The 63,501-nt window shown below is 34.3% G+C and overlaps 1 protein-coding gene across 1 annotated transcript; it reads left to right on the plus strand.

The window, feature by feature from the left end:
• Positions 1-29,955: 29,955 nt before the first annotated feature.
• On the plus strand, positions 29,956-56,462 carry LOC149064998 (delta-sarcoglycan-like). The gene is made up of 8 exons (XM_089254915.1): positions 29,956-30,159; positions 35,737-36,026; positions 36,179-36,280; positions 37,899-37,986; positions 42,048-42,167; positions 42,275-42,347; positions 53,573-53,696; positions 55,806-56,462. Exons 1-8 carry the CDS (start codon positions 30,150-30,152, stop codon positions 56,025-56,027), a joined length of 1,029 nt encoding a protein of 342 aa, XP_089111041.1. The 5' UTR covers positions 29,956-30,149; the 3' UTR covers positions 56,028-56,462.
• The last annotated feature ends 7,039 nt before the right edge of the window (positions 56,463-63,501 follow it).

Genomic DNA, 63,501 nt, shown 5'->3' on the forward strand with positions numbered 1-63,501 from the left:
CAAATATATTTTTTTCAACTAATTTACGTTAATTTTAACGTTTTGTCCACAAATTGTAGTAAAAAAAAAATATTAAATTAATTCTCATATTTTTTTTTCAACTAGCCGTTGTCATCATATTACGAGAACAATTAGTTGAAAATATAATTTTCACGGATTTCTCACTCTCAAATATCAGTTTATTATGGTGAGTGTTGACTAAAGAATCTTGTTTCGAATCAATTTAGGCTGTATGTTACTGGCAAAGCCCGAAGTGCGGCCAATTCGTGAATAAGCAGAGTTTTGATCAAAGCCCAAATTGCAGAAATGATTCGGACTTCGGCTGGCCATTTCACGAAGTAGCCGGAGATCCCTGGCCAAAGCTCCATGTGCTGATGTAAGACGGCCCGGAAGAAGTAAAATCCATTGGTTGCCAACGTGTGTGATACATGTCTATATAAAGCAGTAGTATTGGATTAGCTCCGTGCGACGAGAGAAAAAAAGTTAAATTTGTGAAAAAAATATATATAAATTATATATTTATACATAGTTTTTCTCCGCCAAATTTCGGAGAAAAAAAAATGATTACCGCATCGTGACTGCAGTTTGATGGGTTGCCATAACTAACGTGAATATAATTATCACGAAAAAATATACACCAACTTGACGGTGATCCCGAATCATGTCATTTGTTATCAGATTTTGGCCAGGGATCTCCTGCCAATTCGCGAACCAACCAATTCCGTTAAATATTGACCCGGCCAATATCCAAAATTCAGACATTTTCCGGGTCAATATTCAACGAAATTAGCCGATTCATGATATACCCGGCCCCGTCGCGAATTGTCCAATTTCGGATATTTCGCAGCAACAACATAAACAAAAACGTTTAAACCTATACGTTGATAGAAAAATCCCGTTTTTTTCCTCCCCCGGATTTTTCTCCCAAACTTTCTTTTCCCAGTCTTTCTTCTCATTCTTCTTTCCCTCACATCATCAGTATTCCACGATCCTATTAACGTCACATTCCGATGACATACCTGCCTAGCAACCCAGAAATCTTTCTTTTCTCGTAAGAAATACCAAAAAAAAGGAACTTCCAACTGTTATTTCTCAATATATATATATTTTTCTTAAAAGGGTAAAGATGGCGGAGGAACCAACCAACGCCGTTCCCGAAAACGGAAATAGATTCGGCGCAACGCTTCGAAAATAACTGGGAAAAAAAAAAACAACTTTTATAAGAAAAGTTGAAGGAAAGCATCCGAAAGATATGATCCGTAGTCACGTAGTTTACAATACTTTATTTCTCAGCGACTGTTACCTCGAGGAATAGAACTAACAAAAAGCTCTTTGGATATTTTGTTTATGACTCTATTTTATATGTGCGAAAAATAAATAAATAAATAAATAAAGTGAAAAAAACCGTGCTTTAAAAACACAGAAGATATTCACGCTTTGCTTAACCCTTTAAAGTTCATAAATCAGAGTATGGAAATAAAAACTCCGTTCGTTTAACGTTTTGCCGTTTTTTGCATCTTTCAAATAACACCGTCTCTAGAGAGAGAGAAGTGGGTTTTTATTTTATGATTCTTCTCCATTGTTGTGAGAATTTCTCTTATTATTTGGAAAACAAAATGGAATTAGCGAGTTGTATAGTGTGTTGAAATTTTATACTTTGTTTGGAATGAATATGGGTTATTAAGCAATTTTGAAGACTATAGTCGTGAAGTTGAAGCGATTCTTGTCGATGGATATTTGTGAAGGAAAAAATCTGATTGTTTATTTCGAAAATTCGTTTACAAAATGTGGAAAATAACGTTATCAAAATAACAGAAAGTCTTGGAAAATACAGTATTGTATATACTCGTGTATAAGCTGATCCACCCACTTCAGGACCGACCACCAAAATCGCAATAAATTGAAAACCCGTGTATAAGCCGACCCCAAAAAACCCATGCATATTGCAGAGAAACAAAATTCTTATATTTCCATGCGAAATTAATAGTTTTTACGGAAATTTTTACGATAGAAAACGATTTAAACTTTCTAATCCGTTTCTTCTGAGTCTCTAAGCTCATCGTAATCCATCAGATCATCATAGGGGAGTGCGGCATCTTCGTTTTTATCTTCATCTGGGCTGTCTCATCACCATTGTCACTTTGAAAGAGGATAGATATTATCTTCAGTTCCGTCCATCGCATTGCTGATGCAACACTTTTTGAAGGATCGGATGATAATTTCGTTGGAAACAGATTTCCACTCCTCATGTACCCTTTGGTACACTAGGCCAATGTCAGGTTTCTTCAACGCACCACTTTTGTTTTGTAGTTTCTTTATCATCGGAACTCATCCATTCGGTCCACAAATTCTTCAAAGAGTCTTTTGAAAGACTTGTTGATGCTCACGTAAGGCTTTACAATCGACGTTGGCCCACTTGGTATTAAAGCCAATAATGTTTCTATTTCTTTGCCTCGTCTTTGACATTATCGGGGTTTTGAACATATCCCGTACCAATAATGCCAGTTTCTCGAACACTGCTACAAAAATGACTACTGATTATGGGGTCGAAATTTTCTCGTCCCCATAACGCAATGGGAATTTGTCTGTCAATTTTAAAAATATAGTTCAAAAATTTACCGATAGATGGCGCTGTACTGGTCATAAGATGCCGATTAAAAGACGTGTGACATGCGCACCGCACATTGCAATTGTGATAAAAGGCGAGGAATATGCAGTTCCTGTTATTCTCTGCGTCCGAGAAGGTCGTTCGTCATGACGTTGTCATTGAAGGGTCGGGCTCTGCTTTTGAAACTTTTTTCTACAAAGAATGGTGACTCTGTGGAATCTGCGTTAAACAATTTCCGGACATTAAAGGGTATTAGGCCGGTATTACACTATAAATGTTTTCTAAAAGTCCTTTCATAAAACTTGAAAAATTCAACCAATAAGATTATCGGTTGCATTTGCTGGAATGTAACCTATCAGCTTCATTGGTTGGATTTTTTAAGTTTTATAAAAGGGATTTTATCCAACTTTTATAGTGTAATACCGGCCTTAGAAGCGGCTCTGGTCCGATGTCTGCAAACGGTCTAAAGAAGATGTTTGCTAAATTCCAAGAGACGGAGTTCGGTTAACGTGCAATGTGGCAGAAGCAGGAAAGCAATTGCTTCGACGTCAGTGGAGCAGCATTGCAGGAAGCATCAAGCAGTGCCTTGGGAACGTGCAGTGCTCGGGAATAGGCCGAACTTTAGACATGCCTGTCAGCACGGTTCGTACAATTTTACGAAAAATCCTGCAATGCTATCCATAAAAAATTACGCAGGTTCAAGAGTTATTTCCTGCGTAACTGCCAATACGAGAACATTTCGCCCTGCAATTTCTTGCTCGGATGGAAGTGGACCATGCATGGCCATGGGACATTTTGTGGACAGACGAAGCCCATTTCCATCTCCAAGGTTCTATCAATACACAAAATTGTAGGATATGGGCGCGAGAGAATTCGTTCCAAATGCAACCATTGCCTCTTAATTCTCCAAAGGTCACTGTGTGGTGCGATGCGGGTTTACGGCAGCGTTTATCGTTGGCCCTTTCTTTTCCGAGGAGATAGGTCCTTCGGGTCCTGTAACCTGTACCGTCAATGGGACACGGTATGAATCTCTTTTGCGCAACCAGCTCATTCCAGCACTGCAACAGCGCGGATGTGTGGATAGCACAATTTTCATGCACGATGGCGCTCCTCCGCATCTTGCAACACCAGTGAAGCAACTGTTGAATCTTTATTTTGGCAATGACAGAGTTATCAGTCTCTGTTTTCCAACAGTCTGGTTGCCACGATAACCTGACCTGAACCCTTGTCACTTCTGGCTGTGGGGTCATCTGAGAAATGATGTGTACAGTGGTCCGATTGCGAACTTAGCCTAGTTGAAAAACGGCATTATGCAACACATTCATTATATATCACCCCTGATACACTTAGATCTGTTGTGGAACATGCTGTTGTACGCTTTTGGCTCATAGGAGAAAACGGTGGACAGCATATTGAACATTTCTTGAGTAGCAGCTAATTTACCACACCCTTTTTCTGATGGTTTCTCATCACTGTTTTCTTTTCTACGATTTTTTTTTACGGTCACGTCTTTAAATTTGCATCTTATGACGGCGCTTATGACTACAGCGCCATCTATCGGGCGATTTTTGAACCAATTTTTCGTTTGCCAGACAAAATCGCATTGCTTCATGTATATTCAGGTGAAATATCGGATCATTCTGGCCAATGGTTCTTTTTTCACAACTTTTTCAGAAACGAACTTTAATTATAATCACGCTGTATAATACACACACTATTCACCTCAAGGGACCTGAATATCCTTCCAGCAGGTCTATAAGGGCAGCGCAATAACTAGTGGGGGGGGGGGCAGCGCAATAACTAGTGGGGGGGGGCAGCTGGGGCAACTCTCACTGGCGGCAAAATTTAGGGGGCGGTAGTTTTAGGTGGGAACAAAGAACACCGTTACAAAATTATATAATTTTAAAGAAGTGTGGCACCCATGGGCGGAAATACGGGGTGGGGGGCGTGGGGAGCGTCAAAGATGAAGTTGACTGATCTAATGTATTATGCATATATGAATTGACATCATCATCATGGTGCCCCCCTAGAAATAATGACCGTGCCCCCCCCTCCCAGACTTCCAAGTCTATCTCCGCCTATGGTGGCGGTACAATAATGTTTGCCCTGGGCGGCGAAAATCCTAATTACGGCCCTGTATAATGGTTACTTTAAGATATTATTTCAGCAACAACCTTATTATTGTGAAGTACAGTTTGATACAGTTACATAGTAACCCTATAACGTTTATAATTCAGAGTATGGAAATAAAAACTTCAATCGTTTATGTTTTTCCTCTTTTGCATCTTTCAAATAACATCGTATATATACGAGAATTTTACTTTATCACTCTTTCTTTATTATTCTTCTTTTGCGAAACTAAAAAGATTAAAATTACATTGAGCGTCTTAAAATTTTATGTTTAGTTTGAATAATTATGGGTTATTATCGAGCAATAAATGTGGAAAACTATTTCTGACGTGAAGCGACTTTTGTGAAGCGGCTATTGACTGGCTTCAACCACAAGCACTGCCACTTTTTTTGATAATGCAGTCGAATCCCGTTATAACGAACTCCAAGAGACTTTAGAAATCATTTCGTCATAACGAAATTTCGCTATAAAGGAATTTCGGGTTGTTTGCGTTGTTCCTATGTAAACTTATTTGAGGTATTAGAAAAGTGTTCGTTAAAACGAGATTTTTCGCTATAATGGTATTCGTTAAAACGGGATTCGAATGTATTTGATGATAGTACTCTTATATGTCCCCCGATAGAAGTTTTATATGGGCCCCTTCGCAAAACCTTTTTTTTTTCTTTTGGTAAAGCCAATTGAGTAACTTCTGAAAGCCCTTTGTGGAAGAGCAAAAAGTCCACCCTTACCCTTCGCTGCTGACTCCCATTCGACAACCAGTGGGTCGCTCATGTTTTGAGTTCTTCGAAATTCTTCTTGTGGTGTGAGTGTTGCTCTGTTTATGTTTTTTTTCTCTCTCATCCACTTTTCCATCTCTCCCACCCTGCTTTTTGCCTCCACTTCGTTCTTCGCTATATCCTTCTCGTTCACAGCTGCGAACCTTTGGGCCTTCACTTTCCCTTTGAGTAAGTTGATAATTTGTGGATGCAATATGTCCTCCTCATGTATGTGGGATGTAATAGCGCACAAGATAGTTCTGTGGTGAACTACTCTTGTTTTGTCCGTTATAGGAATGGTCAGATTGATGTGTGTTAAATCTGCCAAAATATACTTTCCGAATGCAGGTTTCAAATATGTCTTGGCTTTGAATTCTGTCTTGTAGCGAGAAACCAAATCTTCCCTTAAGACAGAAATTTGGCAACCTGAATCAATCAATCAATGCATATTCACGATTTTTCCTTCAATACCAACTTCCATTCTCTTCAATGCGGTGATAGATGAGATACATCCCGAATCCTGATTGATATCGTTACTGATACCGATTCCTGTTACTAAAAGTGCTTCTGGATCTTGTGGTACACTTTCGTTTCTATATGGTTGACTATTCTAGTATCCAGATTACCTCTCTGTTCTCATACTACTTATCTCAAATGTGTTCTTATTTTCAGGACAATTCCTTTTTACATGGAATCTTGACTAACAAATGAAACAAGATTCCTCTCGAAGAGGTTTCCGATCAGAATATTTCTTTCCGGAATCAGAATCACAGAAATGTTTATTTTGCTGATTATCATAAAATCTCTTGCCAGAAAAATTTGTCTCATTTCCTGAATATGAATCACTATTATTCGTCGCACTTGCGTAATTATCTACTTCTCTCGCATGTTCGACTGCATCTAACCAACCGTCCGTTTCTCTCAACTGTATATGAGTTCTGATGTTTGAGGTAAAGCTTTCTTCCATTTTGTCAACGATGACCAACTGTTTCAAATCCTCAGACTTGCTAATTTCCCTCTACTTGAGCTATAAATCTACAGCTGTTTCCATCCTAACCGCATATTGACTACACATTTCCTCCGCTTTCCTTTTCATCTACCTAGATTCTTTTTATGTTCAATGGGAGTGATTCGAAATTCCTTCAAAATCATCTCTTTGATTCTGTTGTAATCATCTAAATCGGGTTCTGCCTGTCTCATACGTATGCATCCAGCCTTCCTCTTCAAAGTATATAGTATAATTTTCCCATGATATTCCTCCGGGACTTTATACAGCTTGAACATAGTTTCTGTTTGATGAAAGAATAAAAAAAGGCCAATCCTCTATGTTTTCCGTCACCTCTGGAGCTAGCGCATTACACCTTTCATTAAATTCAAATACCCAATAAAATCATTATTGCCACGTGTTCCACGTCTTTCATTATGTTTTACTCTTTCAACCTCTAATTCGTGGTTTCTCGCTCTGTTCTTTCATCGATAATACTATTTAGTAATTCTTTCACAAATTCTGGTTCACAATGAGAGCTTTTTTTTTATGATTAACTCTTTCAAATCCACAACCTTTGCATCTTTAGGGACTTCCACCCGTAACTCATCTCTTAAAATCAACTGTTCCTCTTTTCATCCCTTGGCAAAGACGGCCATTTTTAATACTTTTTTTCTTATTTAAATCAGTACCGCATGAAATTGCAATACGAAATTAGTTCGGTTTTTCGCCTAACAAACAAACAAAAAGCGTGACCGCTCACCTCCTCAGTACAGGCGAAAGTACTGATGCTCGTTCGTTTCTGCCGATGGTCAAGCTTTCACTTAACTATTCCCATGCCTTGAGACACTGGTGACCACCCGAATTGTGATCAGCTACGCTAAGTGATCAGCCCCGATCCTTTTCTGCTGTCAACCGCTTAACGATGATTTATTCCTGCGAACACCTTTGCATTTGCACAAAATAGCCAATTTCCATTTCTTTTTATTGAGTGTAGTTCTACTGACCGAATTGCTGACACCACTATGTCGGATTCGTTTTCGACTATTGATTGGCTTCAACCACAAGCACTGTCACTTTTTTTGATAATAGTTGATTTAATCATAATTTTTAGCAATAAACATTAAAATATTAACACGTCCTTCTCGCTTACAGCGAGCCTTTCAAATTACCTCCTGAATCCACACAGGAGTCACTCTCTAACTCAGCGGTTCTCAACCTCTTTTGGCTCGCGGAGCCATTTCTGGCCTATAATTGATATGGCGGAGCCCTAGGTCTATTTTTTATTTATTCATCAAATTTACTGGTTTTTTATTTTCCTCGAGCTGCCGCGTAGTCCCCGGAAAGTGCCCAAGGGCTCCGCGGAGCACCGGTTGGGAATCGCTGCTCAAAACTAAAAGAAAACGCCCAGCTTCTTTCCCCATATCCGCCGAGGGCCTTTCTCCCCCACCCACGCTTTCTAATCCCATCATGCCTCTTCCCGATGGGGGAGACGTTACAAATGTCATTTTTTATTTTTTAAATTTATATAGTATTAAAAATATTACTTTGCTGTGCATACGAAAATCTTTTAAAGAAAACTAATTAAGAATTAAAAAATTAATTCCTAGCATTTAAAATTATCTTTGAAAGCAATTGATTGTTTAATTTTAATTTAGTCAATGTATAGTGAACCAAATAATTTATAAAAAGGGAATTAATATAAGTAAATATGAATATATGTGTTTTTAAATTAAATTTAAGTAAATATGGATATAATGTGTTTAAATTAAAATTAAAGTAAATATGAATATAATGTGTTTAAATTAAATTTAAGTAAATATGAATATAATGTGTTTAAATTAAATTTAAGTAAATATGAATATATTGTGTTTTTAAATTAAATGTCAGTAAATATGAATGTAATGTGTTTAAATTAAATTTAAGTAAATATGAATGTAATGTGTTTAAATTAAATTTAAGTAAATATGAATATAACGTGTTTAAATTAAATTTAAGTAAATATGAATATATTGTGTTTTTAAATTAAATTTAAGTAAATATGAATGTAATGTGTTTTTAAATTAAATTTAAGTAAATATGAATATAACGTGTTTAAATTAAATTTAAGTAAATATGAATATAATGTGTTTTTAAATTAAATTTAAGTAAATATGAATATATTGTGTTTTTAAATTAAATTTCAGTAAATATGAATGTAATGTGTTTAAATTAAATTTAAGTAAATATGAATATAATGTGTTTAAATTAAATTTATGTATAAACACATTATATTCATATTTACTTATATTAATTCACTTTTTATAAATTATTTGGTTCACTATACATTGACTAAATTAAAATTAAACAATTAAATGCTTTCAAAGATAATTTTGAACTCGATCAAAAAAAACTCCTCATGTTAGAGACTCGTAAAAATGTTTAAAAAAATTATTTATCATTATTTCAATAATTTCTTTGATTTGATATGATATGATCTCTATAATTTTAAATTAAACTAGAATCCTGAAATAATTTCAAGATTTTCGTTATACCACTACAATAATAAAAATAATCGCTACAAATAACTCATTTTAATCAAATTCCGCCATAACGATACACGATCGAGTAAAAACCAAGTAAAATGATATCGATTCACGGACATCTCTCTTCGTTACAAAAGTAATTACCAAACTAAAGTAAATATTGACCTTAGAATTCGAGATAGGAATTTTCCTCCCGAAAACACATTTTCCCCCTCCTTGTAAAACGGGCTCTCGATTGATGCCTCAAAACTAAATTTACATCAAACTTTCTGATATATGCACACTTCAGTCACATTTCACCCCGAAGGGCCGGCTACTAATATCAAGGCTCGAGAGCAAAATGCTAAAGCCCACATTAGCTGACATCTCACTTCACGTTATTAATATTCCATGAGTTCTGACACGTCTCCGTCGGTATAACACAGGGAGGGAGATCGTTAATTAAAGTGCTTTAAATTATAAATTCGGTTTATTACACTTCAGAGTATCCTTACGCGTCAAAAATTAGTTCTCTCTCTCTCTCTCTCGAATGTTAACTTAACCCTGTCTCTAAGAAAAGTTGTTTTACCAACCGGCTTTTAGCTCTTACTCGAATAATTTAATGAAACTTGTCAATTGTCAAACTGTACTTTGACGTTTCTTCTCCTTTAAAAATTTACTTTTAATTTCCCATTACCTCTAGAAAGAGAGGATCAATCACCGTGGAAATTCTTCGGATTACTCGAAGTTTATGGATCGTATCCTCGACAAACAGTTAATAATGATAATAATATGGGCCATATCGGAAGTTATGAGGTGGAACATTTAAGACAAGGGTGTTGAATGCACGGCCCGCGACCCTCGAAAATATTTTTGCAGCTGCCCGCTGGTGAAAAGACTAAGATAGTACGGAGAATGTATTCCATTATATATTGGTGAGAGAAGTTATTTTGAAATTACTTTTAGAAATTTTTCGGAACTAATGAGGGAAGTGTGATCTCATAATAACTAAAATTAAATAATTTCAGTATGAATTAATGTGAGAAATTATCTAATGATAGAAATATTTCCAAAATATATATTATTGTTGAAAAATACATTTCCAAAACTAACGAGAAATATATATGTTTTCAGACTTAATGAAAAATATTTTTTGGAATTAACGGGAAGTATTTTTCATAATTAAAGGGAAGTATTTTTCATAATTGAAGGAAAATATTTTTCATAATTAAAGGGAAGTATTTTTCATAATTAAAGGGAAGTATTTTTCATAATTAAAGGGAAATATTTTTCATAATTAAAGGGAAGTATTTTTCATAATTAAAGGGAAGTATTTTTCATAATTAAAGGGAAATATTTTCATAATTAAAGAGAAATATTTTCAGAATTAATGAAATATTTTCAGAATTAACGAGAAATATTTTCATAATAATTGAAATATTTTCATAATAATTGAAATATTTTCATAATAATTGAAATATTTTCATAATAATTGAAATATTTTCAGAATCTCAATTAAACAATTTTCAGACTTATTTAAAAAATATTTTCAGACTTATTTAAAAAATTATTTTCAGAATTAATGAAATATTTTCAGAATCTCAATGAAATATTTTCAGAATTAACGAGAAATATTTTCATAATAATTGAAATATTTTCATAATAATTGAAATATTTTCATAATAATTGAAATATTTTCATAATAATTGAAATATTTTCAGAATCTCAATTAAACAATTTTCAGACTTATTTAAAAAATATTTTCAGACTTATTTAAAAAATTATTTTCAGAATTAATGAAATATTTTCAGAATCTCAATGAAATATTTTCAGAATTAACGAGAAATATTTTCAGAATTAACGAGAAATATTTTCAGAATTAACGAGAAATATTTTCAGAATTAACGAGAAATATTTTCAGAATTAATGAAAAATATTTCATTAATTCTGGAAAAAACATCTAGAAAATGATAATGGCTAAAGGGACACCTCTGACGTTGACGTCAACCTCGGTTGTGACAAGAAAAATGTCGGGAAATCTTCAATGTCGTTATAACCGAGTTTGCACACCAATTATAGTCGAATCTAGACGTCGTCTCAGTAAAATGTAAACTTGTCGTTTCCACACAAATTTCTTATTCACCGTAATCAGCAACTACTACATGCATCTACAAAAAAAAAAAAAAAACATCAGCACTTTTATCACCGACATAACAATAACATCATTCAATACCCATAAATATCAGAAAAAACAAAAAAAAAAACACCGGTCACATTATCAGGAACTTCGATTACAATCACCGCCAGACGACGTCACGATCGCCGAAGAAAATCGCGCGTGTGACAGCCCTGCTAACAATCAAGATCAATTTTTATTAGCGTCCTGGAATAAAAACAAAAAAGGGGGGGGGGCTTTTATTTTATTTTGGATATAAGCCAAGGAAACATTTTTTCCCTGTTTTATAGGCTTTTTTTCCCCTTTCCTATTATAGCACAAAAGGGTTTTGAGTGAAAACAATTAAGACTGAAAAATTCGCATTTTTTTGGCATTTCCTTTTTTTTCACTCCAGCCTAAAGTCATGAACTGCACAAATCACTTTATAAAACGTGAAAAATATAAAAAAAAAAAGTAATTGTTTTCGGCAAGAACAAAAACAAAAATTCCAGGATGAAGAAATTAGAAGCAAGTAATGATGTGAGTGGCAGTTTAGCATAATTAGGGTCAATCCGCTAATACGCTTTAAAGATTTTATTTTTTCCCTACTGAAGTTTCCATGAGAGGGAAAAAAAAATTCCAATTTTTTTTTCAAATTTCACTCTTCAAGAGCAATTATAGCCTTTAAACAAGGATTTTTAGGGATTTTTTTTAGCGTTTTTTCCCTTTTTTTTTATGGATGTGTCGTTGGGAATTTTTTTCTAAGTCCTGTATCTGTCCCGTGTGAATTGGAATTTCATTATTTCATTTTGAATTTTAAAATGACATTTCAATTGGGAAAAAGTTCTGGAATTTTATTACGTTTATTACGAAATTTTATATTTATGTGAAGACTCTAAAGGGTTTTGATAGACATGTTTTAAAAGAATTATTTCATTTTAAAGATGTTAATATTATTTGTTATATGTCGTTGTACACTGTCGAGTCATGTTTAATGTGATTAATGTCTTGTGCATTCGTGACAGCAGTCGGTTTGGAAGCGGCAACGATAAGATACCGGAGCGTTTTCGCAATCATAGGCACCGGAACCTAGTGGCTGAGGCCATTTGAGCCTCTCCCCTAATAAATTTTGCAAGGGGCAATGCGGCCACCCACCAATAATTTCTAAAAAACAATACGATGCGTCTTTCCTATCCTGTGTACTCGCTTGAGTCCCGTATATACGGGACGACCAGCAACTTTCACCACCCCACCGTCGCCATAGTGGTGGTCGGCTGAAGTTGGTTTCCTGTGGTTCCCAACTTCGAGGCGCAAATGCGAGCCGATCTACCCATCAAAAAGTCTCGCCACAGAGAGCAACAGGCCTACAACGATTAATCATTCAATCATTACACTTCACTCATAGTTAGAAAAACTGGTGGCAGATGGCAGCACTACACATAACAAGCATTACACAGAAACAAACTTCACGTCAGGTTTCCCTACACGTACACGCACACATTCCCGCATGTACCAATTCGTTAGAGGTTCCGCAGAAGAATATGAACGAGGTACATGTGTGGTTTAGTAGTAGTAGTAGCAACTTTCACCCCCCCCACCAATGTTTTCTTCATGTCGGCACCATTGGTCCGAAGTATGTCATTTAAGGCGAATCAGAATTGCGCTTGTTTTGTCTTTTTGATAGTGTTGCCATCTGTCGCCCATGTTGTGAAGTGAAGATTGTGAATGCTTGAATTTTCATGTAAGGGGCCGTTCAAGTATTACGTAAGCAAATTTTTAACCATTTTTGACCCCCCCCCCCTTGTCAGCAAAAGTCAGCAAAACGCTGACCTCTCCCCCCACTTGTCAGCAACATTTCGTCATCAGCTCTGCCCCTCTGAATCCCAACTCATATTATCATAAGGGGTGGTTGATTACGTAAGCATTATCCAAACCCCCCCCCTCCCTCCTTGTCATCAAAAGTCAGCAAATCGGAAGATCCCCCCCCCCCATCGATGATGACGTAATACTTGAACGACCCCTAAACCCATAAAAGCCATAAAAGCCTTTTATGGCAGTGCCGGTGGTCTTATTAATGCGACTTGACTGTGTGTACAGTAATTTAATGACAATGTTTTGAAAACAGCTTAATATCTCGAAGTACGAGTATTAGGAAAGAGACATCTCAAGAAAACACATTTCTCCATACTTGTACATCAGTTGCTAAATATACATTCATTTCATATCCCGGGATCAATCAATTTTAATCAAGTAATAAATGTTTCTAATAAATTCGTTACCAAAAGAAAAAATAATTAATAATTCAAATATCAGACAAAAAAATCGATATTCCAATTACCCTAATAGTTAAAGTGTTTAAATATTGATCAAAGCAAGCATCCCACACGTGTCCCTCACAAACACGATATAACTATCCATTAATTATCTTGACGAGGTTTCCCCGGGAGCTTCTCCAAGACGGTTCCAGACGCTTCATTAAAACTCTATCCGATTCTGTGAATCTATCCGATCACCATTGAGATGGGGAAATTATATTGTAAACTAATTTAAAAGCACTTTCGCAGACACCGTTCGGTTATAATTGGCGACAAACTCGCTCCAAATACGGAAATAATTATTTTCCACCCAAACACTTATTTAATCGGTTTCTTATCTTGGAGGAATAGGAGAATCAAAAAAAAAAACCGTCTTGAGGTATTTTGTTGAGTAAAAGGTGGAGCCTTGAAGAAAATCCAGGACAAAAAGCATCCGAAGAGAGAGCTAGAGACGACAAGTATCGGATTTTCACTTGTGTAGAGAGAGAGAGAGTGAGTGAGAGTTCCAAATATATATATATATATATCTGGAGACGGGAGGTAGCAATCGGGACACAGGAGAACTCAGTATGAAATCGGATCCTTTGTTGAAATGTTTTCCGATAACCCAGCGAATTGCTGATCTGTTTTCTCAACGAAAAACGTGTTTTTTCGCAGTTACCGGAATGTTGTTTAGAAACTCTTTAAAGAAGAAGAACGGACCACGTTCTCTTAGCTCCTGCTGCTGTATTTGTGTGTGATTCCTTAGATTTTCTACCAAAAAACTTTCTTCTAACAAAAGTTGAAAAAAAAAACTGCTGTATAAAGTTACGCAAGCTAAAAAGATTAGAGTTTGTTTTTTTAAGTTTATTTTCCGCCGGAAAGAAGTTTCCAAATGTAACGGTAATGTGAAGATAAATATTTTCCATGTTTCGGATTGTGATTCCCACTGATATTCCAGCAGTTTACTATATACGTTTTTCTGATGATATTGGTGATATTAGTAATATTTCAGACGAATCTTAGGAGAACTGATACAAAAACTTCGATTCACTGCGGTGCGGTTGGAGAAATACTTGTTCAAGTCTTTCCTCCACGTGCCGTAGAGCTTTCGTTACACGCTGTAGAGCAAGTTTGAGGAAACACTTGGTTTTAAACAGTACGGCTCTGGTTAAACGCTGCGGCACAGTTTCACGAAACACCTGATTCAAATCTCCACCTCCACAACGCGTGGAGGTTATTCACTGTGGCACAGTTGGAGAAATACTTGTTTGAATCTGTACCTTCAAAAGCGCCATAACTCACGTTACATGCTACGGCGCAGTTCAGAAAACACTGGGTTTAAGTCTCTACCTTCACAAGTCGTAGAGCTTTGTGCTGCGGCACAGTTGGAGAAATACTTGTTCAAGTCTACCTCCACGAGCTGAGCTTTCGTTACACGCTGTAGAGCAAGTTTGAGGAAACACCTGGTTTGATCTCTACTCTTATAACCGTACAGCTCTGGTTAAAAGCTGCGGCACAGTTTCAGGAAACACCTGATTCAAATCTCCACCTTCACAACGCGTGGAGGTTATTGACTGTGGCACAGTTGGAGAAATACTTGTTAAAATCTGTGCCTTCAAAAACGCAATAACTCACGTTACATGCTACGGCGCAGTTCAGAAAACACGGGGGTTCAAGTCTCTACCTTCACAAGTCGTAAGTCGTAGAGCTTTGTGCTGCGGCACAGTTGGAGAAATACTTGTTCAAGTCTTCGCCTTCATAAGCCGTAGAGCTCACGTTACACGCTGCGTGATAGTCGCCGTAAACACCTGGTTTAAATCTCTACCTTCATAAGCCATAGAACTCTTGTTACTTTCTCAGAAAAAAGTTAGAGGAATACTCCAATTCCTTAAGAACAAGAACGAACCACGTTTTTGGTTCCAGCTTTTGGCCTTCTTATCAATTTTCTACCAAAAACGTTCAAGAAAAAAAAAATTATACAGTCGAATCCCGTTTTAACGAATAACGTTATAGCGAAAATCTCGTTTTTACGAACGCTTTTCTAATCCCCCAAATAAGTTTACATAGGAACAATGCTGGATAACCTGGAATTCCTCTATAACGAAATTTCGATTTAACGAAGTGATTTCTCTGGTCTCTTGGCGTTCGTTATAACGGGATTCGACTGTATACATATCCGCCAGTTGAAAAGCCAGCTAATAAAGTTACGCCAGCTAAAGAGATTACAGTTTTTTAAGTTTATTTTTCGACAACATGAAGGTAAATATTTTTCATGTCTCAGAGATTGATCTACTGATATTATATTAGTTTACACTATTTACGTTTTGCTGACGGACGGCCTTTCTATTATTAGCAATATTATAGAGGAATCTGAGAAGAAATGATACAACTTCGACTTAATTTTTTACTCACTGCGGCACAGTTAGAGAAATATTTGTTCAAGTCTATACCTTCATAAGCCGTAGGGCTCACGTTACATGCTGCGATACAGTTCGGGGTAAACCCCTGGTTCAGGTCTCTACCTTCACAACTCGTACCACTTTCGTTATACGCTGCGACGCATTCGGAGAAATACTCGTTCAAGTCTCTATCTTCATAAGTCCAATGAGCTCACGTTACACGCTGCGACGCAGTTTGAAGAACCCCGTGATTCAAATCTGTACCTTCAGAACTCGTTCAGCTCTCGTTACACGCTGCGGCGCATTTGGAGAAATATTCGTTCAAGTCTCTACCTGCACGAACCGTACAGCTCACGTTACACGCAGCGGCGCAGTTTGAGGAAAACCCTGGCTTACGTCTCCACTTTCGCAACCCGTACACCTTTCGTTACATGCTGCGGCTACTACTACTACTTAACCGAACATGCACCTCGTACACGTTCCTCTACAGAATTCCTAACGAATCGGCACATGCCGGAGAATACGTATTCTGAGTGTATGCTTGGCCCAACGTATGTATGTTGTCGAGTTGCGTTTGTTTCGTGCTCGTGCTGCCACCTGCCTTACATTTCCTGAAGTAAAGATGGAAGTTTTTGAACTGTCATGTTGTGTCAGTATCGTGTTGTAGGCCTGCATGCTCTCTGCGGAGAGACTTTTTGAAATGGGAGACCAGCTCACATTCGTGTCTCGAAGCTGGAAAACCGCAGGAAACCAACTTCAGACGACCATCACTGTGCCGTCAACGGGGGTTCGAACCTGGATCCTCAGGACGAGAGTCCAGCACGATGCCCACACGACCGCTCAGCGGCTCCGTTACATTCTGCGGCACATTTGGAGAAATACTCTTATTCAAAAGTCTCTAGTTTTTCTTTAGAAATATCCAAAAATCTGTAGTTGTTAAGAATCAATAACCCAAAATAAATATCCATAAAATGAAAAACTAATGGAAATAAATTTCTGAAAAACAGTAAATAAATTAAAAAAAAAAACAATCATTAATTTTTTTTTTTCTTCTTCTTCTTTCCGGTCGAATATTTACCGAGTATTTATAGCTGTCACCGATAAGCCGAATCGCAAGGATGTCCCGAAGCAATTTATTAACCTTTAATCTGTCGATTTTTCATGCTATATCCTTTCCTGACAACCTCAACGACCCCCCAGAACCTTTCTGTTTTTTTTTTTTTTTCCTGCAGCATCAGTTATTATCCTCTCATCTCGGTTAATATTCAATTAAACTGAACTGTCATATGGGAACAGTTCTAGAGAGACAATATTTATTTTTTCCTACTTAATGTGTCTTTTAAAAGTGTACTTTAGAGTTTTAAAAATAGGATGCGGTTGAACGAGTATCCGTGATGCTAAAAGAGGTAGTTTAATACTTTTATATCCTTGTAAATATTAACACCCGGAAAGAGGGAAGAGTATTATCCGGTGTTGATTAAAAATAAATTGCACTTTTCGGGATACGAAGTTTAATATCGATTTTTTTTTTTCCTGTTTTTTTCTTTTTTTTCCTTCTCTTACGGGAGGAATTGCTTCATAAACTTGGATATAACAAGCTCAAGTAACATTACGTACCGAAGGGGGGAATTGACGGAATTTTTATTTTAGTTCTGTTTCTCCGGAACATAATGTTTCACTTGATTGTTTTGTTTAAGTATAGAGCTTCGTGGAATGGTAGGGATTTAAATATCTCAATGAATTATATTGGAATTTCGATTGGAATTCGAGTACGAGAGAATGCTCATTGATTCGTTTGAACATTTGTTTCCAATTTATTTATGTTGAATGAAAATTCTCGGTGTTTAGGAGTTAAAATTTGTTTTCTAGGTGGGTGTGAGATGATGGTTGAGTATAAAATGCAGACATGATATATACAGGTTACCCCATAATATTTGCACAGCAACCGTATCTCTGCAACCATTGACTTTAGAAACATACTTTCAATTACAATATTTGTAATACTTTCAATTACCGTAATCAAATCATACTTTCAATTACCGTAATCAAGTCATACTTTCAATTACCGTATCTCTACAACCATTGACTTTAGAAACATACTTTCAATTACCGTATCTCTGCAACCATTGACTTTAGAAACATACTTTCAATTACCGTATTTCTGCAACCATTGACTTTAGAAATATACTTTCAAGTACAATCTCTGTAATACTTTTAATTACCGTAATAAAATCATACTTTCAATTACCGTAATAAAATCATACTTTCAATTACCGTAATAAAATCATACTTTCAATTACCGTAATAAAATCATACTTTCAATTACCGTAATAAAATCATACTTTCAATTACCGTAATAAAATCATACTTTCAATTACCGTATCTCTGCAACCATTGACTTTAGAAACATACTTTCAATTACCGTATTTCTGCAACCATTGACTTTAGAAATATACTTTCAAGTACAATCTCTGTAATACTTTCAATTACCGTAATAAAATCATACTTTCAATTACCGTAATAAAATCATACTTTCAATTACCGTAATAAAATCATACTTTCAATTACCGTAATAAAATCATACTTTCAATTACCGTAATAAAATCATACTTTCAATTACCGTATCTCTGCAACCATTGACTTTAGAAACCATGCTTTCAATTACAAAAAAGTTTTCAAATGACGTTACTTAAAATCTTTAAATTAGTTTAAAGGGTCGTACACGTAACAAATATTCTATGGTGTGCATTCATACGAGTTTGTTACTCCAAAATCACATTTTTCAGATATTAAGCATTTTCATTGTCGTTTAAAAATCAGAAATAAAGCATACACACAAATACAAATGAAAATATCAAACATCAGCATGTTGTTTAGCAGTACGCACGTATATGTGCATTTACTTCACTTCTAGTTAGTTATAATTAGGAAGGCTTACACAAAAAAACTTTTTTTTTGGAAATATCATGTTCTGACCAAACACCACAGAATTAAGAAATTAAAGTTTTTTTATACAGTCCCCGTGTGCTAAAATTTCTAACTATTTAAATGTAGATCCCGTTTTTAGAGATCATTTACGAAAAAAATAGCAATAATATTATTAAACGCAATATTTAGAGATATTAAATGTATAAAATCACCAGGTTTTCGTAACTTATCACTGGGTTGACAAATTTTCGTTGGTTCAAAAGTTGTCATTTTAGGTGACTGAATATAAATAGAATGAACTCAACCATTTTATTTTATTTTATTATTTGCAATAAATACCGTTATTATTATTTTTTTTTTTTGGCAATCATTTTGACAATTACAGAACTTTTTACAATTTTACTTTGTTTTTGGCACACCGAGCAAGACGGCATCTCATGAATATTTTATACTAGCTATAATACCCGGCGCTGCCCGGGTTTTCTTCAATGAGGCTTTTTTGGATCACGTGATATCTCCCTCTCTTTTTCTTGAGGGACATACAAACCGTGTCCAAGTTAACCAATATGGCGACCTGCGCGATTCATGAAATAAACAAATCTAGATTTACACAGAAACGTAGAAATGAATATATTTTTTTCTTTTTTTAAGGAGTGCTAAGTATTTCGATCCCGAACTTCAAGTTATCCATCTGTCTGTTCCAGCTTCCAAAAATCCTTAGTTAAAGCTGTGGAATTTTTTCGATGCACTTTTCACGGGCTCATAACTAATTTTAAAATATCCTAACCCACATGAATTTAGGCAAATAAAAATCAAAAGAGACAATATGGAGACATTAATTCTCATACTTGGGAAGATATAAATGAAATCAATGATATTGCTCGAATATCCAACTCAAAAGTATAGGTTTGGCTAATTACTTCGTATTTAATCTCCTGGGCTTCGTATATCTCTAAGCGAACTGAATATTTCAAAAATCGAGAATTCAATACAATTTTTAAAATTATTGATGAGGTGGAAAATCCCACTAATTTCCGCATTTCTACAGTAAAATCGACAATTTTAGCACTGATTTCTATGAGGATCACCCTTTTCCTGACTCTCAAAGCGATGCTGATGATGATTATGACGTCTATTCAAAAAGCCTCATTACTGAGAGTATATTGAAAATGTGGCAAACCATTATAAAAGCATAAACTATTATACATATACTAACAGGATTAAAGAAGTGACAAACCGTTGTAAAGGCATATACACGTCTGAAACGCATTGCTAGGGAACCACGGTAACCAAAGTAAACGTTCGGAAAGTGATTGTTGAGGCCCAAAAACCATTGTTGCCGGACAGTTTTTTGCCCATTTGGGGCATTTGCCCTGGTCTGACGAAATTTTAAAGTAGCCTATCGTTCAAGTAGGGTCCCATTTGGTATATATATGCAAAATTTGGCGACGATCGATCTAAAATTGTAGATTTGTATAGAGAACATACACACACACACAGACACACAGACAGAAAATCAATTTTATATATATAGATTTTTATAAAGTTTGTTTGGCGACGTAGTATTTATTCATTCACCCCCATTATTTCTCGTTATTTATTCCTTTTTTGTCGGTGTGCAAAAATTATCTCTGATATTTATTTATTTTTTTACCGGTCCTCAAATTATTTTTTCCCCAATTTCGCTGGGTCCGCGAAATTTTTCAACTATATTCAATGGTCCGCAAGCGTGGAAAGGGTTGAAGAATACTAATCTAGAGAAGAGTCTCGTCCCATCGTTTACCTATTTAGAACAGCAACACGCATTCTAACGTCAATCCATATTATATCTACCACCCCCTTCCATTTGGACCGTTCCATCCTCCTCGGGGGCGATATCACTCACTTCGGAAGGAGAATTCAAACAGTGCTCCGTGCGTTACCCATTGAAAGCCACATTGAATGCGACTGACCTTTCTGAAACTTAACAGCGAACGAATAACTCATGCACGAACTCTATTAGCAAAATGACCAAATAATAATTACGCGGAAGATGGCGATTAATTAGTGCGTGAGAGAGAGAGGAAGGTGAGGAATGTAAATCAGCAAAACCTCGTTGTCGTGACACATCAGCTAAATGACAAGGACAGAAAAGATTACAACCCTTGTATTATACATAATACATTGCGTTGGGAGAGGGTTAGAAGACAAAATTAGTGCGCTAGGGTACTCCTGGACGTGTTTCTGATTGATAAACCTGAATATGAGTCCGTCCAACGCGAGGCTGGGGCTGTGGTAACACTTTTATCTCTTCCGGTCGAACTAATACATTAGTCCTGAAAGACCTAATCGTCGCACCACAAGCGCGCATTGATCTATGCACGAGTGCACAGATTACGAGTTATTTGGTGTTTACTCATATCATGTGACACACGCTTTAACGGGGACACCATTTCGATCTCTCTCTCTCTCTCTGTCTACATATGTGCGTGTGCGTGTGTGTCAAAATGATATTGCGCTGTTTATCATGATTTATTTCAGGATTATACATCCCGAGTAGATCGTATACATTTACCGAATTGTTTAACAACGTCTGGTGGGCGATGTCCCATTTAAAGTGTAGTTTCAAATTGATATGGTGAGATGGTTTTTCTTCTCTGAACGTTTTTGAAAATTTTTTCAATTTAATATTCCTTATAGATGACTGGCACGTGAGGTTCAGGGTCGAATATATATTGCCAGTTTAAAATGGACCAACTAACATTTTTGAAGTTTTGGCCCCCGAAGTCGGGTCTATATCCACAGAGCAAAAAACTTGAAGGTGTGGCTGGCATAGACATTTTAATGGTCGATTTCACGTAGCCACACCCCAAAAAAACGGATTCCGCCAACCTCTCGGCAAAAAATACCGCAGATACATAATAGCCAACGGTATTTAATTTTCATCAAGAAATATTAGGATTTTTTTAGCGCATAAAAATTTATATTATCAAAAAATTTATTACCTTATTATTAAAAAAAACGATTTACATATACGCATTTATCCATTTATATGTGCGTTTAAGCAGCTCCGCCGTAGTGTTAACTGAAAAGCGCCAAGCGCGTTATTTGGCAGAACTAAATTTCGCCAAAAGCTCCACCCCTCGTGCCGTCTTGCTATTTTTGGTACTCGTAGAAACTAATCACGGCGTTCCAATTCCTCCGGTACACGAAAGAGGATAAACGCTGTAATTACGCCTCCAGGTCATCTAACATTCTCAGAAGAGATCGCGAAGTCTCTTTTCCCACTATGACTTCCACTGAAAATTCCAACCACGGCAACTGACGAAACATCTAAGCATGATGAGACTTTAATGCGCCATAACGACCATCTACTCTTTTAATCTGTAACTGTTGCAATCTTTTAACCTCTGCTACGTGGGCCGCTATAGTGATCTGGAACTTTACCGCTGGTCACTTAAGTGATCTTCGAATGTGCAGCGCGCCAATCAAGTTATGCCGGGGCCGCTTGAATAATCTGTAACTGTGCCACGGGCCACATGAGTGATCTGGAATTGCACTGGGGCTCACTTAAATGATCTGGAAATGTGCATCTGGCCATTTAAGTCATGCCCCAGAGCCACTTGAGTAATCTCGAACTGTACCTTGGGCCACTTAAAAGATCTTTGAATTGTGTAGGGAGTAAATTAAGTGATCTGAGACTGAAGCACCCAGGACTCAATTAAGTGATCTGGGAATGTGCCGTAAGGCGCTTGAGGGATCTGAAACTGTGCCACGGGTATTTTAAATTGTCAGCGAATGAAGCGAATAGTCAGCGCTGGCAACCACTTAAGTGATGTATGAATGTGCCGCGGGCCATTTAAGTGATCTCTTATCGTGCCGCGAATCGCTTGAGCAATCCAGAACTGCACCGCAGCTCACTTGAAACATCTGGAAATGCACGGCATTTCACTTAATACATCTCTAATTGCACCGCAGCTCACTTAAAACATCTGGAAATGCACGGCGTTCCACTTAAAACATCTCTAATTGCACCGCAGCTCACTTAAAACATCTGGAAATGCACGGCGTTCCACTTAAAACATCTGTGATTGCACCGCAGCACCCTTAAAACATCTGGAAATGCACGGCGTTCCACTTAAAACATCTCTGATTGCACCGCAGCTCACTTAAAACATCTGGAAATGCACGGCGTTCCACTTAAAACATCTCTAATTGCACCGCAGCTCACTTAAAACATCTGGAAATGCACGGTATTCTATTTAAAACATCTCTAATTGCACCGCAGCTCACTTAAACATCTGGAAATGCACGGCGTTCTACTTAAAACATCTCTAATTGCACCGCAGCTCACTTAAAACATCTGGAAATGCACGGAGTTCCACTTAAAACATCTGTGATTGCACCGCAGCACCCTTAAAACATCTGGAAATGCACGGCGTTCCACTTAAAACATCTCTAATTGCACCGCAGCTCGCTTAAAACATCTGGAAATGCCCGGCGTTCCACTTAAAACATCTCTGATTGCACCGCAGCTCACTTAAAACACCTGGAAATGCGCGGCGTTTCACTTAAAACACCTGGAAATGCACGGCGTTTCACTTAAAACATATCTAATTGTACCGCAGCTCACTTAAAACATCTGGAAATTCACGGCGTTCCACTTAAAACATCTGTGATTGCACCGCAGCACCCTTAAAACATCTGGAAATGCACGGCGTTCCACTTAAAACATCTCTGATTGCACCGCAGCTCACTTAAAACATCTGGAAATGCACGGCGTTCCACTTAAAACATCTCTGATTGCACCGCAGCTCACTTAAAACATCTGGAAATGCACGGTATTCTATTTAAAACATCTCTAATTGCACCGCAGCTCACTTAAACATCTGGAAATGCACGGCGTTCTACTTAAAACATCTCTAATTGCACCGCAGCTCACTTAAAACATCTGGAAATGCACGGAGTTCCACTTAAAACATCTGTGATTGCACCGCAGCACCCTTAAAACATCTGGAAATGCACGGCGTTCCACTTAAAACATCTGGAAATGCACGGCGTTCCACTTAAAACATCTCTAATTGCACCGCAGCTCACTTAAAACATCTGGAAATGCCCGGCGTTCCACTTAAAACATCTCTGATTGCACCGCAGCTCACTTAAAACACATGGAAATGCACGGCGTTTCACTTAAAACATCTCTAATTGTACCGCAGCTCACTTAAAACATCTGGAAATTCACGGCGTTCCACTTAAAACATCTGTGATTGCACCGCAGCTCGCTTGAAACATCTGGAAATGCACGGCGTTCCACTTAAAACATCTCTGATTGCACCGCAGCTCACTTAAAACATCTGGAAATGCACGGCGTTCCACTTAAAACATCTCTGATTGCACCGCAGCACCCTTAAAACATCTGGAAATGCACCCCAGCTCACTTAAAACATCTGGAATCGCACCGCGGGTCCCTCTCTCAAGTATCGCTCTTTCATCCAATATTTCATGTTCGACATATCGAAATATATCGAAATATATCCTAAAATACCAAAAAAAACCAAGAAACAGATAATATATATAGCCTTTTTTTTTACCCTATCAGATAGAAAACGGTTTAAAATAAATAATATACGATGGCGATAGAAATAATTTTCTTCATCGTATTCTTAAGGGCCAAAAAAAAAAATAAAGAAAAATGAATGAATCTCGTGTTAATCATTTTGTAGAAATGTGGGGGGGAAAAAGTGTAATCTCTGGAGGAGGAAAAAAGAATTGAGAGGGAAAAATGTTATTAAGTGACGGAAAATACAGGGGGAAAAAAAGGGAAAAAAATGAATGGGGAAAAAGCTCTTTCTACACCATTTCACACACTCTCTATAATCTTCTTTTTCATTTCGCTAATAATTATCTCCGTAAATCATTTCGGCGATATTATATTCACACTTTCACTCTTTTCCTGGAAAATTTTTCAAAAAAACAAAATTTATTTTCTACGAGAAAAATTTCTGTTCCGGTTTGAAATGCTAATTTATAAAAGCCTGAGAGGAGAAAAAAAAATTTATTTGGTGGTACCATAATTAACAAGTTCTGCAAAACTTATGGAGGATTTACATGCTGTAAATTCCGAATAAAATTGCCGTAGTACATCTTAAGGTGATGGGTAACAAATTTATATCCCAATTTTTTTATGTATATTTTAGTTTATTATTTATTATTTCCGTAAAAGTAACTTATTTTACAATTTTTGTTTTTCCTCGAACTATACGTTGAAATGTTTCTCTATAATTTTTGTGAAATATATTCCGTAACTTATTTAAGACTATAAATTTCGTGAAATTTATTATTTTAATTAAAGGGATATGTTAAATTTTTTTTAAATGACCTTTACAAGAAATAATTAATTTCCTGAATTTATTTATTTTTTCCTAAAGAGCTATATTGATGTTTTTTGACAAATTTGCAAAAATTAAAATTTTTCTTCAATATCAAATTAAATTTTAATGTATATATATATATATATATATTGCTAAAAATATTTTATATACCAAATTAATTTTCAATAAATTCATAAAATTTTAGAAAATTTTATAGTAATAAACCTATTTATTAATAATTGTTTATTGTTAAAATTAAAATTTTGTATATCTAAGCATTAAATTTCAATGCTTATATATACGTATATGACAATGTTATATTCACTTTTTCAATTTTTCGTAGAAATTTTTCAAAAAAAATTACTTTCTGCGAGAAAAGTTTCTGTTATGGTTTGAAATGTTAATTTATAAAAGCCTGAGAGGGGGAAAAAATTTATTTGGTGGTACCATAATTTATTAACAAGTTCTGCAAAACCAATGGACGATTTACATGCTGCAGATTCTGAATAAAATTGCGGTAGTACATCCTAAAGTGATGGGTAATGACTTTATACACTCATGTCCATAAATTGAGGATAATGACAGCTCCGGCAAATAAAGGTTCAGAAACAAAACAAACGTTACTTATTCATAAAGCCCATTTATTAAACAAAAGATAGAGAACAAAAACGATGGTGTGATATGTGATATGTATGATACCATTCATAAAAACTACGATTTTTGCTCGCTGGAGCAATTGTAAAAAATATCTCCTTTACAAAAACTTACTATTACATGGTTGGTATGATGGTTAATACATTGTGTGGCTCCCATGCGATGAAATACAGTCCGTAGAACGCCTAGGCATGCTGAGTATCAAATTATCGATCTGATCTTGGGGAAGATCACTCCACTCAGCAAGCAATGCTCTCCGAAGTTCCGGTACACATGTAGGAGGTGGTTGACGGGCTGCAACTCGTCGGCCAAGCATGTCCCACACATGCTCTATCGGATTCAAGTCAGGTGAGAATGCTGGCCATTTCATACGGGTTATATCCTCGGATTCAAGGCATTCGGTTACGATGTTTGCTCGGTGAGGACGGGTGTTGTCATCCATAAACACAAATTATGCGCCCATGGCACCCCTAAACGAACGTACATGTTGTTCCAGAATGATGTGCCGAAAAATTTGGGCTTTTATGGTTCCGGTTTGAACATGCAGATCTGTTCTGGAACCCAGTATAATTCCACCCCAAACGAGCAATGCTGCACCACCGTAACGGTGTCGTTCAATGATGTTGTCTTGGTGGTAACGGGTACCTGGCGTTCTCCATATGAAAGTCCGACGTGAATCAGACTGCAAGCTAAACCTGGACTCGTCGGAAAACATCACACAAGCCCACTGTGACGATGTCCACAATGCGTGTTCTCTACTCCAGGCTAATCGCTGCCGACAGTGAGTTGCCGTGAGCGGAACACATCTGACAGGCCTGCGAGCATATAGGCCAATATCTCCCAAACGTCTGTACACGGTTTGCCTTGAAACTGTGGTACCCGTGGCTGCAGATGGCTGACGAGACAGGTCGGATGCTGTGCTCCGTCTACTTCTTTTGGCAGTTACTGCCAAATACCGGTCTTCATTCGGCGTTGTAACTCGGGGGCGACCTGTACTGTAACGTCTACTGACATTTCCGTTAACTTGGAATCGTTGCCAAAGCCTAGAGATAACACGTTGGGCAATTCCAAGTTCCTCGGATACTTCCATCTGAGTACGCCCACATTCCAGGCGGCCGATAATTCTACCACGTAAAAAATCATCCACATGCGTCCTCTGTGTCATAACTATTCGCTTATGGCACTGAGCGCCTTACAGAACTCTTGTGAACAATTTCACTTCTTTGCCACCATTCCTTATATACCCCCCTCTTACACTCTCGCCATTGTGACGTACTATCGGCATCATCTGGTGGCTTCCTGAAATTTGCATATCATTCTTGCAGATGTGTGTGGTAATTCTACAGGTGAAATTTTTACTTTAGATTTCGATTTCCGTGTGATTCTGAATTATTCTTAATTTATGGACATGAGTGTATATATATACATTTTTTTTTTTTTTTTTAATCTATATTTAGTTTTATTTCCATAAAAGTAACTTATTTTAAATTTTACTCGAGTTCTACGCTGAAATGTTTCTCTAGAATTTTTGTAAAATATATTCGGTAACTCATTTAAGACTATAACTTAATGTAAAATTTATTATTTTCATTGAAGATGTTTCAAAAATTTACCGAAAATTTGGAAGAAACAATTAATTTTCAGAAACAAAATTAATTTCACAAGAAACAGTGTAATTTCAATTAATTATGGGTTTTTTACCATATGTTTTTAGAATTGATAATTCCTTTCTTGTGAAAAAAAATTCAAAAATTTGAAGTTGTCCTCCAATATTAAACTAAGTTTTTTTTATATAAATTACTAAAAGAATTTTGCAAAAATCAAGACTATAACTTTTGTTAAATTTATTATTTTAATTAAAGATGTTAATTTTTTTTACTGAAACTTCACAAGAAATAATTTTCTGAATTTATTTTACTTTTTTTACGTAATATACTTTTAGGAATGAAAATTCGATTTTTGCCGAAAATATATTAAGTTATCGTTCAATGTCGAATAGAATTTTATAAATTACTTGAATTAATATAAATTGCTAAAAATATTTTATGTACTAAATAAATTTTTGATAAGTAAATTCTTTAAAAAATTTTGTAGTAATAACTTTTTAATTAATAACTACTTATTATTAAAATTAAAATTTTGTATGTTCAAGCATTAAATTTTCAATGGTTAAATATACAAAATTTAGCATTAAAAATTTTTTTCTGGTGGTACCGTAACTGACAAGTTCTGCAAAATTTATGGAGGAATCTGTAAATTCTGAATGAAATTTTTGTTTTACATCTTAAGGTGATTTTAAAAAGGTAAGGTGATTCTAAGGTAAATTTTCCCTAGAATTTTTGAGAAATATATTTCTCTGTTAAAAGCTTATTTAAAACTATAACTTTTATGTGTGATTTATTATTTTAATTGACGTTGTCAAACAAAGTTTATACTCAAACTGTACAAGAAATAATTAATTTTCTGAATTTATTTGATATTTTTAAAGTCATATATTTTCACGAATATAAATTTCGCGTATTTTAAAAAAATTGCAAACAATTGATGCTGTCCCTCAGTGTAAAATTAAGTTTTTAATATTTTTTTATTGGAAATATTTTGTGTATTAAATAAATTTTTAGTTGTTTTAATAAATAAATTTAAAGAAAATTTGCTGATAATAAGACTTGATTAATAACTAGTTATTAATATCATTATTTTTTCCATATTTTAACATCAAAATTTTGTATATTTCAGCATTAAATTTTCTTTTATATTTTAGGACCAAAATTTTTTATGCACTGACAGTAGTAATTATTATTTTTCAAATTAAACTATATCTCTCCAAAACGTTCAACTTTAATTTTTATATTTCCATTTCGTTATTAATTTATTTCAACATTAAATTTTTCTATTTATTTCAACATTTAATTTTTCTATTTATTTCAACATTTAATTTTTCTATTTATTTCAACATTTAATTTTTCTTTTCATTCTAGTAGCAAATTTTTTTCTTCTATCTCAGAAAAGATTTTATTATAATTTCAATATTGAATTTTCCTGTTCATTTGAATATTAAATTTTTGCTTCATTTGAATATTAAATTTTTCTGTGGATTACAATATTTTTTTTTTTTTTCGTTTTAACATCATTTTTTTAAATTTTAATATTAATTTTTTTCATTTTAATATCAATTTTTTTCATTTTAATATTAAATTTTTCTGTTTATTTTCATTTAAAATTCTTGTTCATTTAAATGTTAAAACTTTCGTTCATTTCATAACTAAATTTCTCTCTTCCTTTCAATAATAAATTATTCTGTTCATTTCAGTGTAAACTTTTATTTTCATTTCAGTGTAAACTTTTATTTTCATTTCAGTGTAAACTTTTATTTTCATTTCAGTGTAAACTTTTATTTTCATTTCAGTGTAAACTTTTATTTTCATTTCAGTGTAAACTTTTATTTTCATTTCAGTGTAAACTTTTATTTTCATTTCAGTATTAAAATTTTTTTCATTACAATCTTTTGTTCTTTTCAATATAAAAATTTCTGTTCATTTTAATATTAATATTTCTGTTCATTTCAATATTAGTGTTGTTTTCTGTTCATTTCAATATTAGTGTTGTTTTCTGTTCATTTCAATATTAGTGTTGTTTTCTGTTCATTTCAATATTAGTGTTGTTTTCTGTTCATTTCAATATTAGTGTTGTTTTCTGTTCATTTCAATATTGAATTCTTTTCTAGAATATATTTTGAATATGAAATTTTTATATTAAAAAAAACAAAAGTTTTCACGAAAACATCAATAATTCATATGAAATTTGCGTTCTTGTAAATTTATAACAGCGTAATTACTGAAGATGACTCTTTTCATTACAATTAATTTCTAAAAATCTAGTTTCACATGTCTCCCGTGATGATAATTTCCATAGATTTGATCAGACACTGAAAACGCCATAAATACCGAGTAAAGACGGAGAGGCTATTTAATAAAGGGCGCAACACACACAACAAGCGCCACTCGGCTCAATCCCGAGAGCGGTAAAACCACGTGCCGGGGAATAGACATCGTTGCCATGGTAACTGCATCCCAAAGCCTGACGTCTCGCCGGATTTCCAGCGCCATCTAGGGAGCGAATTTCAAAGAAGAAAGAGAGAAGACGGCGGATATTCTTCCCTTTTTAACGGCATTTGAAGTCGTTTGTTGAAAGGAAATCGACAGGTTCCTTTTTTGGCGGCAGTTTCCAGATCTCTCCCGAGATTCCTCTATTTCTCCATCCTAATGATAACAATAATCGAACACCCGTTCATATAATTGATGCAGGTGATAATCTAATCTCATTTTTAGAGGGAAATTATAATAAAGAAAATTCCCGTTTAACATTGGGAACGACGTCCATTAGATGACAAAAGGTAAGTAGTGTAATTATAAAAATATAATTTAATTGTTGGATAATTTTTACGGTGCGGGAATGGTTTCCGCACGTGCGTTTTAATGTATAAAAATTATAATTATTTTTTTTGTGTGTTTGGATATCGTTTTTAAAAATTTGTACTATACTCATAAATTGAATATTATTAACATTTATAAAATAAGAGAAAAAAATTCAATTTTAGTATTTTTTATATTGATCAATCTGTAATTATTGATAATTTATAAATTTATGTGACGATAAATGTAATTTAGAATTTTATAATAAAAATAAATATTTGCTCATTAGTAATTATCTCACCTCACCAATGAAACTCTTAAAAAATTAACGCAATCCTGAATATTTTCAATATTTATCATTTGTAAAATACATATAACTAAATTTTTTTTTATTGTCAATTATCTAATAATCGAAATTATTAGTTATGTTATTGATTTTCAACAATCAGATTATCTCTCGTATTATATTCTCTTTCGAGAGTCTCTATATCTTTTGAGTTATTTTAAAAAATTGGAAATTTTTACTTATAAATTTAATATTTTCCAACTCCTTTTTTAAATGAAAACCTGATTTTTTAAATTTATCAATTTTTAATTATTGATAATTTATAAATTTATGTGAAGATAAACATAATTTGATAATTATTATAAGAATAGACATTTACTCATTACCAAGTATATTGTCAATCAAACTTTAAAAGTTAATGCAGTTTTGAATGTTTTCAATTTATAAAATACAAATAATTAAATTATTTTTAATGTCAATTATCTAATAATTGAAATTATTAGTTACGTTATTGATTTTTTTGGGTTCCGATTATCTCTATTATATATTCCCTCTCTCATCATTCTGTTAAATTTAATTCCCTTACGCAAAGTTTAACATAAATTTAAACTTGATATGATTACATTGAAAAATTAATTAGGTATCGTCACTAACTCTTATCTTTTAATGATGATTATCCTCATTATGATGTCATTTTTCGGTTCCAATAATTGTCATTGAATGCTGGTTATTAATATGATTATATGAGAACCTCAATTATCATCGAAGGAAATTTCTGGCCTGATTTGTCTAATGTTTCTGGATATACGTATATTGGCAATTGTTTGTAGTATTGAGCAAATCAAGGAATAAATTATATTCAATTAATTGTTTAAAGTAAATCTTTAACTAATTATTTTACTAAATAATTCTAAATGCATATTTGCATCATTATGTATGTATTTTTGATACGGTAAATTTGATAAATCTGGTTATTATGCATCCGTGAGCGTTTTGGTTAGTTTGATAAATTCCCCTAAAACGTCGCGTCGTTGGTAAACATGATAAATCGTACTTTATGATTAATTATGCATGATAATTCATGCATGTATTGTATCCTTATATCAGGGTAAGATAGTAAAATTTGTTATCATTATATCGGGATCCGACTGTATTCATCACACATACCAGACACATTTAGAATATTTTTATATTTATTAAATTCACCAATCACATTGGGGTTTTATGCATAATTTTATGCACAAAGCGATATGTTTCAAGCATTTATCAAATTTACCAACGACACTTGGATATTATGCGTAATCACCGGTAAAAGTGATAAATTTATCGAAATTACCAAAACGATTGATAAGTATGCATAATAACCGGTATAACCGGTTATTTTTTGTAATAACCGATTTCTCACATTTACCGTAACTTATATATACGTTATCGGTAATTTTTATTATCATATATTATCCGTAATTCTAGTTTGCCTGCATTTTTTCTTCACATAAAGATAATTATGTTAGAGAGGTTAACTAATTTCTCGAATAATTAACGTTGATGATCATGTACACGTATGATTGAGGTAGCATTTTGTGAATGATTGAGCTGAATAGTTTTGTATGCGAAAAAGAGATAGATAATTTTGCATTGTGAATAAGCAACGTCTATAATTTTGTATACGTGAGATGAAAGAAAGATGACTAATTCTTGTGAATAATCGAGATAGATAATTTTGTATAAGCAAGAAGAGAGAAAGATGGATAATGCTGTACACCTAAGATAGAGGTAGATAATTTTGTATTCCTTAGAGATGGGTAATCATGAATACGTAAGAAAGACAGATAAAATTTTGTGTTCAAAGAAAGAGGTAGATCATTTTAAACACGAAAGAAAGAGATCGGTAATTATTAGTACGTAACAAGGCGATAGATATTTGTTATGGGAAGAAACATACGTAATTTTGCGTACGTAAATAAGAGATGTTCTATATTCGGAAGATAGAGAGAGATTTTTTATATACGTAAGAAAAAGATAACTTTGCAAAAATTTCAACTTTGCAGATAACTTTGCAAAAATTTCAACTTTGCAGATAACTTTGCAAAAATTTCAACTTTGCAGATAACTTTGCAAATAATCCAGAAGCTAATTTTGTATACGTAAGAGAAAAGAAAGATTTTTAAATTTTTGAATAAATCAAGATGAATGAATAATTTTGCATGCGTAACAGGAAAGAAAGATGAATAATGTTGTATACGTGAGAAAGGGTACATAATTTTGTGTGCAAAGAAAGAGATAGATAATTTTGTGAAGGAAGAAAAAGATAATTTTAAGAAGAAGATAGATAATTTTTTAACTAGATGGGTAATTTTATATTCGTAAGAGTAGAGAAAGATGTCCAATTTTTTGTGAATGACCGAGATGGATAATTTTGTTTGCATAAGAGAAAGTAATAATGCTATTTTCCTAAGAAAATGATAAACAAATTATTTTCGTAAGGAAGAGCTAGATAATTTTCTATTGCAGATGATACAAAATACGTAATCCAGATGAGTAATTTTGTATACGTAAGAGAAGACAAAGATGGCTAATTTGTGAATCATCTAGAACATAGTTTCCCAACCTTTTTTGTAACATCGTCCCCTTCTTCAGAAATTTTTTTTCTCCCATCGCCCACCAACGAAATCCAACCCATAGGATCCTATGTTATACCCGTAGCTTCCACCGCCCCTCCTGGAACTTTCCATCGCCCCCCAAGGGATCGTTAACGCCCACGTTGGGAATCACTGATCTAGAAGGATCGTTTTCTATGTATTAGAGAGATATGAAAATGGATAATTTTTGTAAATAGAAACGGGATAGATAATCTTGCACATGTAAGAGGAGAGAAACGTGAATAATGTTGTATACGTAAGAACGAGCTCGATAATTTTTATTGCAGCGAATACAAAATACATTATCCAGGTGGGTAATTTAGACAGATTGCCATTATTTTGTAAACGTAAGAGAGAAAGAGAGAAATACGGCTAATTTATGTGAGTAATCCAAATGTACGGAATGCATAGGTCAGGGCCGTAACTAGGATTTTCTGCTGCCAGGGGGGATCATTATATTGCCACTCCCCACAACTTTAAAATTCAATAATTTTGTAATGGTGATCTTTGTTCCCCGCCCCCTAAATTTTTCCGCCCGTTGCAGTTGCCCCCGCCCCCATTGCCCTCTCCCCCTAGTTACGGCCCTGGCATAGGTAACAGGGCATATGACATTTTACTGGCGGACCGTTGATCTTAGAGCTATACTTCCAATTAGAAAATTATCCAAATATAACATTTAGTGCTCAAATACGTCGTTCATGTTGCACGGGGTTGTATAGTTATTGAAATAAGAATATTAACTTACCGTCCCCGTCTTCCCAAAAAACCAATTAGAGAGTTGTTGGCCTGTCGCTCTTGATGCCGACTAAAAAAAAATCCACTTTTCCAAGTGCAATATTCGTTGAGATATTCCAATTCGGAAAACGGAGAAAAGTTCGTTTTAGCCGGAGAAAACGGCATTAAATGTGAGTAAAACGATTTATCCACTCTTAGGATTTCATAATTGTTGGATTTTTGTCGAATTTTAACTTCAACAACATACAACTTTTTTTCAAAAAAATCATCAAAATGTACTCATATTTTGTGCCATAAAAATTTATTAAATAATTTTCATGAAAAATCTCCGTGTTAAAGTATGTAACGCCATAGTGTTGAGACACATACAAAGTTTCAAGACATTTGAATGTGTGGTGTTCGGATAAAATGCTCTTCATCTAACATAAAACTTAGTTTTGAGGGAAAAAAGCATTTTAGTGAGGAAAAATTAGCATACGAGGTATATAATGCCTGCCACCAGCACTTTATATTAGAATATTTTAAAAATATTTCTAGTACAGGGGGTAGAACAAAGACTTGAATACAGTAAGACACAGAAACTTCCATAGCATTTCAAAATTGAAAACTTCGAAAATGTGTTTTTTTGGAAAATTTGCGTGCACCAATCCCCCTTAAAGAGAAATCAACCTGCTTTTGTTTAAGGCTGGGATTACACTGTAAAAGTTCCATAAAAGTTCCTTTTTCACGTTTTATAAAATTTATGAAACTTTTATAAGTGTAATCCCGGCCTAAGAAGCATCTTAAGATATATTTATCTCAACAGCTATAGGTTATTTACTATATTTTTCCTCATTATAATAGCAGCAATTTATGTAGGGTTTTTCCCGAATTCTTTATCTTTTCGATTGTTTTTTGCCAACACTCCTTACCGTCCATTGAGCTCGTCATGTCATTTATATGCCCTTTTCTCCATGGTATGACAGTACATATATAAATTTATATTATATTATACAGTGGAACCTCCCTTAACGGACACGCCCCGTTAGCGGGCACTTTTCTGATCCCCAGTCCCGTGGGAAAGGGCTTTAATGTTCTTCACTTCCCATTAGCGGACACTCTCGATAGCTGATAGTAAAATCAAGCAAACTCTAATTTGTGAATTTTTGCTCATAAATCGAGAATTTATCATATTCAACGGTGATTATGTGCATAATCCCAAGCTCGTGTTGGTAAATGTGATAATCCGTCAATTAATTACTTGATTAACTGAACATAACTATGGTCCAGGATGCTGATTTCGAATGCTAATGTTGGTTTGTTTTGCGCAGGTTGATACGTGTGAAGAAAGTCAACATTACTGATAATGTTATTATGAACGTTTATTTCTTCTTCGCACTTATTTTAACTTAATTTAATTTTTATTGCACAAACTATGTGAAGTGCACGTATCATATACGGGTAAAAATAATGAATTGGTTTAATGAAGAGAAGAAAAGTTATATAAATTTTTCTCCATTTTTATCAGACTTTCCGACTTTATTTGGGAATTATGCATAATCACCGGTAAAGTGATAAATGTAAAAAGAGAAATTTAATCAAATTTTCTTTATCGAAACGATTGATGATTATGCATAACCACCATTGTGTCACTTTTACACACAGTAACATGGGAACCAAATGCATCCGAAGCCAAACGTCGTATAAACGAGATATCACTGTATATTGAACCTCCCCAATAGCAGACACTCCCCGTTGGCGGACAAAATTTTTGGTCCCATCCGTTATCGAGAGGTTCTACTGTATTACTTAATGCTCTTGCTTGTATCTGTAGTTGTATCAGTTTCGCGATGCTTTCATGTACGGAAGTAAAAAATTATAAAATTGAATTATTATATAGTTTCGTTTCATAAATACAGGCATCGCACGTTGGTCCGAAAAGTGTGCATCGATAAACTTTTGGTACCGAGGGATGAGTCCAATGGCAGCGGCGGCGGCAACGAACGCCGCGTCCCACCACCACCAGTGCAACGGTGGGACCACCACCACGAACCAGGAGACGGTGCGCCTGACGGTGACGTACCCGTCGGCGGGAATCTTCGGCTGGAAGAAAAGGGCTCTGTACCTACTCTTGATCCTCCTCATGTCCGTGGTCGTCATCAACATGGCGCTCACGTTCTGGATCATCAAGATATTGGACCTCACGTCGGTCAGTAGAAAATAAATTCACCCTTTCGTGTTGCTTAAATGTATTTCCTCTTTTATTTTTTCCGGAAAATGTTTAAACTGAACCAAAAAAGTTGATTTCTATAAAGTATTTGTTTTGTCTTTTTTCCCATGGACATGAAAACGTTGATCCAGGAAGGCACGGGAAGAATGCGGGTCACAAAGTCTGGAATTCGAGTCGACAGCGATGCCGAGTTCTTGGACACACTCAGTGCAAAGCAAATCGTTTCCAGACAGGTATACATAAGTTACGGTCAATGTGATAAATTGGTTATTATGCATACTTACCAAACGCCTTGGTAAGTTTGATTTTTTTTTAAATTTACTTATGTACCGGTGATTATGCGTAATATCCGAGCGCCGGTGATAAATTCGATAAATAATAAAAAATATCATTTACCATTGATTATGCATAATATCCAAGCGCCGTTGATAAATTCGATAAATAATAAAATGATTATAAATTTTACCGGCAATTAGGCATAATACCTAAGCGTCGTTGGTAAATTTGAAAATTTGATAAATAATAAAATAATTATCAATTTTACCGGCGATTATGCATAATATGCAAGTGTCGTTGATAAATTTGATAAATACTAAAAACTATATCATTTTTACTGGCGATTATGCATAATACCCAAGCGTCGTTGATAAATTTGAAAATCTGATAAATAATAAAATAATTATTTTACCGGCGATTATGCATAATATCCGAGTGTCGGTAAATTTTATATATACGAAAAAAATTATCGTTTTACCGGCGATTATGCATAATATCCGAGTGTCGGTAAATTTTATATATATACGAAAAAAATTATCGTTTTACCGGCGATTATGCATAATATCCAAGCGCCGTTGATAAATTCGATAGATAATAAAAAAACATCATTTTTACCGGTGATTATGCATAATACCCAAGCGTCGTTGATAAATTTGACAAATATTAAAATGATTATAACTTTTATAAAGCGTCGTTGATAAACTTGATAAATAATAAAATGATTATAACTTTTACCGGCAATTACGCATAATACCCAAGCGTCGTTGGTAAATTTGAAAATTTGATAAATAATAAAATAATTATCAATTAATTTTACCGGTGATAATGCATAATATACAAGTATCGTTGGTAAATTTGATAAATAATAAAAAAATATCATTTTTATCTGTGATTATGCATAATACCCAAACGTCGTTGATAAATTTGATAAATACTAAAAAGTTATCGTTTTACCTGCGATTGTGCATAATATCCAAGCGTCGTTGATAAACTCGATAAATAATAGAAACTATATAATTTTTTCTGGCGATTATGCATAATACGCAAGCTTCGTTGGTAAATTTGATAAATACTGAAAAAGTTACCACTTTTCCTGGATATTATGCGTTGTATACTAGCGTCGTTGGTAAATTTAATAAATACTAAAAAAATTAACGCTTTTGCCGGTGATCATGCATAATTGTAAGCGTATGACAAGGGAGAGGACGTCTTTCTTTACATGAATGCCATACATTCATGATCCTTTACCGCGCCGATCACTTCGCATTGCACATAAGTGAGTGTTGCCATTTGCATTTTGTTTCGAAATTTTGCTTCTGCGAACGTAACCACGAGAGCTAGTGTTTTGTTTTCCTCTTCATTGTCTAGCGCATACTATAAGAAACTCCAATATCTCGCGTTTCATTCTCATCAGTTGATTTTTTGAGGCTTCTAAAGGCTCATATACCAGCGCAATTATTCTATTACCACCCTGTATATGCTCCATGATAGCAATAAATATCTCTCTCAAAGCTGTTGATTAGTTAATAGGAGAATTCCATTCAAGTGTTGTAACATATCCATCTTTCTACGCAGACTAGATCAGTTAGGTTGGAATCTTCGAGGAATGTGACGGTCTTCGCTAAGGATCGGAGAAATAGAGTCACAAATATCTTGTCACTTGGTGAGTTCATGTCTTATATCCTCTTATACTTGCTATTGATGTGTACATGCGCCGAATTTAGGCACTTATACCCTGAATATTCATTCAAACATCGTTGTATGTATCCGATGTACAGGGTGATTATGATTAAATTTCACGCACTCTGAGTAAGTTTTTCTCAAAAACTGCTTATCCGGAAGCAGCCAAATTTTCAGGATATCTTAATGAGGCCATGGGAGAGAGATTTATGTGAAAATGAAAAACATAGTTCCATTTTTATTTTCGAACGCCAGGTGAAAAATGAAATACGTCCTCCAGAACAGGAGCTACATAGGTCGGAGCAGTGTCAAGTATACTAAAACTACTCAGACCCATGTAGCGCCCGTTCTGGTAGACGTATTCCGTTGAAACTTGGTATATGCGCTGTATGGACCATGGGAAAATATGAAACGCAATACAAAATCGCCACTTTTTCACCTGGTGATTGAAAACTGAACTTTTTTCCTCATACATCTTTCTCCCTTGGTCTCATTAAGATATCATAAAAATTTGACTGTATTCGGATACGCAGTTTTTGAGAAAAACTACTCGGATTGCACGGGCACTTTAGCTATAATCACTATCAGTAATGATGACATAGATGCAGTCAAATTCAGTTATAACGAAATCAAAGTTTCACTGAGATTTTTGTCGTTATAACCGAGGTCACCATCTTTTTTTATACCTTTTTGACGAAAAATGTAATCGGATGTAATCAAAAATACGAAGGTGAAGTTATTTCTTTTTCAATGATTTAAGTGATCACATATGTTTTAGAGCAAGGATGCGCTCAACCTTTTGGAAAGCGCGGGACACTTCATTAGTATGAAAAAGTGTGTCATGGGCTACTTCAGTGATGTGAAACAGCACCGTCACGGATCACTTTAGTGATATGTAAATGCTCCGCATGCCGCTCAAGTGCTCTGGAACTGTACCGCTCGTCACTCAAGTGCTCCGGAAACGTTCCGCGGGTCACTCGAGTTATCTGTAAATCAGGGGGTGTCGGAAGTGTTTCGAACTTATGGTTTTTCATCTTGAGTATCGTGTAGAAAATTTTGATTTGTGAATCAATTGTGGTTGGCTGCACGGATCCGTTCCACTAATTCCTGTGGGTGATCGAGCAACTGCAGCACCCCAGACTACGACGCCACTGCTGTAAATGTGTAATAGGCCGCTTAAGCGCTCTGGAATTGTACCATTGGACACTTAAGTAATCCAAAAATATTCCTCGGGTCACTTCTGTGATCTAGACATGTGACACGGTCACTTCTGTGATCTAGACATGTGACACGGTCACTTCTGTGATCTATAATGTGCGACGAGCCGCTTAAGTGCTTTGAAAATGTTCCTTGGGCCACTTCTGTGATCTATAATGTGCGACGAGCCGCTTAAGTGCTTTGAAAATGTTCCTTGGGCCACTTAAGTGCTCTAGAACTGTGTCACTGATCACTTAAGTGATGTGAAAATATTCCTTGTGTCACTTCTGTGGTTTATAACGTGCCACAGTTACTTCTGTGATCTAGAAATGTGTCACGGTGACTTCTGTAATTTATAATGTGCCGCGAACCGCTTAAGTGCTCTAGAATTGTGCCGCTGGTCACTCAAGTAATCTAGAAATGTTTCTTGTATAAATTAAGTGATATGTAAATGCTTTTCGGATCACTGAAATGATCTGGAAATTAGCCGTGGGCCGCTTAAGTGCTCTGAAACTGTGTTACTGGTCCTTTACGTTGCCTGTACGTTGCCGCGGACCACTCAACTTATCTGTGAACGTTTTTGGGATCGTTCAAGTGATCTGGCGATGTTCCTTTGGCCCTTGAGTACTCAAGAACTGTGCCTCTGGACGCTTGAGTTACCCGTAAAAATATGCCGTGGGTCACTTAAGTGATGTGGAACAGCACGGGGGGGGGGGGATCACTAGTGATCTAGTAACGTTCTGCTTAGTTCGTTTTCACAAAATTAGGTTGAGACCACGGGCCACACGTCAGATGATTCCTAGGACCACGTTCGGCCCACGCACCAACCCCCCACGTCCCTCTCCGTTGTTCGTAAAAAGTAGAAAAGATGGTCTCTGCTTGGTCTTACATATAACGTCCCTTAGCGTTAAAGGTGGCTACTTTCATATAACGTCCCTTAGCGTTATATGTAAAATGGAAACAGTGATATTTCTCAAAATTCTGGGCTAAGAGAGAATTTTGATGGTGATTTTCGTGTTCATAATTTTCAACATAAATTTAGTGATAATTTTCAACATAAATTTTGTGATAATTTTCAACATAAATTTTGTGATAATTTTCAACATAAATTTTGTGATAATTTTCAACATAAATTTAGTGATAGTTTCCGAAATAAAATTTTTAAGTTTATGATAATTTTTTTGATAACTTTATGATGGTTTGCTAATAATCATTACTTTATAATAATTTTTATGATAATTTTCAACATGAATATATTATGATATTTTTCAAAGTTTTATGATAACTTTATGATATTTTTTATGTTATTTTACAATTTTTTTGAAAATAATGCAAAAGAATTAATGATAACATTAACTATAATTTTCTTAAGGTAGTATTTTGCAATCATTTTTATGACAACTTTAGTTATACCTTATCAATAGATAAAATTTTGAAAAGTATTTTGTGATTATTTTTTAACATACATTTAGTGATAAATTATCAGCATAAATTCAGTGATGATTTTCACGATTTCCAAAATAAAACTTATAACTTTATGATAATTTTTGATAACTTCATAATTTTTGATAAATTTTGATAATTTTTATAACTTTTGATAATTTTCATGATAATGTTTGATAATTTTTATAACTTTTGATAATTTTCATGATAATGTTTGATAATTTTCATGATAATGTTTGATAATTTTCATGATAATGTTTGATCATTTTCATGATAATGTTTGATCATTTTTATGATAACTTTTGATAATTTCCATGATAACTTTCACATGTCAACTTTTTATCATTTTCGTGATAACTTTCATGATAACATTTGATAATTTTCATGATAATGTTTGATAATTGTCATGAAAATGTTTGATAATTTTCATGATAATGTTTGATGATAATTGATTGATAATGTTTTTGATAATTTTTTGATAGTTTTTTTGATAGTTTTTTTGATAATTTGATTGATAATTTTTACGATAACTTTTGATAATTTCCATGATAACTTTCACATGTCAACTTTTTATCATTTTCGTGATAACTTTCATGATAACATTTTATCATTTTCGTGATAACTTTCATGATAACATTTTATCATTTTCGTGATAACTTTCATGATAACATTTTATCATTTTCGTGATAACTTTCATGATAACATTTTATCATTTTCATGATTTTGATGATAATTTTCGTGATAATTTGATGATAATTTTCGTGATAATTTGATGATAATTATGATGATCGTTTTTTTTTATGATTTTTATAATAATTTACTATTGTAACGAATCTATTTTTCCAGTATGGACATTTTTACTAACTCTGTGGCCTTATACCACATAATATGCTTTGTTTGTTTATACGTTGTTAAAAGAAGTTGAGAAGAGAAAAATCCATCTTCCAAGAGAAGAGAACGTGAGTTGGAATGTGGCCTCCGTCCTGGAAGGTTTTCTGTTTTGAGTGTGCTTCGAAATAAAGGCTTCTTCGTCAAGTTCCGTAGTTTCGTGTATAAAATTGGACACCCCCTCCAATATCAAGTGCATAGGGATATTGGAAATGAGACGCACCTCCGACACGACGTCCCCTTATACTATTGAATTAAGAAAAACACAATCTATAACACGTGAAGCTTGAAACTAAAGAATATTTCTCACAGTTAAATGGCCTGAGTGCTTCCGATTTGGGGATAATTCAGAAATTATCGCCTCGTAAATTGTTTTGTTTTGTCAAAAAGAAGCACGAAGTGAACGAAGGCGTAACAAAACGTCAGCCACAAAAATTATCGTTATTTTTCGTGTCTGTATTTAAATATTAAAAATAAATAAATATTTTTTTTTTGTTTCTTCCATCAAATATTCAGGAGAATCCGGTTTCCAGTCCATCGGCAATTCTTTTTCTGTCCGGGATCGAAGCGGCAAAGTCCTTCTTCACGTCGATCCTCGGGAAATGGTCATCGCTTCCAATCACATGACTGTCGCAGGTCTGAATATACAGTAATAAAATTTTATAATTATTATTTTAAATGAAATACCAATTAATTTCACAAGTACGAAACTAATTAACGAATAAATCTTTTGATTTGTTTAGAGTCAGGTGGACTGAGGTTAGACGAATTTCTTCAAACTTCTTTGGTCAGAGGTGGGGCCACGAAAGATCTTAGGTAAGATAGTGTAAGATAAATAAGATAAGTGTAACGGTGATTCTGATAATCGGTTATTATGCATATTTACCAATCGTCTTAGTAAGTTTGATAAATTTATCACTTTTACCAGCGAATATACATAACACCCAAGAATCGTTGATTGAAAATATTATCACTTTTACCGGTCATTGTACGTAATAACCAAGTGTCGTTGGTAAATTTGATAAATACTTGAAATTTATCCACTTTTTCTGTTATTATGCATAATATCCTAGTGTAATTGGTGACTTTGATAAATATGAAAAAAAATTCCAAACTAGTCTAGAATGTTTGTTTAATTTTTAGTCTGAGACTCCGATAAAATGATAACAAATTTTACAATCGTTACCCTGCTATAATGATACACTACATGTATGAATTATCATGTATAGTATATCCTACAGTATGAATTATCATTTTCACCAACGACGCGACATTTGTGTATTATGCATAATCGCCGGCAAAAAGTGATAATTTCTTTAGTATTTATCAAATTTACCAACGATGCTTGTAAGGGTACTATGCATAATCGCCAGGGACATTTATAAACTCCGGGACATTCATCGAATTCGCCAACGACACTTTTCTACTACACATAACCAACGGTAAAAGTGATAAATTTAGAGAAATGTATCAAACTTGCCAAAATTCTTGGTAAGCATGCATAATAACCGTTGATTATTACACATAATAACCGCATTTATCACGTTTACCGTGACATATCCATTCATTGAGTTTTCAAGAAATTTTAGACATTCACAGATTTACGAAGCACCTAAATAATGACAAGACATGTCTAAAATAAAATGAAAAGCATTTTTGACAGTTTGCTAAATAGCCAAAACTTTTTTTTCAAACAAGAATTATTCCCAAAATATAATCCTCTTATATTCCTACGATGTGTGTGACCGAATCTTTCTTCACTATTTATCATTTCGGCAAAAGAAATGATATCCCGTAAGGGTGGCATCCAAAGACGTTCCTCTAAGGAAAAGGATAAGGAAAAGGAGTCCTCTCTCCGCTCCTTGTTTTCTCCGAAATAGTCACTCGTAGGCCTCTTAAAAGTTTCCAACCTCCGGAACCAATTTTTGGCCATTTATCCACTGAATGAACTAAAGCAATCGAATCACTCGATTGATCGCCAAATGATCGATCATTAATAAAAAATAAATAAAATATATGTTTTTTTGCAAAAGGCGTAAAAATACCATCGGCTTTAGTTCGAATTTTATCGCAAGTATAATTTCAAATCACTTCAAGAATTGCTGTTTAGTTTTCAATATTTAATACCACATATTCGTAAAATATATATTTTGTACAAAATAATTGATTGTGGTAATGCGATAATAAATGGTAATTTCCCGTAAAGTTTTGTTTTTGTCGAATTTCAGTTTGCCTGTGAATGTTGTTTCTTCGCAGCTATAGTATTTGTGCAGTGAAAACAATTTAATTCGAACTACCGCCTCAATATCGGATATACACTGTGTATGTTTCAAAACTGGAATCCAGAAATTTTGTCTCAAATCTTTTGTGTAAAAAATGGGTTCCGACAATTTTGTCTCAAATCTTTTGTGTAAAAAATGGGTTCCCAACATTTCGTCTCATCTTTTGTGTCAAAAATGGGTTCCGAAAATTTCGTCTCATCTTTTATGTCAAAATTTTCAGAACCCATTTTTTACACAAAAGATTCGAGACAACAAATCTTTTGTGTAAAAATGGGTTCCGAAAATGTTGTCTCGAATCTTTTGTGTAAAAAATGGGTTCTGAAAATTTTGTCTCAAATCTTTTGTGTAAAAAATGGGTTCCGAAAATTTTGTCTCAAATCTTTTGTGTCAAAAATGGGTTCCGAAAATTTTGTCTCAAATCTTTTGTGTAAAAAATGGGTTCCGAAAATTTTGTCTCAAATCTTTTGTCTCAAAAATGGGTTCCGAAAATTTTGTCTCAAATCTTTTGTGCAAGAAATGGGTTCCGAAAATTTTGTCCCAAATCTTTTGTGTAAAAAATGGGTTCCGAAAATTTGGTCTCAAATCTTTTGTGTAAGAAATGGGATGGTAGGTGGGTAATTTGTAGCAGGTGGGTGGTGGTTTAGCGCCCTTTGTGTACCAGGAGATAAGGGTCACTCAAGTATTACGTCAGCATCGATGGGGCGAGGGGGTTTTCGATTCGATGACTTTTGATGACAAGGGGGAGGGGGGGGGGTTCGGATGATGCTTACGTCATCAACCACCCTTTATGAAAATATGAAATGATGTTTTTAATGGCATCTTATTTGGTGCGCCAAAAACGGAAAAAACCTTTCGATAATTTTTTGGGCACCTGAACTAACATTCTCCCTATTGATAAATCCACTACAGAGCCACTTTAATGACCTCTAAATGTTTCACGGATCCTTCAAATGCTCTGAAAATGTTTCCGGGCCGCTTAAGTGCTCTGGAACTGCGCCACGCATCACTCAAGTCCTCCGTAGTTATGTCACGGATCACTTGAATAATCTCAAACTGTGTCATATGTCACTCAAGGGATCTCTAAATGTGCCAGGGATCGTTTAAGTGTTCTGTAACGGTGTCGCGGGTTGCTTAGGTGATCTTTAAATATGAGAGTGATCTTTGAGGCCTGCTTCAGTGATCTGAAAATGTGCCACGGGCCACTTAAATGATCTGGAATTGTGCCATGGGTCATTTAAGCGATTTGTAAATGTGCCTTTTAGCTCATTTTTACAAAATTAGGTTTGAGGGGTGCAAGCCACATCAGATAACCTTCAGGACCACATTTGGTCTCCGTGTCAAGGGAGACCCTTTACCATATATGGCTTAAAGGATGGGTCGCGATGAATTTTTTTAAAGAGAAATTTTGAGTTCTTACCTTTCGAATAGCATTGAAATTAACAGAAATCGATTATAATAACATATGATGGCATTTTCTTTCGAAATTTCAATTTTTTTTTTAATATTTTTCGCACTAAAAATTTTTTTTTCTTCTCGGGGGAGGCGCATGAGCCCCCTAGACCCCCCCCCCCCTCTCCCGCGTACATTTCTGATCCCACCATTATGCGTTAGGAGGTAGTGATGACGAAATTTTGCTGACAAGGGGGGAAGGGGTTAGAGTTTTGCTAAAAACATCACTCTTCTTAGCTCTAAATAAGCGGGGAACCAATGAAACCACTTGAAAACTTTAAAAAAGCATATATAGAAATTACCAAAAACTTTTTCTTGGTTTTATGGTTTTTGCAAATAAAAGAGTATTTAGCTGAAAACTTTACGCTTTGCCCAATTTATTGATCACATTTTTTGGAGACTAAATGAGAAAAATCAAATAGTATAGTAAATAGTATATAATAATAGTACGTATAGTGAAGCTCCCGTGAAGTTTGTTTCTGTGTAATGCTTATTATGTGTAATGCTGCCATCTGCAATCATTTCCTTAAAACTATGAGTTTTTTTTCTCATTTCATATTGAGTGAAGTGCAAACGAATGAATAATTATACCGTTGTAGGCCTGCTTCTCTCTGCGGCGGGACTTTATACAGGGGAGATCGGCTCGCGTTCGCGCCTCCAAGCTGGGGACCACAGAAAAACCAACTTCAGCCGACCACCACTGCTGCGACGGTGGGGTCCCAGCATTAGTACTGCAGAATGTTATCACCCGGAAAGTGTTTTCAATAAGTTGAATCACGCATATAATGCGCGGTCTGATAATAAGCCCTTTACTTGAGATCATTCAATTACTCTCTCTCTCTCTCGTATTCTTTTAAGGAGTTAATGATAGCTTGGGAAGAATTAAAGACATCTGGTGTAAAGTATAAATTACCAATATTTCTAGGAAAAGTAGCAAAAATTCAAATTTTCGCATTTATTCGCCAAAATTGTCCAATATCGCGTTTATTTCGTAAATACGAAATTTACGTACCCTTACTTGTAAGTCAATGAAAAATTAAATCTAATAGTTTTATTGAATCTTTAGAAAACATATTTTTCCGAATAAACCACCACACGATTACGAAAAAGAATTTCGATTTAAATTTCGCCCCTCAAGGAGGGGGGGGGTGTCAACCCGTATAAACAAGCCTTTGGGAACCTCGTATAATAAATACATACAAAACATTTCCCGTCATGCACCAGTTCGTTAGAATAGAAACAAAATAGGAAACGGTCAAAAAAATATATACGACTCGACCGTGCCATATCATAATCACAGCAAACAAAGTAAAGTTTGCGGTGATTTCTTATCATAACTGGGAATCGAATCGACTTGAACGTTCAACACGATGAGGAAATAAGGGGGGGAAAAAAATCCCATTTGGTTGTTGGCGATTTTCTTTTGGTGTGTTCCCGCAGACGAGTTGGCAAACCCTGAAGAGTCCGAACACAGCCTGGAGGCTTATAGGATACTTTTCCGTCGCCCGTCTCTTTAACGCCACCCTTTCGCACATCATCGTTTCCCATCTCACCTAGAACATTTTTGCTTCTCTAGCACAGTCTTTCATATATATATATATATATATACGTTCATAGATATATATATATATATATACAGCCGCCATATTGGAAGCAAAAGAAAGAGAGCTCTGCCAACAACTTCAAAGTAACTTCGAAATATGAACTAGATATCACGAGAGAAGAGAAAAATAATAATAAAAAACCAACCTAAGACACCATAACGGGACCCTGAAAGTGAAAATATACAGCCGAGAAAAATAGTAATAAGAAAAATTTTCTATGTGTTATCTGTTTTTTCCTCCCCCCCCCCCCTCTCTCTCTTTTGTAGCAATAGTTGGCGAATGATAGGATTGAATTCAGACTGTTGCCATCGGAGAAAAAACAAACTTCTCGGCTATATAACCGAGAGAGAAAAAAAATTTTTTTTTTGTTCTGTTTCTTATACCAAACTTCTTATGTTTTATTACCTATAACAAAAAAAAAAACAGAAATTGTTCCTCTCCGCCATCTTTTCTTTTCTCTCTCCTTATACAGTGTTATTGTTATTATGTTCTCCAGTAGAATGTTGTTTTTTTCCCCGCTCTCTATTCAGTACTGAAACTATTTTTTTAGGAACCAAAATATGTATCATATTTTCGATATCACTTCCAGTCATTTACGATATAGAACTTGCTAAATGACCGTCAGAAAATAACCTGGGAAATCTATGTTGTGTGTAGATGGGAGGTCATTAGGCCTTATCGTGCCCGTTATTGTATAGCATTCGGCCCGATAAGAAACAAACAGGATAGGTTATACGGAGAAAAAAACTCTGCTAATTAAGTTTTACCTCACTAATATACTCCTGAAATATTTTTTTCAATATACAGTAAAGCCCCTCTTAACGGACACTCCTCAGATGCAGTCACCCTCTCTTAACGGACACTCCTCAGATGCAGTCACCCCCTTCTTTTACGACCAAATAATAATTCGAGGATAATGTCACTCCCCGCTATCCATACAAAGGTTTTTAAACAGCTGGCTGATGCGAAGATGTATTTTGGAAAGAGAGAAAATTCACCTCTGCCCCTGTGCGGGGAATCGAACCCCCGTCCTTTAACTTTCCGGGTGTAAACGCCCCAGACCTGTAGACTACAGAGGCAACGAATAGCTCAATCTTTTCTCAGAGCTCGTGTGCACTGAACGGGACCCATACACGGACGGTCGGACCTGACTCGGGGGAGGCCAAAGCTCACAATTGCTGACAATGCCACCAGATGGCGACTTATCCGAGGATGATGTCACTGTCCGCTATCCATACAAAGGTTCGATTCCCCGCAAGAGCAGGTGAATTTTCTCTCTTTCCAAAATATATCTTCGCATCAGCCAGCTGTTAAAAACCTTCGTGTGGATAGCGGAGAGTGACATCATCCTCGGATAAGTCGCCATCTGATGGCATTGTGAGCTTTGGCCCGCTAACACTTCCTGTTAGCGGACAAAAACTTTTGGTCCAATAGCGTTAGTTATCGAGAGTTTCTACCGTACTCTTTACTCTTACTCAGAGCGGCAGGATGATACAACTCAGATTCCACAAATATCCAAAATGTTCCGAAACTTTCTGCACGTCCCAGTATGTCTTTCTTGTAGTATAGGAATTATATTACGGCTTAGGAATTCACGAGTATGTTTTACGAGAATAGAAATACTTTGAAGAATCAATATATACAGCAACAAAAAACGTTTTCTGGTACATACGTGGGTTTTTTTGTTCTGCAATTCGTTATTTGTGAGCAAATAAGCATATGATAGCACGAATCTCCTCCAAATCAACCATGAATCCTGGTGTTCTGAAGTACCAGTAGAATCCAACGTTCTGATGTGATTGGTTGTTTGAGTGATTCCGTATCGTGATTCTCTCAGTATATTATTCATAGATTCTCGTTTTTTGGCGATGCATAGAGATAGAAAACACAAAACGTACGCTACATTTTCATACATTGTGGTGCCTATCATAGATTCGGGATTATACATAATTACCAAATAATTTCAGTAAGTTTTGTAAATGTTTCCATATCTATCACTTTTACCGGCGATTATGCATCAAACTCCTAAATGAAGTTGGTACATTTGATAAATACCGAAAAATCGGACGGAAATATCACTTAAATTCAACCACTTGTTGGTTTCTCCCTTACGCGATGGATGCACTATATAAACGTATATTTTGCCATAAAAATTGAATTAAATTCAAATGTGTGTGAAGAAATTAGAAATATAAGTTTTTTTATCGGAATGGCAGATAGGTTTTTTGCTAAAGTCCGATTTTCAGAAATGATTCAGTCTTTGGCCGGCCAAATTCACGAAGTGGCCGGAGATCCCTGGCCAAAGTTTGATGTGAGACGGTGCAGTAGGCGCCAAATCCCTTTCTCTCATCGCCAACGTGTGATACATGGCTATATACAGGGTGTCTCAGTATCAGGTTTACAAACTTCTGGGGGGGGGGGGGAGGTATGTTGTGCATCCAGACGACTTGGAATCGCATGTAATGCAGAATCGGAAATGCTTTACTGACGCGTTGGATGGCGTCGTTATACAGGAGTGTTGGTTCCGGGCGTTTGGTGCATTTTGGCGTGCTCGATCGCTAGATCTATCATGTCTTGATTACTTCTTCCGGAGGCCCCAGACTGTAAGCATATTAAAGCATTGGTGTGCGACACCCACGTTGACAGAATTAGTCCCGTTGCATGTGTGTCCCGTTTACATATTACACATGCAAGCAGGGCCGTAGCTCGCCATTCCTGTGCAAGAATTTGAATTTAGGCTCCTTCAGGCCCATTCTGTCCCACCCCCCTTCCAAGTGGGCCCTGTGCGGGTGCACCTGCCTAGTTACCGCCCTGCATGCAACTGACTTTTTCCAAGAATTTGAGTTGTTTGCACTCCCGAGCCTCGTTCATCAAAATTATGAACTGTGTGGCAAAATTTCGTCTTTTTCTTATTTCAGTTAATGAGGAACAACGGAGGTAAATTTTAATAAGTCAAAAAAAACCACATTATCGCAGTTTGCCAAAATATTTCCAAATTTGCCAAATTGTAAAATTTTAAAAAAGTGACAGATCGTTTTGCCATCTGAGCATAGACATTTATGAAATATATTTCTTTTTCTCGCAGTACACTGATGTTGATTTTCATATTCGAAATTTTTGGAGTAAATTTGTAACAGCATGTACAGGGTGTCCCATAAATTCGTTAATAATTTAAAATTACATAAAAAATTGAAGGAGTTGGTATATTTTAATTTGATTTGCGAAAAAGTTGAAGGGGGATTTTTTTTTGTTCCAGAAAAAAAAAGTTTAAATTTCTGTCGTTAGGGAGCGCTGTAAACCAGTCCAGCATGACTGATTGGGGACCTGAACATTTATTGACTCTCTTCTGTGTCGAACATTATCAGCTTCAGCCAGTGAATCGTGGCTGAGGGGTAAAACAACTTGAAGGGGGGGTTGGTGCACGCAAATTTTCCAAAAAACATTTTTTTCAATTTTGAAATAGTATGAAATTTTCAGCGCTTAACTGTGTTTTTGTTCTACCTGTACTAGAAAAGTGTTTTTAAAATATTTAAATATATATAAACTTCTGGCAGGCATTACACATGCTAATGTTTTTCACTGAAATGCTTTTTTTCTCAAAACTAAGTATTTTGTAAGATAAGGAACATTTTTTAGGAAACCACTCATTAAAATGTTTTGAAACTTGGTGTGTCTCTCAACACTATAGTGTTATACATTTTAACTCGAGCCTTTAAAATTTTAATTCTTGGTTATTTTTTTTTATCGAATTTCAACTGCAAAACAACCTGCAACTTTTTCAAAAATCATCAAAATTTACCCATATTTTGTGCTATAAAATTTTTTTCTAATAACTTTAATAAAAAATACTCATTTTGAAGTACGTAACGCCATAGTGTTGAGACACACACAAAGTTTGAAGACATTTGAATGAGTGGTGTTCGACAAAAATGTTCCTCATCTAACAAAAAACTTAGTTTTGAGGGAAAAAGCATTTTAGTAAGGAAAAACATTAGTAAGTGTGTGTAATGTCTATCAACAGTTTATATTAAAATATTTTAAAATATTTTAAATATATTTTAGTAAAAGTAGAAAAAAAAGAACTTGGACACAGTTAGACGCAGAAAATTGCATACCATTTCAAAATTGAAAAGTGTGGTTTTGGAAAATTTACGTACACCAACCCCCTTAACCAGTTTTACTTCATACACCAATGTCAACTTCATAATTAAAACCTTATGAGAGTGCCAGTAACAGGAAAATTCAGTAATGAGCTGTAAATCTTACATCTGCTGCGTTTTACAGAGCTACGATTTGCACATTTCCAGTGTTTTTTTCCTTATAGCGTCCTCTACTGACAAAAATCTGAACTAATTTATTTTGTGTGTACAAAAAAATCCTCCTTCCTGAGAATAACACTTTTGCAAACCGCATTCAAAAATATATCAATTAATTCAATTTTTATGAATTTTTAAACTGTTTACAAATTCATCAGACATTCTTCATTTACTATAAACATTCACTGAGATAAGTTTATAATTTAAAATATAAATTTAATAGAATTCAACGTTGTGTTAATATTTGAAATATCGTGTATGCAGGTCTTGCCGTGGTGAAAACCTCGCGATCAAGTTCATTTCGTTGTTCAGAAATATTTACACGAATAAAGTCAATGCATTATTTCGCAAAATTGTCGCTGATTTCAGTACAGTGGTACTTCGGATAACGAAAATGATTCGTTTTGGAATCGTGTTCGTTAGCCGAAACGCGATTTCCCTATTGGTTTCTATGGAAAATCGCTTGATTCGTTCCAGATTCGGCCCAAAATGTAAAGATATACTAAGCTTTTAAAATAACCAATGCATGCTATAAGAAAGACAAAAACTGATCGAAGGCTCAAATGAAAAGCTCTAAAACTGGATAAATTAGATTTATTAGAATTTATAGAAAGGTGAGAGAAAGATACTTACGATCTTTTCATTTTTTACACTATGTATACGATACGCATGTAATCGTTGGCACACCAGATGTTGACAAATTCCAGTCGATCTCGTAGGTGAACCCATCCATTTGTGATTCTGTCAGCTCATTTCTGTGCCTGAAACATGAAGATTGAAAAGATAAGCTCCTAGAAAAGTCCAGGCTGTTCGGTGTTATGTCAAAATTCTTGCACTGAAAGAACGCCTAAAAAGATAGGATCCTTTTTTTATAAAAAATTCATTTTGTTTATTTACAGCCGTCCCTCCGTATTCGCGGGGATTACGTTCCAGGGACGAACATGAAAAACCCAAACCCTAAAATTTTGTTCTTTAGGCATCTCATTCTTGTGTTAAACAAGGCGATGCTTTCTGGAAAAAAACCATAAAGTCATTTCTTCTAACTTCCAGTCAATTTTTTAGTGTATAGTAACATCGCTTCCTTCACCAATTTTTCTTCATGTGGAAAAAGTACCACTGATGGGTCTATTTCATGGAAACAATCCATTGTCGATTTGAACTTCCGAAACCTTTGCTATGTTGCTCCTAATGAACTTGTCTTCTAATTCCCAATCTTGATCATCTTCATAGGGTATCGCTTCGGTCTCAGAAACAGTCAGCTCGATTAATCCCTCTTCTACCGATTTCTGAATTGCTGTTAATTAATTCCCTAATTTATTTTTTCTCTACATCAGTGTGAACCTTTCTCTATTAACTATCCAGTAAAAAGTTGTCGTTGTCAAAGCTTTTTTTTTCCATTGTTCATACAAAACACTGGGAGATCTGCTTTTTTCATGTCACAAAGGCCTCACGGATTTACAGAATGACGGCTACAGTATGCAAGTTATGTATTGCATAACTTGCAACTTGCATACCTTTTTATCGCACCCACAGATAAACAGCACTTTCCACATGAGAGGCCTGTAGATCCAGGGCTATATAGTCGTATACAGCAAAAGACTGATCGAATTTAAAGTTCTTATTTCTTCATATATTTGGCTGTAGACTCATTGACGTCGTAATAATGGGAAACCGCAGCAATAAAGCTAACCTTCGTCAATATTTCGAATTTTTCTTGCAAGCGTTCCTAACTTTTGGAAACATTCAAACAACAGTCTTGCATATTTTCAGAAGCACCAGAAAAAAAGAAGGGTTTTTTTTAAACTTTTATTTAACATGTACAACTTGCATTTCATTCCGATAGGAGAATCATTACCTCAACAAAGTTTTCCCGAAGAAACTGAGAAAGAGACCGCGAATGTGAAATCCACGAATACTGAAGGGCCGACTGTAATTTGCAAACCATATGGAATGAAATCATTCTAAAAGTTTCAGAAAGAGAACTGGATGTACATCTGGAAAAAGATCCCAATGTGGACATCACAATCAGGCTCGAATAATAGTAATGATGATGATGATTGGTGCAGAAATTCAACTTACAAAGTGAATGTTTAGATTAGCGTGATCATCAATATCAACGAATATTTTCGTTAGCTGAATCCCTATTCGTTATTCGAGGCAGAAAAATCACGGGGGAAAACCTTAGATAACCAAAAGGTTCGCAAGCCGAAGCGTTCGTTAGCCGAAGCATCTCATTTGTAAATCATTCTACTAATTTGACAGTAAAACCCATAATGCTTTGATGTATGTTTGAACATCCATAGGAAGAGGTTTATTTTTTTAAAAAAATTTGGAGCTACAAATATACACATTATTATGTAGAATTATTTTAAATTTTTGTGTTTTTTCAGGTTAGATTCTCCACTAAAGAAAGTCAACGTGAAAAGTGAAAGTAGTTTGAACCTGGAATCTCCAGCTGGTGGTATTGGCATCCTCAGCCTCAATGATATCAAGCTTTCTTCATCCAAAGAAGCTGTGAGTTTACCATTTTCACATAATTTTTAAGTTACGTAAAACTAGCTCAATAAATGAAAAATGTTCGAACAATAAATTTCTGATGAATTTTTAATTTACTTATTCCGATGGGGAAAATACTAAATTATTCCTAGCGGTAATACACAGGTGACCATACGTCCCGTATTTTCCATGACAGTCCTGGTATTCTCTATTTTTTTGGCCGTCCCGACTTTTTGGCAAAAGTTTCGCGAGCCCTACTTGAATATTCATTGTTTATTACAGTCAAAGATTGAATTTTTTTTTCAACTCATAAATTATATTATGATAATTAAAACTATAAATAAGAATATTAATCTCCCACATTTGTCTAGGTGAACGTTTTTTTCTAGTGTAATTCATTTTAATCCTCTGCAATTTGCAGAAATGCGTTATTTCCCGCCATATTGTTTTTCCCGTAATTTCAGCAATATTTGTCAACTTTGTTCAGTTTTGGCTACCTTTTTTGGCGATGTCCCGTATTTGGAATCCCAATTTCCCTTATTTCTCTCGAGGAAATATGGTCAGCCTAGGTAATACTTAATTTCAATTTTACTGCTCCGATTAAAATTATTTCAATTTTGGTGTAAAATACTAACTTGCACGAAAATTTGTTAATCCCCTTTCAAACTTAAGTATAAAAAAATTACTGACTATTGATTCAATTCCAACTTAGAATACGCCAAAAAAAGTTAATTTAAACTAAAAATTAATCAAAAAAAGGAATATGAGAGTTCTTTATTGTTCTATAGAATAATGATCCGCAGCAGATTCGTAAATATTGTGTGACGAGCTGGTTGTTTTGTGAGATTAAGGTATTTATTATTAAGGGATATATGGATATTACATCCGGATATAATATCCATAATAATCCTAATAATCCATAATAATCCTAATAATCCTAATAATCCATAATAATCCTAATAATCCATAATAATCCTAATAATCCATAATAATCCTAATAATATTAGGATCTTGATCTAATTCAAGAAAACTAAATCTAAGATTTTCCAGACCTCGAAAAGCCGGTTGTTTTCAATATTTATATTAATCATAGCTTTACGTTTAAGTTCTGGTAGACATATTTTTGTGAATCTGTTGATATAAATTTTTTCTGATGGTAAAAAAATTAGGATTTGCATGAAGGGGAATCAGTTTTATACATTAGAACAAAGATTTAAAATTCGTCGTTAGATGGCATTAATGTGTAGTGCTCTAAGCTAATTTATGCAAATCAGACCGTCGATGCGCGTTGATGGACTCCTTATTCAATGCCGGCAACCCCTGATTTACATAATCCGATCCATGCATTGCATGGCGTCGCCATCTGCGGGTTGACACTCTTGGAACTATTTTCCCCTCTATTTAAAAACATAATTCAATCTCCTAATCCGATTCCTACAATGTGTAAATCGGATTGTGCAAATCCGGTCACTAGCAGTATTTTTGGGACCTCAACTTTTCTTATCGTACATTTAAAGTATATTCCTGGGTCACAAAACGGAACCCTCGCACTTTTTAGCTAATGACTGAGGTGCTATGTGGAGGGCGGAAGGCATCCCACAGTCTCTAGAAAATCTCCATTGACCATATTGAATTTTGGTGTTTTCATTATGAGTACTTACTGAACCGAACTCATTCCTTGTTCAAATGTATTGATCAATTTTAATGTGTTACTGATGAACGTTGTGATGTATGACTTTAATCTAGTATAATAAGTTTTCGCGCTACGACTCCCACGTAGTGTTTTTCCCCAGATAGAGATGTGGCTGTTGACCAGTGGTTTTATTGTGATGTTTGTGAGCCGCGTTAATCTAAAGTTGTTGATTGTTGTTGCGGCAGCGTGCTTTAGCTTACACATGCGTTCGTCCAATGAGCACGCGTAGCTCTTTTCTGAACCCCTTCAACCAAGTCTATGTCCCTCAGTAGGTATGGTCTCTAAAACTTTACAGCATACGAACTACGCCTCGAAAAAGCGGAAGAATGACTTTAGGAGAACGCGAAAAGACGTTTTCGGGGGACGATAAGGGGTCATTATAGCGAGAATCGACTGTATAATCTTTACAAGAAATAATTTTCTTTTCCACACAGGTTTCAATAGACGGAACTCGCCTAGAAATGAAAAACCTGCAGACTTCGTGGGCCTTCGCTAGGAAAAGCAAATACGAGCCGATATATCAGGTCTGCATGTGCGAAAACGGCAGGATATTCCTCGCACAAAGGGAAGGTTATTGCCAGATACAAGACTCGTACTGTAAAGGAAGGCCGAACAAAGCCGAGGAACCATCATGGAGCAAACCTAGAATGAGTTAAAAATTCTGTGAAGAGAAACCTGAGAGGACTGAGTATGAGCAAAATCACGGCCATTCCATTCATGGAAATTTACGAGCTGAAAGCAGACTGACTTGAATCGAAGTGTTCGGAAATATTTCGAGAATTTGCACCGAAAAGTGTAATGATATTGAGCAATTTTTTAATAACATTTTTGAACTTAGTTTCAGATTATAATTTATTTATTTATTTTTTTTTACGAATTCAAACGCTCTTTCAAGCGATCCAAAGTATGGAGGATGATAAGTTTGAATGAATGCGGTTGATTGATAAGTTTTGAACTTTTTGTCGTCGATCATTTTCAGAAAATTGTTAAGAACATTGAAAAATGATTTATCCTAGAATTAATTAAAGAAATAATTTCGAAATTAAAAAATAATAATTTGGAAATTAATAAAAGAAATGGTTTGAAATTGATAAAAGAAATAGCTTCGAAATTTATAAAAGAAATAGCTTCGAAATTTATAAAAGAAATAATTTTGAAACTGATAAAAAAAATAATTTCAAAATTAATAAAAGAAATAATTTCGAAATTTATAAAAGAAATAATTTCAAAATTTATAAACGAAATAATTTTGAAATTGATAAAAGAAATAGTTTCGAAATTGATAAGCGAAATAATTTCAAAATTGATAAACGAAATAATCTTTAAATTAATAAAAGAAATAATTTTTTTCGAAATTGATGAAAGAAATAATTCCATAATAAACTAAGGAAATAATTCTAGAACTAATTAGAGAAATAATTCCAGAATAAGTGAAAGAAATAATTTCAGAATAAGTGAAAGAAACAATTCCAGAATAAGTGAAAGAAATAATTTCAGAATAAGTGAAAGAAATAATTCCAGAATAAGTGAAAGAAATAATTTCAGAATAAGTGAAAGAAATAATTTCAGAATAAGTGTAAAGAAATAATTCCAAAATAAGTGAAAGAAATAATTCCAGAATAAGTGAAAGAAATAACTTCGTAATTCTGTGATCGAAATTATTTCACAATCAATGCAAGAATAATCGCATGATTATTGAAACGAATGATTTCAAGATATATCGAGAAGGGAAAACAATTCCAGAATCACCATCAATGAACAATTACAGAATCATTTAAAGTGATTTGAGATTGAATTTTTTTGAGTGGAAGGACATAAACTTGACTAATGGGAATTAATTTAGGACAAAATCAAAACTTCAATTACGCATAGACACCCTGTATATATCAAATTTCCCAATGTCTATCGATGAGATTTCGGCTTAGCTAATTTTGAGACAATTTGCTCTGAAATTAATTAAAAGGCACTAAAAACGAATATCGTAACATCCAACACATTCACGTTAATTTTTATATCGACTGGAAATTCTTTAAAAAATTTATTTTTAAAAAGTTTAATTAATTATAGGTTAATTATTGTGATTATTAAGTGAAAGTTTTTTTTGTTCAACATTTTATATCGATAGATTCAATGCAATATTTGAGGATAGTATTATGTGCATAAATGTTTTAAAAGGTAAAATTGGAGCAATTTTCTGTAGTTAAAGATTGTATATTCATTCCTGTGGAAATTGGAAAGTAAAATTTTTCAAAAAGAAAATGTCTTCGTAAAAGTTTTTATTAATTTTCTTTTACTTTGTACACCTCTTGGAGACATCTGAAGACATTTATTCGTAAAAGAAATAAAATTTACCTAATTAAAAATTTAATCAAGCTTCGTTGAAAAAACACTTTTTTTTCAGAAAATCAAGTCGTACGGCCAAAATTACTGGGAGAATGCGGAAATGCCACCATAAATTACAGACACCCTGTATACAGAATTTATAAATACAGTCGGATCCCGTTTTAACGAATACCGTTGTAGCGAAAATTTTGTTGCAAAGAACACTTTTCTAAACTCCCATATAAGATTGCATAGGAACAATGGAATTCCTTTATAGCGGAATTTCATTATAACGAAGCAATTTCTCCGATCTCTTGGTGTTCGTTATAACGGGATTCAATTGTATGTCTTTTAATGAGATTTTTTTCCTATCTAATTTTGGATGCAGTGATAGATGAATATCGTTTCTTTATTTTATAAGAACTAATAGGAAAAAAATTCACATGAATTTGGTTATCAACTGGGGAAATTTCTTGAAAAAATATAAAAAAAACCACGTATTAAAATTTTCTGTTAATAATTGTACATGATTGATCATTAAGTGAAAGTTTTTTGTTCAAACATTCAATACAGTCGAATCCCGTTTTAACGAATACTAATACAGCGAAAATCTCGTTTTAACGAACGCTTTTCTAATCCCCAGAAGGTTTCCATAAGAACAATGTAGACACCTGGAATTTCTTTATAACGAAATTTCGTTATAGCGAAGTGATTTCTCCGGTCTCTTGAAGTTTTTATAACGGGATTCCACTGTATATTGATAGATATAATACTATATTTGAGGACAGTATTATGTGTATAGATGATTTAAAAGGGAAAAACTAGCATTTTTGTAGTCAGAGATGCTATATTCGTATAAAATGTAAAGTTTTAAACAAAAAACTTTTCGTAAATGTTTTATCAATTTTATTCACACCTGAAGACATTCATTCGTAATAGTTAAAATTAATTTTAAAAATTTTTACCTGTCATACATGGATAAAAATTTAATCAAGCTTCGTTGAAAATAAGAGCAGGAAACTGAACATTTTCAAAAAAAAAGTTGGGACGGCTAAAATTTCTTGGGAAATATGGAAATTTCCCACGTGTAATACGAATCATGTGATCACCTTAAATTACAGACACCCTGTACAAGGAATTTCTAAATGTAAATATTTCTTTTAATGAGATTTTTGCTTATCTAACTTTTGTGTTGCAATGATGAAGTGATTCTGTTTTCCTCATATTTAATAAAAACTGATACGTAATAAATTTGGGTATCACAATAAATTCAAATTAATTTAGTACCACTTAATCAGAATCACTTAATGAAAGGGTTTTTGTTAATTATAGGTGAAAAATTGCGATCATTAAGTGAAATACAGGGTGTCCTGCAATTGCTAGCATGGCCTTTATCTCATCAACTATCCGTCGTAGAGGTATGATTCCAATTTAAAAAATGCTCAACATTCGTTCGAAAATTACCCTGTACCAGTTTTGAGAGCGGAAATACAGTATGTAACAAAATAAAAAAAAATCTAAATTTTTATACGGCCCCCTGTGCTTTAACTTCCAATTAGAAAGTTGTCTTGTCTTTGCTGGTGCCCACAGGAAAAAGTCCATGTTGTCAAGTGCAATATTAACAGAGATATTTGAGTTCGCAAAAACGGAGGAAGCTTGAGAAAGAACAGCGTTAAAAGCGGGTAAAACTGTTTTTCCACATTTAAAGCTGGTTTTTTTTCCCTAACGTTTTTGAATTCGAATATCTCTGTGAATATTGCACTTAGAAACATGGAATTTTTATTGTTCCCATAAAGAGAGACAGGGCGACAAATTTCTAATTGGAAGTTAGAGCACCGTGGGGTGGGGGGGGGGAATACAGCCGAATGTTGTTTTAACGAATACCGTTATAGCGAAAATCTCGTTTTAACGAACACTTTTCTAATTCCCCCATAGAAGTTTACGTAGGGATATTTTTTAAAAAACCTAGAATTCCTTTATAACGAAATTTCATTTATAACGAAGGGATTTCTACGATCTCTTGGAGTTCGTTATAAAGGGATTCGACTGTATAAAAATTCAGATTTTTTTTTATTTTGTTATGCACTGCATTTTCACTCTCAAAACTGGTACAGGGTAATTTTTGAACGAATGTTGAGCATTTTTTTAAACTGGAATCACACCTCTACGACGAACGGATGATAAGATAAAAGCCATGTTAGCACTTACAGGACACCCTGTATATTGATAGATATAATTCTTTATTTGAGGACAGTATTATGTGCATAGGTGATCTAAAAAGAAAAACTCTGGAGCAATATTGTAGCCAAAGATGTACTCATTCCTGTGGAAAATGGAAAGTAAATTTTTCAAAAAGAAAATGTCTTCGTAAAATTTGTTATTAATTTTCTTTTACTTTATACACCTCTTAGAGACATCTGAAGACATATTTGTCCGTAATAGTAAAAATTGGTCAAATAAATCTTTACCTGTCATACAGAATCCATTCCCAGAGATGAAATTGTGACTCTTCAAATCCATGTGTCAACTCTAATCTGGCAGAAAAATGTCAATATGGAATCCCTTGCGCTTGGTCACCGAAGTAAAAACAAAACTGATCAGAATTTTGTAAGAATCTTCTGACCAGTGTTATCTGAAAAAATAATTTTGAAGAAATAATTTTTAAAATTGCAAGGGCTAGTTTTGTTAAATAAGGGTTATTTTTAAATGAAAAACAGAGAAATAACTCTGTTAAACAAAAATTATTTAAAATTTAAAGGAATGAAATGAATCTTCTGAATGAAATTTAAAGAAGTAAAATTGAATTTTGATTGATGCGTGAATCACGCATCTGGATGCGGATTGGCAGAAACAGCATTGCTTCTGACCGATCAGTTCATTCATTCTGGTCACAAAAAGTTGAAGTAAAATTTTTGTTAGTGAACTAAGTAATCATGAGAAAAAAAATTAAGATGAATTTTCGTTTTTGAAATTAGGATGAATTTTCGTTTTTGAAATTAGGATGAATTTTCGTTTTTTTGAAATTAGGATGGATTTTCGTTTTTGAAATTAGGATGAATTTTCGTTTTTGAAATTAGGATGAATTTTCGTTTTTGAAATTAGGATGAATTTTCGTTTTTGAAATTAGGATGAATTTTCGTTTTTGAAATTAGGATGAATTTTCGTTTTTGAAATTAGGATGAATTTTCGTTTTTGAAATTAGGATGAATTTTCGTTTTTTTGAAATTAGGATGGATTTTCGTTTTTGAAATTAGGATGAATTTTCGTTTTTGAAATTAGGATGAATTTTCGTTTTTGAAATTAGGATGAATTTTCGTTTTTTTGAAATTAGGATGGATTTTCGTTTTTGAAATTAGGATGAATTTTCGTTTTTGAAATTAGGATGAATTTTCGTTTTTGAAATTAGGATGAATTTTCGTTTTTGAAATTATGAAGTTTCGTTTTTTAAATTAGGATGAATTTTCGTTTTTTAAATTGGGATGAATTTTCGTTTTTTAAATTAGGATGAATTTTCGTTTTTGAAATTAGGATGAATTTTCGTTTTTGAAATTATGAAGTTTCGTTTTTTAAATTAGGATGAATTTTCGTTTTTTAAATTAGGATGAATTTTAGTTTTTGAAATATGAATTTTAGTTTTCGAAATATGAATTTTAGTTTTCGAAATATGAATTTTAGTTTTCGAAATATGAATTTTAGTTTTCGAAATATGAATTTTAGTTTTCGAAATATGAATTTTAGTTTTCGAAATATGAATTTTAGTTTTCGAAATATGAATTTTAGTTTTCGAAATATGAATTTTAGTTTTCGAAATATGAATTTTAGTTTTCGAAATTAGGATAAACTTTAGTTATTGGAATTAGAAGGAATTTTCGTTTTCGAAATTAGGAGGAATTTTAGTCTAGAATTCTAGTCTACATTTTTTTTTCATTTTTAAAATTTTCTTGAATGTTTTTTTCCACTTCGATATTTATTTTTTTCTAGATGATTTTACATTACCGGCATTTATTTTTTTTTAGCCATTTTTACATTTTTAACATTTTTTTAACATTTTTAACATTTTTTTACATTTATACAAGGCCACAACAGGCAAAATGCCCAACGAAAAAGATGTCCATAAAAAATATGGATATCATATATTTCTCTAAATGTAGCAACCCAAAAATGAAATTATGAAAACTAAAAACTATATATACGTGACAAAATATTATACAACTTTAGTTTAAATTTTTTTTATATTTTTGCTTTAAAATTTTTTTACGTATTTTTTCACGTTCGTTTTTATTATTATTTTTTTTTTATATCTTTCTTGATTTTTTCATTTTTTCCGTTGATTTTATTCTTAATGTTCTACTTACTCCTTTTCCATTTTAATTATATTTCACGTTTCTCCTAAATTTTTTCTACATTTTTATTAATTTTTCTTTTGGTTTTTTGCATTTTTGCATTTTTCATCTTATTATTTTTTATTTCTTCTCACACGTTTTTTACTTTTGAATGTTTACATGGCATTTTTTTTTTTTTTTTAATGTGTTCTTCTTCACCTTTAACTTTTTACGTCATATTTCGTATTATTTTCAAATTGAAATTCCTCAGATTTCTTGGAAAATCTCGGAAAAATGCTCATTCGCATTCAGTGAATTCTTCCCATCAAATATGTTAACTATATAGCATGTACTCAGATTTTTAAGAAAGACAATGAAGCATACATTCATGTACGTTAACAAAATTTTAAGTAATAGTAAAACTATTTTTTAGACCTAGGAAAAATAGTTAGATTTATTCATTGTTGAAACAGCAGCTTGAGAGCTAAACTAACTGCTCAAAGACGTTTGAGAACTGAACTGTTTAAAGCCGTTTGAGAACGGAACTAACAGTTCAAAGATGTTTGTGAACTGAATCAACTGTTCAAAGGAAAAAGTGGGACCATCTCAGGAAATTCTATCAATGCCGAATGCATCGTCAGTCTCGATGTTCTTATTATTTTTTTCAGTGTCACTGATGGAAAATTTGGCATTTCGAACAAATTTTTACGCCACTCAAGAAGGAAAACCTGCACTGAAATCTCACTGAAAGAGATGTAACAGCTGTCAATATGCTCAGTTGATCATTTTGGCCTACAAAATCTGTAGGAACGGAATTTTTTTTTAACAAAATGTTGCTTTTCCTGCATTACACCCTAGGAAAGCTTTCAGTGTTCTAGGTGGGCGGTGTCCTACCTGTTGTTACGCTGGATTTTGGTAAAAATGAAAGAATAATTGCAAAATACATTTATATGGGCTCTATGAACCAAGTACAGTCAAACCTCGTTAATGAGTCACTCTTGGGAGAGCAAAAATATGACTTAGTAAACGGAGTGACTCGTTAAACGGAGTGAGCCCTAGCTGTGCCAATTCCTGCCTGAGGACAATTGGGACTTCCAAAAAGTGACCCGGTAAGCGGAGTGACGTGCTAACCGGGTGACGCACTAACGAGGTTTGACTGTATATGAAGTTAGTTTGGCCAAATTTTTTTTTTTTTTTTTAATATAGTGCCCCTCAAAGGGTCAAAGGCGTTTGAGCACTGAACAAAGTTCTCAAAGACATTTGAGAGAGAACTGACCTAAGTGTTCAAGGACATTTCAGAACTGAACTTACTGTTCGAAGGCATTTGTGAAGAGTATTCTATAGCTTCCATACTCTCCAAAAAATTACAGGCTCATCGAAAATTTTGAATGACAAGCAGTTGATTTTAGTTTGTTGCTGACCATTGAATGTTCAAGCTCTATTTTCAACTGCAGCACGATGTTTAAATATTTCCATTTCCTAAACA

The sequence above is a fragment of the Pholcus phalangioides genome, unplaced genomic scaffold (genome assembly GCF_987345545.1).
Source record: "Pholcus phalangioides strain wild (caught in Gottingen) unplaced genomic scaffold, Ppha-v1.0 ptg000042l_1, whole genome shotgun sequence".
NCBI lineage: Eukaryota > Metazoa > Arthropoda > Arachnida > Araneae > Pholcidae > Pholcus > Pholcus phalangioides.

What these genes read in the sequence shown, in the direction of transcription:
- LOC149064998 (XM_089254915.1), top strand. An exon ending in AGATATTGGACCTCACGTCG is followed by an intron (nt 36,027 to 36,178) that starts GTCAGTAGAAAA and finishes ACGTTGATCCAG; the next exon opens with GAAGGCACGGGAAGAATGCG. An exon ending in AGCAAATCGTTTCCAGACAG is followed by an intron (nt 36,281 to 37,898) that starts GTATACATAAGT and finishes CTTTCTACGCAG; the next exon opens with ACTAGATCAGTTAGGTTGGA.